The 72,089-nt window shown below is 38.5% G+C and overlaps 1 protein-coding gene across 1 annotated transcript; it reads right to left on the bottom strand.

Moving 5' to 3' along the window:
• Positions 1-12,428: 12,428 nt before the first annotated feature.
• Positions 12,429-50,771, bottom strand: PSMA8 (proteasome 20S subunit alpha 8). Its single transcript, XM_004465144.2, has 7 exons — positions 50,581-50,771; positions 38,584-38,710; positions 32,781-32,905; positions 22,043-22,165; positions 20,894-21,013; positions 20,708-20,770; positions 12,429-13,709 (listed from the first exon to the last, which is right to left on the bottom strand). The coding sequence occupies exons 1-7, from the start codon at positions 50,680-50,682 to the stop codon at positions 13,617-13,619; spliced, it is 753 nt and encodes a 250-aa protein (XP_004465201.1). The 5' UTR covers positions 50,683-50,771; the 3' UTR covers positions 12,429-13,616.
• Between the last annotated feature and the right edge of the window lie 21,318 nt (positions 50,772-72,089).

Below are 72,089 nucleotides of genomic sequence, written 5' to 3'. Positions count from 1 at the left end.
TCAATCAGGTACTGGGCTAACTGTAATACAAGAGCATTTATGGACTTTAGTTACCACTGACTTTACTGCAGTGGTAAAATCATAGCTAGCTGGTTATAATCACATCAGTCAGGAAGATTATCATCAGCAATGAGTGAAGCTTAACCCAATCAGTTGAATCCCTTAAAAGGGGAAGTGATTCCAGCATTGAGAGAGAATTTCCCAGCTCATCTTTGGACAGCCTCCCAGAACTCATCAAAAACCTTCATTGGGCTTTCATTGTAGCCCCTGGTTGCAGCCTGCCTGCAGAACCTGGACTTCTGCATCCCCTCGACTGTGTGAGAGACTGTTATAGAATCATATACTTTTTTTTTTTAGGATTTATTTATTTTTTATATATTTCTCTCCCCATCTCCCCCATGCCAGTTGTCTGCTCTCTGTGTTCATTTGCTGTGTGTTCTTTCATGTCTGCTTATATTCTTGTCAGTGGCACTGGGAATCTGTATCTTTTTGTTGTGTCATCTTATTGCGCCAGCTCTTGGTGTGGGCAGTGCCACTCCTGGGCAGGCTGCATGTTTTTCACATGGGACAGCTCTCCATATGGGGCACACTCCTTGCATGTGGGGCTCTCCTACGCTGGGGACACCCCTACGTGGCACGGCACTCCTTGTGTGCATCAGCACTGCATGTGTGGCAGCTCACCACACAGGTCAAGAGGTCCTGGGTTTGAACCCTGGAACTCCCATGTGGTAGGTAGACGCTCTATCAGTTGAGCCAAATCCACTTCCCTGAATCATGTATTATTGACAGATATCTCTTGTTGATTCTATTTCCCTAGAGAACCCTGACTAATACAGCTTGGTACTGGGAGTGGGGTGACCCAAACTTTCATTCCTGAAGATTCTGGGCCATTGTTAGTCCTGCTTGGATTGGGTTGTTGCAATTTTCCATTGACTTTAATCATAGGATATGGCAGTACTAGGAGACACCCTAGAGGATCTCCTGTATTCCAGGCAAACTCTTCTTTACCCCTATTATGTAGATGCAGTCCTATTTCCCCTTGGTAGTCAGAATTAACCACCCCAGCCAGTACAGTAATTCCCTTCTTTGACTGTTGATTCAGAAGTAACAGGAGCCCAAAGTGGCCAGGTGGCAGTTTTAACTTCCAGTGCAGTGGAATCATTGTTGTGTTCCCTGGTGACAGCACTCCTCCTTTGGGGACTAAAACCTGTAGACCAGCAGAGTCTGAGGTTGCAAGGAAAGGAAGCAAAAATTTTCCTTGTGGGTCACTAGGGGTAATAGTGAGTGGTGCCACTCCCATTTCCACCCCTTGATACCTGGACCCATGGATCCTGGTTATGGGAGAAATAGTACCATAGAGTGGATGCTGATTCAGAGCATACACAGCCTCCTGGGGAACATTGCCCCAGCCCTGACAGGTGTTGCCACCTAGTTGGCACCATAATTGAGTCTTCAAAAGACCATTCCACAGTTTATCAATCCAGCTGCTTCAGGGTGATAGGGAACATGGTAAGACTAGTGAATTCCATGGGTATGAGCCCATTCCTGCACATCATTTGCTGGGAAATGGGTACCTTGATCAGAAGCAATGCTGCGTGGAATACCATGGAGGTAGATAAGACATTCAGTAAGCCCATGGATAGTAGTTTTGGAAGAAGCATTGCATGCAGGAAATGCAAACCCATATCCAGAGTATGTGTCTATTCCAGTTAAAACAAATTGCTGCCCCATCCATGGTGGAAGTAGTCCAATGTAGTCGACCTGCCACCAGGTAGCAGGCTGGTAACCTTAGGACTGGAAGTTGTTTCAGACTTCCTGGGGCAGGCTGGAGACTGGTTGATACAAGGTTGACAAAGTGTGGTCTGGACAGGGCAGGACATGGCAGGCTTATCTGGTAAAGTCCTAGCAGAATTCAGGGTTCCAATGTCTCCATCAATGTCATCATCATCCCATATGTCTCCATCCCAATTCTCTGGATTCCACTCTTTCCTAATCAATGCCTTCACTTTAACTGCAGAAACCCTGCAGGGTTGAGATTTTAGTTTCCTTTGTAACTCCACTACTTGTACAATGAGAGTCTGGGTTTGGTTCTCAGATATTTCGAGCCTGTGGCTACAGGAGACAAGATTTTCTTTCAGAGCACACATAGAAACTTCGCATCATCCATTCGGCATTTAAGTTTCAAATTTGAAGACTCTAACTCATCTCTTTCTTTTGTAACAGTATCCTGAGTATCTAGGAGGAGCCAGCCAACATCATTATACCGTTTGACTCCCCAAAACTCTGTTAAGGTGTTGAAAAGACTCTCACCCAGATCATTGCTGCATATAAGTGTGGAAGTAGGGGAATCCAGTGAAGCGATTTTGCGTATCTTGATTGCCAACTCATGCCATGGGCTGTAAACAACCTCTTTGTTATTGCAAGGAGAGTCGTCAGTACCCTTGAGTCCAATTAGAGTAGAGAGACAATTGCAAAACTCCCAGAACCACCTCAGACACCCCATGTTTTTAAGACTCTGTTCCTCAAGAACCACTCCTCATACCAAGCTGTATTAGTCAGGGTTCTCGAGGGAAACAGAATCAACAAGTGATATCTGTCAGTAGTATGTGATTCTATAAGAGTCTCTCAGGCAGCCATGGGGATACACAAGTTCAGGATACACAGGCAGGCTGCATCCAGGGGCTGCAATGAAAGCCCAATGAAGGCTCTTGATGAGTTCTAGGAGCGTGTCCAAAGACAGGCTGGGAAATTCTCTCTCAATGCTGGAATCAATTCCCTTTTAAGGGATTCAACTGATTGGGTTAAGTGTCACTCTTGCTGATGGCAATCTCCCTGATTGATGTGATTATAACCAGCTATCTATGATTTACCACTGCAGTAAAGTCAATGGTGACTAAAGTCCATAAATGCTCTTGTATTACAGTTAGCCCAGTGCTTGCTTGATCGAACAACTGGGCACAATTACCTGGCTGAGTTGACACAATAGCCTAACCATCACTTACCACTTGATAGAAAGGAGAAGGTTTAAATAGCTAAAGCCCCAGGAAGAGAGACAAGCCCTATGCCAGCCTACGGGCTGAGATTGGAAGAAGCCAGGCCCACAAAGCCTTAAGAGGAAGAAGGAAGGAGAGACCAGGCAGAGATTGCCTGCCATCTTGCTTCAATGCATGACAATGGACAAAGCAAATGGAAAGACATTCCATGTTCATGGATTGGAAGACTAAATATTGTGAAAATGTTAATCCTACCCAAACTGATTTATAAATTCAAAGCAATACCAATCAAAATTCCAAAAGCCTACTTTATGGAAGCAGAAAAGGAAATTACCAAATTCATTTAGAAAGGTAAGTTCACCACAATAGCCAAAAGCATTCTAAAAAAGGAGAGTGACATGGGAGGAATTTCACTGCCTGACCTCGAAACATATTACAAAGCTACAGTGTTCAAAAGAGCATGGTCTTGGCATAAAGATAGACAGCAGAATAGAATTGAGAGTCCAGAAATGAACCTTCACCTCTATGGCCAACTGATTTTCAACATATCTACCAAGTCTATGCTGACGGGACAAAATAGTCTCTTCAACAAAGGGTGCTAGGAGAACTGAATATCCATAACCAAAAGAATGAAAGAGGACCCCTATCTTCCTCTACAAAAATAAACTCAAAATGGATCAAAGACCTATATATAAAAGCAAGGACCAAAAACTACTAGAAGAAAATGTAGGGAAACATCTTAAAGATCTTGTGGTAGATGGTGGTTTCTTAAACCTTATATCAAAAGCACCAGCAATGAAGTTAAAAATAGGTAAATGGGATCTCCTCAAAAAAAAAAAAAAAAACTTTTGCACCTGAACGGGCTTTGTCAAAAGGGTGAAAAGGCCGCCAACTGAATGGGAAGAAATATTTGGAAATCACATTGCTGATAAGGTTTACTATCCCTGATTTATAAAGAGAAGTTTCAATTCAACAATAAAAAGACAAATGACTCAATTAAAAAATGGGCAAATCTTTGAATAGACATTTGTTCATAGAAGACATATGATTGGTGAAGAAACACATGAAAAAGTGTTCAACATCACTAGTGATTAGGGAAATGCAAATCAAAACTACAACGAGATATCATTTCACACCTATTGGAATGGCCACTATTAAAAAGACAGAGAATTACAAGTCCTGGAGAGGATGTGAAGAGATAGGAAGACTTATTCAGTGTTGGTGGGAATGTAGACTGGTACAGCCATGGTGGAGGACTGTTTAGCAGTTCTAGAGAAGTTGAATGTAGATTTGCCACATGACCCTCCAATACTGGGTATATACCTAGAAGAACTGAGAGCAGTGAAACTAACAGACATCTTCCCAATGATGTTCATAGTGACATTAATCATGATTGCCAAATTTTGGAAGCAACACAAGTATTCCATCAACCAATGAATGAGTAAACAAACTGTGGTGTATACATGTGATGGAATATTATACAGCTGTAAGAAGAAATGAAGTCCTGAAGCATATGACAACATGGATGAACCTGGAGGATATTATGTTGAGTGAAGCAAGCCAGACAAAAGGACAAATACAGTATGATCATACTATTATGAACTAAAAATACTGTGTAATCTCATGTAGTTAACTTGAATATAGGTCACAAGAAAATAGGGAGGTTAGAGAATGGAAAACTAAGGGATAACTTCTGCAGAATTGGTAAAAAGGTTGTGTGTTAATCTTTAGAAATGAATAGAAGGAAGTGGACTTGGCCCAATGGATAGGGCGTCTGCCTACCACATGGGAGGTCCGCGGCTCAAACCCTGGGCCTCCTTGACCTGTGTGGAGCTGGCCCATGTGCAGTGCTGATGCACGCAAGGAGTGCCCTGCCACGCAGGGGTGTCCCCCGTGTAGGGGAGCCCCACACACAAGGAGTGTGCCCCATAAAGAGAGCCGCCCAGCATGAAAGAAAGTGCAGCCTAAGAATGGCGCCACACACACACAGAGCTGACACAAGATGACACAACAAAAAGTAACACAGATTCCCGGTGCCACTGATAAGGATAGAAGCGGTCACAGAAGAACACACAATGAATGGACACAGAAAGCAGACAAATGGGTGGGAGACGGGGAGAGAAATAAATGAAAAAACAAATCTTAAAAAAAAAAAGAATAAAAAAGTTGAAAGCACAACATAATGTTTGTAATTATCATTGCTATCATATGGGTATAACAGTGGTTGAGAGGGAAAGTCTAAGGTAATGTGTATTACTAAAAAGAAAGCTCAAAGTGTAGAATGGGACCATATAGCATAGTATAACTTTATGTGAATTATATGGGTAATATTGCATATATAAAACTGTTTTTCTTTGAAACTGATGAAACGTATGTTAATTTTACAAAATGTTAATATCAGACCAAAAAAACATTATGCTAAAATGAAAGAAACCAGACACAAAGAACTACATAATTTATGATTCCATTTATATAAAATGCAAAGATAAAGCAATTTATAAAGATGACATTAGATTAGCGGTTATCTAGGACTGGATAAGGGAGAGGTGACATCTGATAAGTGATGTGGAGTTTTTCATTTTGGAGTAATGAAATTGATAAGCAAATTTTTGTGTGATGAACATACAACATTGTGATTATACAAAAGCCATTGATTATACACTTTGGCTAGATTGTATAGTATTTAAATATATCTCAGTAAAACCGCTTTAAAATAAATAAATAAATATGCAAGATAGCCAGACCATGGGAAACGGATGTGGCTCAACCAGTTGGGCTTCTGTCTACCATATATAAGGTCCAGGGTTTGATGCCCAGGGCCTCCTGGTGAGGGCAAGTTGGCCCACATGGAGTGTGTGCCCATGTGGGAATGCCGCCACACACAGGAGTGCCACCCTGTGTAGGAATGCCGCCCAGCATGGGAAAGCTGCCCTGTGCAAGAGTATCAGCTGACGCAGAGAGCTGGCACAGCAAGATGACACAATAAGAGACACAGAGGAGAGAAACTAAGAAGATGTAGCAGAACAGGGAGTTGAGATGGTGCAAGAAAGTAATCATCTCTCTCCCACGCCAGAAGGTCCCACGATCAGTTCCTGGAGCCACCTAATGAGAATACAAGCAGACACAGAAGAACACACAGCAAATGAACACAGAGAGCAGACAATGGGGGGAACAGGGTTGAGGGAGAAATAAAATAAATATATATATAAAAAAAAGAATAGCCAGACCAAATATATTGTGTAACATATTGTATGATTCAAAAAAAAAAAAAATGCATCCAGTACATCTAATTGAGAAATGTATGTTTTTATTCAACTGTATTTTCTTTTTAGTTTTTAATTATTGTTTATATTTTCAATAATTAAATGTACAAAATAAAGTTAAAAAGAAAATAGAACAGCCAGAAATAGCAGCTATGTACATCAGGGGACGCATAGAGAGATTGAGAAGTGATAAATCTTTCATTTGTTTTTTTCTTTATTATTATTGAAATAATGAAAATAATAATGATTGAAGTGATGAATGCACAACTATGTGATTATACCAAATATGATTCATTGTATACTTTGGATGGATTGTGTACTTTATTAATATGTATTAATAAAATTGATTTGTTTGGAAAAAAAGAAATATGATGTCAAATGCAGTTGAAGCCCATTGTGTCCCCTTTTCCTACCATTCTGATTTTGCTTATCTTTCTATGCTTACTGCATTATATATGCATCCATAGTTATGCATGCTTTTACTTTTTCTCAAATTGTGTTTTTGAGGGCAAGATATATGTCTTTACATTTTTCTTAATATCTTTTTTTAGTGTATTGTATTTAATTCATATATTTTTATTGAGATGATTGATAGACCATGCAATTCACCTTTGTAAATTTTACAATCCAGAGGTTTTTGTATATTTTTAGTCTTGGGAAATAATCATTGCACTCATTTCATTTTCATTACTTCAAAAATATATTTTCTGTGTGAATTTTGGGGTTTATAAGTGTAAAATATGAAATAAATGATTTACAGAAAACTTATATCTACAGTTTAGAGAAAATGAAATGAACACCCACACACTCACCATTTAGCTTTAGAGAAACATTGCCAGTTCTTATGAGTTAATCCCTAATACATTCAGTTCCCTTCCCCCACGGAAGTACTCTCTCTCCTGAGTTTTACATCAATCATTCCCTTGCTCTTTTCCAGTTATACAACTAAGTCTTTAGACACTGTATTTAGTTTTGCATGTCTTTAAGCTTTCTATAAACATCATTACATTGTATATGCTCTATCCCAGTTTGCTTTGTTTTGCTCGATACTGTATTTTGGAGATTTATCCATATGAATACTACTTTATGAATAACAACATATTCTCATTAATATGGTTAAATCATTTATTCAGTTAACCATTTAAATGGTTAGCCATTTAATACGGTTGAATACAGGTAACCATTTAATCTGGTTAAATGACATACTTCTTTGACTTTACTAGATTTCACTAGCTTGCTGCCCAAAGTGGTTCTATTAGTCTAGTCATAAGAGCAGTAGACAGTTTTTTTGCCCACCACTTCCTTTTATCCTTTCAGTTTTCATTTTTGACAATCCAGTGTAGTATCTTGCTGTACTTGTAATGTGCACTTGCCTAATTATTAGTCTGGTAGAACAACTTTTTAATGGACTCCACATGAGAAGAAATCATTCAGCTTTCCTTTTCTGTGAACTGCCTATTCCTGCACTCTGACCATTTTTCTGTTGCATTGTTCTTTTTTATTCCTTTGAACCAACTGCTCTTTATAAATCCCAGGTACCTATATTTTTTGGGTCAGTTACAGGTATTAAAAACGTTTTCTCCCATTTGTGGGCTTGTCTTTTCACTTACTTTATGATGTTATTGATGTACAGAAGTTTATACTAATTGTAAGTTAGTAAAATTATCAGTTTTTTCCTAAATGGTTATTTTTCTCTTGTTTAGGAAATCTCTCATTACCCTCTATATTAGTCAGCCAAAGGGGTGCTGATGCAAGATACCAGAAATCTGTTGGCTTTAATAAAGGGTAATTATTTGGGGTAGAAGATTAAGTTATCAGGCCATAAAGCCTAAGTTACTTCCATCACTAGTCTGTTGCCACGTGTTGGAGCAAGATGGCTGCCAACATCTGCAAGGGTTCAGGCTTCCTCTTCCTCCTAAGTCTCCCTCGTCCCAGCTTCTTCCAATATCAGCTGTAGGTTGGAAAAGTTTTCTCTCTCTCCTGGGGCTCATTTCTCTTTGGGCTCAGCTGCTCTGCTTGCTCTGCAGCGCTAGCTGTAGACTATCAAGCGAATGGCTCCTCTCTCTTCCTAGGGCCTCTGCCTTGTCTAATGGATCCTTCTCTCTTTCCTCATATATTTGCTTCTCTGTGTGTTTACTTCCAGGGGCTCCAACATCAAAACTTCAACAAACTCCTGTGCCTTTTTGTTTTCTCTGTGAGTCCCTGCCCACCAAGGTGGCAGGGACTCAATGTCTACTGACATGGCCCAATCAAAGCCCTAATCATAATTTAATCAAGTAAAAGTGAAACCTCCAACAGACCAGTTTACAAATTCAATATAATCTATAATACAATTTCTATTTTTGGAATTCATAAATAATACCAAACTGCTACACCCTCAAACTCTTATCTTCCTGCATTGTATTCCAAAAGTTTTATACTTTTATCAATATATTATTAGTTCCTTAATCTAAGTGGAATTGATCTTTAATTTTTTAAAAATTATTGGGGTCAGGGAGGGGAAAGCCAGTGCTCAACAACTGAGCTACACTGGCTCCCCTGAGCTGGTTTTTCTGTCTACTTGTCTGTCTTGTTTTTGTTTTTAGGAGATACCAGGGATTGAACCCAGGACCTCATATGTAGGAAGCAGGTGCACAACCACTTGAGCTATATCCGCTCCCCAAATTTTTGGTCAGATTTTTTTTTAGGAGGTACTGGGGACTGAACCATGGACCTCAAACATATGAAGCAGGCATTCAACCACTGAACTACACCCACTCCCTGATTTTTTTAATAGTGTGAAGGAGAGGTCCAAATTTTCTTTCTTTTCAAATGGATAACCAGTTGTCTTAGTACCTTTTATTGAAGAGCTTCTCCTTTTATGAGAAACACCACTGATACGTAATGCTAGTTGTCATAAATCAAGTATCCCTGTAAGCGTGGGTATGTTTCTAGGCTACTATTCCATTCGTCAGTGTGCTTATCTCTATACGAATACAACCTCCTCCAGTGCAGCACCAACATCCCGCACAAAGGCCTTCTCTGGTTTTCATATCCCTCTTTTTTTTTTTTTAATCTCCCTCCTCTCCCAATCCCTGAAATGGCTTCCTCATCTGTTTCTCATTGTTTTTGCTTGTTGTCTACTCATTATTTGTCTTCTTTAGGAGGCACCAGGAACCGAACTTAGGACCTCCCATGTGGGAGGTGGGCACTCAACTGCCTGAGCCACATCCGCTCCCTTTCCTTTTGGTTTTCTGGCCTCTGATCATTTCCCCTTTCCCTCTTGTGAGTTCAGCTCTTCATGTAAAAGGCTTTTTAATAGATTTTATCTAGTACTTCTAGGCTAATAGTGAGAGTTTTCAGACTACCTGGTTAACCATAAACCAATGCTGGAAAGAGAATTCATTTAAGTTATTCTTAAATCCTATTTGTGATTATCACCTGCATGATATCAGAAAAATGTTCACAGATTGGGGAATTTTTCCTCATCAAAGAAGTCAAGGTGACATTTTAAGTAGCATAATGTTGATTATGTTTCAGTTAAAATACACATTAAATAAAAAATAGCTTTGTATATATCAGTGAAACTTGGTCAAAATAAGAGATTTCTGAAAGGAAAATAAAGCAGCTGAGACAATCATCACCAGATGCTGTGACTGGGGCTTAGGCGGAATAAAACCAATGAGGTAGAAGAGCCCTTGTTTCTCATGGAACAACCTTGTGTGGGACAGATTGGTAAGAATCTTTTTTTCAGTTTGATGGACAGTTGTGGTGACAGAACACCAAGTAGTCAGCACCATGGGCATAATTTATATAACCTGTCTCATGAGAGGTGTTATAAGAATGAAATGAGTTGTTTGGTTGTAAAAAAACCAAAACCCAAAAAACTTAAAGCAGCATCTGGCATGTAGTAATTACTATTTGAGTATTTGGCTAAATAAAAATCAAGGGTGGAATTACAAGCATTCTGTTTGGATTTTTTGTCACTATTTGCCTGACTAGGAAATATGGAGATCCACACAGGTGATGTGGTTCAGAAAAGAGCCCTTGGGAAATGGATTTGGCTGAATTGACAGAGCATCTCCCTACCATACGGGAGGTCCAGGGTTCAAACCCAGGGCCTCCTGACCCGTGTGGAGCTGGCCCATGCGCAGTGCTGATGCATGCAAGGAGTGCTGTGCCACGCAGGGGTGTCCCCCGCGTAGGGGAGCCCCATGCACAAGGAGTGCACTCCGCAAGGAGAGCCGCCCTGCGCGAAAAAAGCACAGCCTGTCCAGGAGTGGTGCTGCATACACGGAGAGCTGACCCAGCAAGATGACACAACCAAAAAAGAGACACAGATTCCCGGTACCTCTGACAAGAATGCAAGCAAACAGAGAACACACAGCAAATGGAGAGAGAGAGCAGACACCGGGGGCGGGGCGGGGGGTCGAAATAAAAAATGAATCTTTAAAAAAAAAAAGAGTCCCTAACATTAAATTCATTTATAAGACAAATCCATCCAGAGGGGTGGAATGTCCTGTTGTCAGATCAAAGGTAGATATCGGGAAACAGACAGCTATCACCCCCTTCTTTTGTTTATTAACACCCAATAAATAGGTCTCATTTTCTTTCTAAAAGATTGGGTATTGACCGTTGCACATACCAGAAATATGTAAATAAGTTACTCCACACATAGAGTATAAAAGCACTTCCAATTGTAATTATAATTAGATTTAATGTTTGTCCTCCCATGAATGACACAGTAATGATAAAAGTCTATTTTTTTACTACTATATCCCTAGCCTCTAGCAGTGTCTGCCACATAAAGTACTCAATACTTGTCAAGTAAGTAAATCAAACAATTTCAATATAATATGATAAATGCTAAGAGAGAGGTATATGCAAGATGCTAAGCCATGTGTGGCAGTTTGAGATTATTTTATGAATCCCCAAAAGAAATTGTTTTTAAACTAACCTATATCTCTGAGTGTGATACCTTTGAGTGCATTAAATTCATTTGCAGGGCCTTTGATTAGATTACTTGGTAAGGCAGCTTTAAGACTTTTGACTGGACTATTACAGTGAGGCATGACTCAAATTAAGTCTCCACCGCTTTGCTGGGTCTGATACAAACAGATTCACACAGACAGAGGGGGAAAAAAGAAAAAAAAACCTGTCATATTTGATTCTGCAGTGTGAGAGAAAGGATTGCTTAAGCATTAAGCCCCAAGAGGCTGGACCCACAGAGTAGCTGAATGAACAGCCCTGCTATACCCCTGAGAGCTTCTAGCTGACCTTGGGAAGAAAGCAGAACAGCTGATACAGGAGGCCTGGAAACAGACAAGACCTATGCCAGCTTGCAGCTGAAATCAAGAAAGCAGAGCATCTGAACCTGAGAGAGAAGACTGCAGGGGAAGGCAGAGATCAGGCAGAGATCACTGGCCATCTTGCTTCAACACATGGTAGCTGACTTAGGTGATAAAACACCTCTTATGGTGGCCTGAGTTGGGACTTTCCACAGCCTTGGAAATTTAAGCTTTTACTGCAAATAAATCCCCATTATAAAAGCCTACATATCTCTGGTACTTTGCATCAGCAGCCCTCTGGCAAACAAACACCATGTATCAAGGATTTCAAGGATTCATAATGGGTTTGTGTAGTACTGTAGGATAATGCTAACATCTAGCCCCTTCACTGTGTATATGTATGTGTGTGTATTCCTGTGTGAGTTATCCTCAGTGAGAGCCCAGTAACAGTCTTTTTTTTTTCCCCACAGTGGTAAAACTTTGCTTAGTAAGCCTTCCACCTAGAAAGCAGCTTAGCAGGGGCCAGGAGGTATTCAGGAAAGACGTGACTGATTTTGATTCTGTTTTAAAAAGGAGGGGTGTAGGGATTCACGAAATTCCATGGGTTCCCTCTTTAGTGAATAAAACTAGAAAGGCATTCAGGGTCTAAGTCTAAATTAGCAATACAGATTTTACATTCAGCTCTTGAAAATGCCCTATAATTTTTTTATTAGTTTTTTTTTTAAGAAACTTTAGGTTACACAAATATAAAATATTTATATTATAAAAATATAGGGGATTCCCATATGCTCCACTCCTTCCCCTCCCACACTTTCCCACACCCTATAATTTTTATATCGGAGGAAATGAAAGGAAGCAGCAGGTCATAGGAATTTGGCCCAAGAAAAAAATGAAAACGAGTGAGGTGGTTCTGTAAGGTCTTTATTCCTCTTAAAATTCTGACTCTGTTCTTCCTATGCTCTTGCTTTGGAGTACTATAACCATAAAATGGCTTAGATCTTTACATATGACAGCTGTGTAACCAACTCCTTTTTTTTTCACCATCTCCCAAACTATACATTCCTCTGCTAGAATTTAACCTCTCTCCTCCATGTTTCCAAAAAGTCCATTAAAAAAAAAAAGGCAAAGCCCTTAAATAATAAGGTTTATAGGTTGTTGTTTTTATGCCTATCAACATTCTTTATTTTAAAAAATGTAATCTCCTTATAGGCATTAAGCACATTCTTTTTTTGTGGGTCATTTGGATTAAACCATCTCTGGGCAGGGATCCATTTTTATATTTCATATATAATATACATTTCAAATATTTCATATTTCTTTGGGGCCTCTAAATACATTGTTGCATAGTACAATGGCAAATACATAGTAAGCACCCAGATTTTTGATGGAACATGTAATAAACCTAACATACTGTACACACTTAAAAATCTAAATTAAGAAATCATGTACTCATTCTTCTCCTTATGTTCATACAGCATTCCTGTTCCAATGCCTTTATAAGTTCTCACCAAACTATTTTAATTGCCTATTTGGACTAGGCCTCCAATATTTGTTTCATGAACAAAACAATATACTACAACTTATAAAATGAAAACCACTCTCTGACAAAATTCTGATAATTCACCAATACAAGGATGTTTTTATCATTCATCTAGGAACGCAACTCAATATGATATTCACTTTATCTTGGAATAGCTATCTCTTTAAGGGAAGTCAGTACACAAACCCTGCTAAATTATTAAATTTTTAAAATAAAAATATTTGTCTTAAATAAATTTTCATATATGATGAAAAGTAACACTGGGCAATAAGTGCATAGAGTATAGCCTCAGGCTTGTGTTAAATAATGACTGCTTTCAACAGTTACTGAAAGCTGTTTTCAAAGAAAACCTTCATATAATCTATACTTGTCCATGTAATGGACTGAACGGAGTCAAAAATCTAACAATCTCAAAACATCATATACCTATGTTGTTGCAAAGTAACATTATATATCTAAATGCTGCAAAGTAACTTATTTCCTCTAAAAGTTCAGTAAATTATTCCAAGCAGTACAACAAAACATTGAAAACCCCTAGTGTTCATTCTAAAAATTAGGTACTCTTCTTTGATTTCTTCTTCTCTGCTTCTTCCTTTTCCTTTTCTATTTCAGTTACTTGTAATTCAATTTCTTTGGCACTAAACATCTGAAATGAGAAAAAAATTTAAAAGCAACGTTCAATTACATACACCAAAAATTCTAAGTGTTTACAATATTAAGGAGTCCAACTATATTTTATAAATATATTTTCTATTTATAACTTTATATTTCAAAACTTCAAAAATACAATTAAATGCTTCAAAAGGCCCCAAAGGACAAACCAGAACTCTACAACATTTACATTATCATTGGGCTAAAAAAAGAAAGCAGGACATATCTTATATGTGCACAAAACTCTGAAAACATTTTAATGCAAGGCTTTTTTTTATCCTTATTTTTTTCCAAATAACTCATTACTGAACCCCCCTACTCCCACCCCATTGTGTGATTCCCTGGTAGGGTTTAAATATTTTGTCAGCTTACAGAATTGCCAATAGAAGTAGGGGAAGGATGATCTGCACAGCTCTGTTTACTTCCTCACTTAGGAAGCAAAATGAGGTTTTATTTTATAAAAAATTACAATAGAATGTTGCTTTTTCTGTTCTTCTTTTTCAACTAGATCCAAGATGACATGATTAATGCCATAAGAATATTTCATATAAGTTAAGAAATTTATATATGGAGACCTAAATTTAATGATCTTTTTACTGAAAAGAGATACATAGGAAATTAATAAATGAATAATCAACTTAATGAAAAAGCAAATTTTTAAAGATGTTAGAAATGGAAGAGACTTTAGCAATTAAGTCAACCACCAATTTTTATATATAAGGAAATTGAGACTCATGAAGTGAACTGATTTGGCCGAAGACTAAAGAAGGATTAAGAGTTAGATACTCTTACTCCTAATTCCATTAATTTCGCCAATAAGATGTGTGTCAGAAAACTTGTATTTGTAATCTATGTAAAAAAATAATATCTAAACATTTTATAAAGTAAGTTTACCCACTAAGCAATTACTGGGAGCAATTATGGGCTCTGAAAATAAAGACTAACAATATATTAAGGAACTTATGTTTAAGGAAAAACATAAGCAGACCATTATGCTACAAAAAACAAAAACAAGAACAACAACCCTGGACAAAGTGATATGGAAGCATGAAATAGGAAGTGACACTACTTGGGGAAGAGTCAAAGATGCCTTCTTAAAATTGGGTCCAGTCTAGTGAACATTTCAAAATTAAGGAGTTAAGACAACTATATCAAATTAACTCCTCCATTATGTATGCTACACATACATAATTATACTATTATCAAATGGTACTAAAAAACCATATAATGAAATACAGTGGTCACCTGTTCCTCCCGAGTTAAACTTCCCCTCCAACCTTCAATCCCACTACTGAATGTGGCCACTGCATTCAACATTTCTGTTCCTTCTGATATTTACCTTCATATTTCTAAATAGTATGCTTTTACTGCTATTTCTTTATTTGTTCCATTTTAGACATTACCTATTGACTTCACAGTATGGTAGATAAAGATTCAGCTATTTTGCATCCCCTTTCTTTTTCTCCTTCATTATAGTTTTATATCAAAATGTTCTGCTAAATTGTTTATGATTATACAATCCTTATTTACTGCTGAAATATGCACACTATTACATTTCTTTCTCATGTAAATTTTTTTCTAAAGCTGATAATTACTTTGTTTTATCATTGCCTAGTGTTTTATATACCAAGTGCTAAAATTTCCCAAATAACCCAGCAGATTAATCATGCAACAACTAATAGTATTTCCAAAAGGTCAAATACAAGTCTTCTCCCTATAGGCTTCAGACTTTCTATTCTAATCTGTAGCAATAGTGATGGATGTAGGATGACCAAATAACTGAAAGTAACTTGTTTCTCTCCCTGTTGCTAGGATACAAAGGAAAGAATTATATGTAAATTAGAGGGTAATGAGATGTAACCCTCTCTTGGTGTCAAATTCTGGTTCTTATGGTCGAGAATATCCTGTTGAAGCAATGAAGTATGAAGATCAGCTTCAACTGGTTGGCCAGACCGGCCCAGAAGAAATCCCTTGCTGCCCTCACTTTAACTTACTTAACATAATAAAATTCCCACCCAGAGGTGGAGTTATCTGCCCCTTTTTTGATCATGCAAAGCATGTGCAAGTATGGTTTCCTGAACATACTAATCATACAATTACATAACTATTTATGTATGTTCATCCATATGCATAAAAACTAATGCATAATAATCAAAGCAAATGCTAAGTAGTAACTTAGGTATTTAAGCAAGAGTAAAACCACAACACAGGGAGTTGGATCTGAGTAGCTTTAGACTGACCCTGGTTCCTGTCTGTAGACATAATAAATATAAGTTCTGCCTAACTCTTGCCTGAAAGTTTTTTCTCTGTTTATCCCCAAAGGCCCAGCTTTGGGGCCTAACAATTGCTCTCTAGGACTTTGCTTTGCCACTTTTCCTGTGTTTTAATCACTATTTCCTAGAACCTAGGCCTTTCTCTGTTTTGGTTTACTTCCTTGTTTGCTGAACACATCCTCTAGTAGTTTCCTAAAAAAGGATGTCAGGGGAGGTAAAATTCTTGTGACACTATACTTGATTGACATTCTGTATTCGAAATAGTTAGTAGATAGACAGGTTTGTAAAATGTGAGGGCCCATATCATCATAACCAGCAATGAGCAGCCCCATATCATAGTCTCTGGTGATGGTATCTGGGTCATGATTCCATTTAGAGATACAAGACCAGGTAAAGGAAGAGGTCTCTCAAATACAAATCTGGAATCCAAACACTCCTAGTGCACAATATAACAGGATGGCATCAGCCATAAGCCCCACACTTTGAGACACAAACATGGCTGTCAACATGGAGAAATTTTTTTTGATGGACTGTAAGCTCTGACTGTGCCCTCTTCAATGCAACTAACACTACATGGGTTTTTTTAAATTTCAGACCAACTCTGGCTGAACCTTGCTTAACCCATTCTACTGCATAGTCAATTTGATACATCCTGCCCTTGGGGTGCCAAACAGTGACATCATTATTATCACAAGCAGGCCTGGCTGTGGCCTACTACAAATCTGTGGATAAAGGCACTGGATGGATCTTTTTTTGTTTTTTTGCTTATCAAACATTTATTGAGCTTTAGAAGTGTGTGTGTGCCCAGATCCTGATCACCAGCTCCTTGAAAAGAAAGAAATTCATTCTTCAGTCCTCGGGTTTCCTAGAGGTGGAATGACTCAAGAGAGATTCCACCTGCATCTGCCGCGTCAGAGAGTCAGCGCAGAGCATGACAGACCATGGGAGTGTGCTCAAGCAGTACCTCATCGGCAAAGGATCACCTTACAGATACATTTATTCAGGCCATACAGATGACAGTGCTTACACGAGCACACACAGGCAGCCTGCACTCCACCTAACAAGGCCGGTTACCTTCTGACGTACACTCCATGTGGAGCTGGTTAATGGTGACCGTGAGCACGCACAGGGCTCAAGACTTTCAAAACTGTACTTCTTTTATCAGCACTCCTGATTTTATAAATGATGAGGCTCATCAAGCCCTTTCCTACCCTGGTAGACGGGTATAGTAGGGCTTCATGGGGATCCAAATGTTTTTAACAATGCTCTGAAGCATCCTGATAAAGTAATGGTAGCTCAGGTCAGACCAAGAACCCTGGATGGGTCTTTTTTATTCACCATGCAGGTACTTGGTGAGACCTTCTACTTAAGAGACTTGTATCTTACAGTTCTGGGAAATTTTCCTTTATTGTTTCTTTGATGATGTTTCTTGCCACTTATGGGTGTGTCCTCTTGTCTTCTAATTTATCTTTTCTCTAGTTGTTGATCTCTAGACATTTATTTGTCCTTCATTTCACATTCGCTTTGATCTTTTCATTCTAGCCATCATTGTCTTGACTTCCAAGAGCACTTCTTGGTTCATTCGATGTTTCATTTCTCTGAAGTTACCAATCACAGGATTTTGTTGGTGGTGACTGTTTTAGATTTCTTCTGGCTCCTATAATGTCTCTGTTACCTTTTAGTCTCTTTTCTCTCTATGATAGTCTACTTTTCTTATTGAAGGCTTTCTTCAATATCTAGAAGATCCTTGGCTAAATTTTCATATTTATACTTAAGAGTGAGGGCACTAAAAAATGAGCTGGAAGCTTTATATATACTAGGGGAGAAATCAATCAGTGGGCTTCCTGGATGTTTACCAGGTGTTAAGGTAAACAGGTGAGAGGAGTTGAAGGAAAAAGTAAGAGCACTTGATCCTACTTCTAATAGGCTCTCTTCATGTGTTGGTAGGCTAAGATTATAGGGAAAGGGAAGCAGTCCCAAGTTCAGTTCCCAGTCCCTCCTAAAAAAGACAAACAATGAGCAGACAATGAGCAAAAACAAAAAAGAGACAACGAGCAAAAACAAGAACAGACAATGAGCTTACAAGCAGAAACTAGCAAAAACAATGAGTAAACAGACAAGGGAGCCATGGGAGGGGGGTGATTACAAGGAAAAGGTAATTTTTTGCTTAATTTGCAGAAAGTAACTAGGTTTACATATTATCTTTCTTTTCAAACTTTTCATCAAAGGTAAAAAAACACAGCACTATGAATGGAATTTTTCTTTTTAACTCAGGACCTTGTATGTGGGAAGCTAGCACTCAATCAATGAGCAACACCAGTTTCCATGAGCTGGTTTTTTCATTTGTTTTGCTTGTTTTTCTAGGAGGCACTGGGAACCAAACCTGGGACCACTCACCCGTGTAGGAGGCAGGCACTCAACCACTTGAGCTACATCTGCTCCTACATATGCTTTATTAATATGTATCAATAAAATTGATGTTTTAAAAAAAAAAACATAACAGCATTGGTTTTAGCCAAAAGTAATGACACTAAAACTGACCAAACTTTGTCTATGTATATATACTTATACATATACAGACTTATTCTATCTTTCTTTTGTTTAAAGATAAAATAAAAAACATTATCATTTAATGAGTCAGCTACCAAATATGCCCACTAATATTCTAATATCTCATACTATCTCACTTACTTATCACAACACCATTCCAAGGTAGTTATGGTTAACCTCACCTTATACACAAGGAAAAGTGAAAATCAAAGATGGGATTCTACTGGAACCTAAACTCCTATTTATACAACTCCAAAGTCTGTACTCTTTTTGTTATACAGCCTATCCTAAATATCAAGCTGAATGATAGTGTAACTTTGCTGTCAGTGCAAGTACCATTATTCCATCATAAATAAAAATATATGAATAAACGTGCATACCTATTTGTCCCTGTGTGTATATGTGTATGTGATGGGACTGGAGAGGTGCCCCTGGCCTCAGTAGTTTCTGTGTCCCCACAGTGTTGGTACATCTGACTCATGCCCTTGAGGGCATAAGCAAACCAAGCCCAGCCCCTGTCTCCACATTCTGTGTTCAATAACCTGGTGATTTATGTAGGGCCATGTAGGGCTGGGCCCCATTGCACTGCCCCATTTTTCTTTTTTTTTTTTAATTGTAATGTCTTTATTTCTCCCTTCTTGAAAAAAGAAGTTTTGTTTTTTTTTAATTGCTACAGAAACAACTTTTAGGAATTAAACTTAAGAAATTAACTAAAAATGAATGAATACAATTTTTAGCTACAAGACCATTTGTAGTAAAAATGTTTAAAAATGTGAAAAAATTGAAAACAACCATAGTGCTCAAAATAAATGAGATCTTAAATAAACATCCATACATTTGATAGCCACTTAAAAACATGACATAGAAATATAAACAGGGAATTATGCTCAACAATATAGTTATTAAAACAATTAGATTATAATATATAGTAAAATTCAATTTAAAAATCTGCATATGTATAAATATGCAAAGAAAAAAATGTGAACTACTGTAAAATATTTCTTTTTCCCACTCTAATCCATATTTCATTTCTCTATTCTGTGGGCCCTGGGATAGTGATGTCCACTCCACCTCTATATTGAGAGGGGGGCATTTTTCTTATTAAAATTTTGCTGCTGTCTTATACTGGTGTTCCCATTTATTTGTTGAATAATAAAGGTAGGAAAGTAGTATCAAACAAAACAAAATAAAAAATACTGCTCCATACATCATTGATTTTAACACTATTTCTCCTTGAAATATTTCTTTAAAGTAAAAGAAAAGATGTATGTAAAACAAAGTTTTATAGTATACTTTAAATATAGTTTCCCATGCTTTGAGTGCTTTTGTACACTCTCAGTTAAACAGAGTTACTTGGCAGACTCTATTGCATAGCTCTACCAAAGGAACAACAGTGAACTACATTGCAAATGCCAATGAGTCCTCTATCACAATGTTCACAATTTACTTATCACAGTGTTCTGAGCAATTTATTTTGAAGTTTAGCAGTTTTAACCCATAATGGCTGACAGAAGATATATAAGTAATAAAATTATTAAACAGGCATGCCACAAAGAAATGCAGAAAAGTTATCATGCTAGGTAGTAAAACTCATGACTCTCAGAGGCTCAAGGCACCTTCAAGAAAAAGAGAGAGAAAAGAAATAAAGATTAGAAAATCAAGAATGGGTGGAAGTTTTTTGATACAAAGAAAAATAACATTTTCTCAGAAGCCCAGAGGGTCAACAATTATACACATGACATTTGAATAACACTGGCAAGAAGCATGTCTTGATTTAAGAAGATCTGAAGAGACAGGAAGAGTGACAACTGTATATGAACATATGAAGCCAGGAATGACTCCACAGGGGATATGCTATACTAACCCCAGATCTATACTGACACCATATAGGACTGATTCAACAGGGTTCCTACTTATAGCAACATGTACTAAATGGTACAGGCCTATATACAGATCTCAGGGCCTCAAGAGGGATAAGGAACTGTTGGCAAAAAACACATACAAATTAGTGAACATTAGCCTAGAGAAACAAAACAGAAGTGGATCACAGTGTTAGTGGATGCTAATGGATGTTTTACGCTTATAGCTGAGATCCACAGGTATCAACAATTTACTTTTGTCAAAAGACTTTACACTGTATAATATTTTTTCTCTTTAGTTCATGACTTACCTTCAAAGGTTGGTTTCTTCTTATTATAGCAAGTTCGATGTTTTTTCCACCAGACTGGACAACCTAATGTAGAAAAAGTGCAACATTAGAATAACTTTAGTGAATTTTGTGTTTTAATAAGCAAATGGATTAAAAAACATGCTTCTCCAAATACTTCACTGAATATGTACTTATTAAATCACTTACTTCTAGCAAAGCTTTTATTGCTAATTTGATGGTTTCACTGTCATTTGCTATAGCATCTTCTGTGTAATTCTTCTCTAGAAATTCTCGAACTGTTTTAGCACTTCGGCCTATTGCATTTGCCTTGAAAAATAAAAGAAAATTATTAAAGTCACAGCAGTACAAATGAACTTATGGTTACTGTGTGTAGTTTAGAGGTTTAGAATTTGCTCCAGTATGCCTTAGTATAATTACAAAATAAAATTTGTATGTTTGAAGATTTAGGAAACATTTCCGCATATCATTTGGTTACTATATGAATAGTCTATAATGGCATAACTTTCACTTTCAAATATACTAATGTTTTGTCTAAGCTAAGACCTTCTATTAGTTTAATAGCTCAGAAGTCCTTAATAACCAGAAAAGACTGAGGTTGGAACTCCAAAACTTCTGAAGAGGAAGGGAGATACAAAGGCTTTGCAATGGGGTGCAGAGGAAAAGAAAGAAAAGACATTGGCCTGAAAAAAAAAGTTGTTTACATGAATAGGACTATCATTTCTTAGAACCAACTTATTCTAACATCAGATTCTAATTAGATTTTAGAATTCTAATAAAATTCTTAGATCTTATTCTAGTATCTAATCCTTGGTTCATTATCTTCTTTGACTGTGTAAGTGAAAAGCCTCTTCTATTCCATTCAACATTTTATTTTGTTCTCTAGAAATTATCAGATGAAGGGAAGAGGCAAAGGGATTTCCCTGGCTGCATGGCTACAGGTGGTAGACAACATATTCTTTAAAGGATGCATTAAATATTTCAGTAAGGAATTTAAATGCTCATTTAATTCTTTTTTAAAAGCAGGAAAACTTTCTGCTCAAAGCATCTATACGATATGATAATAATTTGGAAGAATGAGTGAATGAATAGGACCTAGTACTTAGGTTTCTCTCATCTTTACAAAGGTAAGGAAAAGATCTGTGATTAATAAACTAAGGTGTTCTCCATCAAAAAGTATGGTTTCTGACAAGCTAAATGGCTACATTTATAAAGTCTGTGTTACCATCAATATTTTAATGCAACATATGTTTATCAAGTCCTTAAAAACAATAAAGCACTTACAGTGAGCACATTTACTTACCTTCTAATAAAAATATTAACAAATTCATGATTTACCTTCCAAGCATGATAGGTACCAGAGGGATCTGTCTGATATAATCTTGGGATACCATCATCATCAAAACCTACAATTAAGGCAGAAATACCAAAAGGCCTTCGTCCATTGCTCTGAGTATATTTCTGAAAAATAAAATGTTTTCATAAAATGGATCAGGCTGCTAAAAATAATATTACTTAGTAAAGACAAATTCTAATAAAGTATTCCTGCTGAAATGATCTACTTTACCAATTTTATTCTAAACATTTAAAAAATCCTATTCCTGAATCCTTGCTGGACTAACTTCAATTCATGGTAAATGTTTTAAAATTTAATAGGAAATAATATCACAAATAGGTTTATATTGGTCTTTTAATTGGTTTCTTAATGCTTTGTATACAATTTAGTATTATAACTATGGCGACTATAATCTCTTTAACATACATTAGAAATGTGTATTTATGTCACACCATTTTGGTCCACAGTAAAGCCGATTTCAATGAGTTGTGCTTTGGAAGCATGTCCTTGTTTATCTTGAAGGACACTGTGACTGCTACTATTATTAAGTATTCACTATATACTACTTGAAGACCCAAGTAAGACATTTCTTTCTGTCCCTATATAAGGAAACCTTTGTTTTTCTTGAAGCAAAAGCATTCTTTTTCTTCACAGACAATGAGGCACTAGAAACTAATTGTAGTTTGTTTTACTTTAGAGACAGGGCTTCCTGGATTTGTGCTCCAGAGGGTAGAATTCACATAAATTCTATGAGTCTGTTGCTTCCAGTTGTTGTACAGAGACAGTCCTGATAAAAAGCACAAGACTAAATCTGAGGCAACTTTGTGAGCTGTATATAATTCTGTAGCTTGAAATAGTTTTATATTAACTACCTTCCTCATCTTGTCTATGTATCACATCCTTTTTCAATGCTTTTATTTTATATATATATATATATTTTTTTTATGAGAACTTGTGAATTTACAAAACAATCATTCAAATGTGCAGAATTCCCTGTAACACCCCTCCACCAACACATTACATTGTTGTGAAATTTTTGTTACAGATTATGAGATAACATAATCAGACTCTTACTAAGAACTATGTCTATAGTGTACATTCGGTATATTTTTTCTGTATTCCCCTATTACTAACAAAGTACTTCTTTGACACTGATGCAAGATACTACAATTTTGCTATTAACTATAGTCCATAGGTTCCATTAATTGTAGTTTTCCCATGCATCTCCATATTACCTTAAAATAGTGATATACATTTGTTCTGGTTTGTAGTAGAATATTCTTGTGTTTATACGCAATAACATTGTGAACCCAGAGGTAGATAAGAATTGTTGTTAATGCTTTAATTTTTAAAATTTTAGTATTTATATAAACGTCTTTGAAATTTTAATGCAAATAGTTGGGCTATAAGCATGAACGCTTAAAGAAGAGGTTTCTTCCTTAATTCCTCTGTATTTCCTAATACTCTGTTTTGTTTTTTTTTAAAGATTTATTTTTATTTATTTCTACCCGTTCCCCACATTGTCTGCTCTCTGTGTCCACTCTCAGTGTGTTCTTCTGTGTCTGCTTGTATTCTTATTAGGCGGCTATGGGAACCAATCCTGGGAACTTCCAGAGTGGGAGAGAGGCAATTACTCTCTTGCGCTACCTCAACTCCCTGGTTCTGCTGTCGTCTTATTTTTTCTCCTGTGTTTCTTGTTGCATTACCTTGCTGTGCCAGCTCTCCACATCGGCTGGCACTCCTGTGCAGGGTGGCATTCACATGTGGGCCAGCTCACCATGTGGGCCAGCTTATCCTCCCTAGAAAGCCCTGGGCAGCGAACCATGGACCCCCTATAAGGTAGACGGGAGCCCAATTGGTTGAGCCACATCGTTTTCCATCTAATACTCTTAATTCACATCTAGGCCTGAAGTAGGTGCTACCTTAGAGAGGAGAGACACTTTGTTTCTTTGCCTCATCAACCATGTTTCTCATAAATGAAAAACTAATACATGCACAGAGTTAGAGTAACTTAAAAGTATAAAAGGTATACATGAAAGATTTCTCTATAAACTCATGTGACAATTTTAGGGTCTTGGTGAACTTTTAGCTATAATCAGACTAGTTTAGAACTATTTTCTGAATATATAGGAATCGAACATGATGCTATCAAATACTGATGATATAGAATGTTTTGCCAATGTTAAATTTTAAAAAAAGCAAATACACAGGGAAGTGAATTTGGCTCAACAGATAGAACATTAGCCTACCATATAGGAGGTCCGAGGGTTCGATACCCAGGGCCTCCTGGCTCGTGTGGTGAGCTGGCCCACATGCAGTGCTGCTGCGTGCAAGGAGTACTGGCCCACGTAGGGATGACCCCATGTAAGGGTGAACCCCCGTGCAAGGAGTGGCCCCTGCGCAAGGAGAGCCACCCGACGCAAAACTGCAGCCCGCCCAGGAGTGGTGCCACACACACGGAGAGCTGATGCAGCAAGATGACGCAAGAAAAAGAGACACAGATCTCTAGTGCCGCCTGATGAGAATACAAGCGGACAGAAGAACACACAGTGAATGGAGAGAGAGAGCAGACAACGAGGAGGGTGGATAAATAAATCAATCTTAAAAGGAAAAAAAAAGCAAATACACAATGCCAAATGATATTCTGCTTAAAATTCTCCCGTTCCTCAACCGAACAGCCACTGCAATCTTCAAAAGTACAATATTATTTCTTTAAAGAGAAGATATCATAAGCTATAAAATGCACATTAATGAGCCTGAGGAAAGAAAAACTATGAAAGTATAAGGTAGGTGTGGCAGTTTGAGATTATTTTATGAATCCTAAAAAGAGAACAATCATGTTACCTTCTGGGTCTGATATAAACCTAGAGACAGAGAGAGAGACAGGAAGACACAGGAAAAGGAAGCTATGCCACATATTTGACCCATCCACATAAGATAGGACTAGAGAATGGTTTAAGCACAAAGCCCTTAAGAGGCTGGGCCCACAGTGCCGCACAAAAGGAGATGAGCCCTATGATATGCCTGAGAGCTTACAGCTGACCTCGAGAAGTGGAGGCACCAAACTGATAAAGGAGGCTCAAAAGAGGCAAGCCCCAACCCTGACAGCTGACAGTTGAGCTCTGGGAGCTGGGTTCCAAGAGACAGTAGATTCTGGAGGGGAAGGCAGACACCAGCAGCCATCTTCACCCATGGCAGCTGAATCTGGTGAGAAAGCATGTTTGATAATGTCTCAGTTTGGACTTTTCATGCTCCTGGAAATGTAAGCTTTTATCCCAAATAAATCCCCTTTATAAAAGACAACCCATTTCTGGTACTTTGTACCAGCAGTCCTTTGGCAAACTACTCCACAATATGGTACGAGAGAAGAAACCAAATAAATATAAAAGGCTTTAACAGAACTGAGGGACAAAAAAGGAATAAGACTTACAAAGACAAAATACCAAAATGGCAGAAGACCTATATTATCAGTAGCGACTTTATTTATTTATTTTTTAAATTTCTTTGTCTTTATTTTTCAAATGTTACATTAAAAAAATATGAGGTCCCCATATACCCTCCTCACCCCCATCAGTAGCAACTTTAAACATAAATGGATTAAACCCTTCAGTCAAAGACAGAAATTGGCAGAATGGATAAAGCATGACCCAAGTAAGTCTACAAAAGACTCACCTTAAAGTCAAAGATACAAGTAGGTTGATGGTGAAAGCATGGGGAAAAATTTACCATTCAAGTTGTAACCAAAAGAGAGCCAGGGTGGCTACACTAATATCAGACAAAAATTAAAAAAACTTTTTTTAAAGATTTCTTTCTTTCTCTCCCCTCCCCCTGCTGCCGTTGTTGTCTGTTCTCTGTGTTTATTTGCTGTGTGTTCTTTGCCCGCTTCTGTTGTTATCAGCGGCATGGGAAGCTGTGTCTCTTTTTGTTGCGTCTTTTTTTTTTTTTTAAAGATTTATTTATTTACTTTATTTCTCTCCCCTTTCCACCCCCCCACCCCAGTTGTCTAGGTTCTCTGTGTCTATTTGCTGCGTGTTCTTTCTTTATCTGCTTCTGTTGTTGTCAGTGGCATGGGAATTGTGTTCCATGCATGCGGCACCGTCCCTGGGATGCCCTAACCACTGGGCCAAGTCCTTCCCTGCTGCGTCATCTTGTTGCCTTACTTCTCCGTGTGTGCGGCGCCATTCCTGGGCAGGCTGAACTTCCTTTAGCGCTGGACGGCTCTCCTTATGGGGCGCACTCTTTGCACGTGGGGCTCCCCTACGCGGGGGACACCCTGCGTGGCAGGGCACTCCTTTCGCGCATCAGCACTGCGCATAGGCCAGCTCCATACCGGGTCAAGGAGGCCCAGGGTTTGAACCACGGACCTCCCATGTGGCAGAGAGATTCCCTAACCACTGCGCCAAGTCCGCTTCCCAGACAAAATTGACTTTAAGTCAAAACCAGTTACGAGGAACAAAGATGATCATTACAAACTGATAAGAGGGACAATTAAAAATATGTAACAATTATAAAGGTATCTGTACCTAAAAGCAGAGCCCCAAAATATAGGAAGCAAATACTGACAGATTTGAAGGGAGAAATTGACAGTTCTACATTAAAAGTAGGAGACTTTAACATGCCACTCTCAATAATGGATAGAATATCTACTCATAAGATCAATAAGGAAGTACTAGACTTGATTGAGACACTAAACCAGCGTTTCTTAACTTTTTTTGTTCCACAGATCCCTCTGCCAGTCAGGTGAAAACCACAGACCCCTTATTAAGTCCACACTTAGTAAGTTTATTATGTAATAAATATACCTGCACCAACACATCTCCCCAAGAATTTTTTTAAAAATTTCAGTTCAAGCTCACAGACTCCTAGTTAAGAACCCCTGCACTAAACCATCTAGACCTAACTGATATATAGAGCACATTGCACCCAATAAAAACAAAATACACTGGGCTGCACATGATAGGATAGACCTATATTGGGTCACAAGTCTCAAAAAACTAAAAAATCCTGAAATCATATAATGCATATCCTCTGGCTACAACAGAATAAAGTTAGAAATCAGTAACAGAAGGAGAAAGGGGAAATTGACAAATACGTGGAAACTAAACAACATACTCTTAAACAACCAATGGCTTAAAGAAAAAATCAGAAGTGAAATTAGAAAATACCTTGAGGCAAATGAAAATGAAAATACAACATACCAAAACTTATGGGATGCAGCAGTGGCAGTGCTAAGAGGAAAGTTCATAGCTCTAAAATGCTTCCATTAAAAAAGAAGATAGACTTCAAATCAGAGACCTAACCTCAAAACTAGATGACCCGAGAAATGAAAAGCAAACTAAACCCAAAAGAAGCAGAAGGAAAAGAAATAGTAAAGATTAGAGAAGAGATAAATGAAATAGAAAACAAAAAAATCAATAGAATCAAAACCAAAAATTGGTTCTTTGAAAAGATCAACAAACTCAACAAACCCATAGCTAGGATGACAAAGGAAGAAAAGAAAATATAAATAATGAAAATAAGAAAAGGAAAGTGGGGCATTACTATCTGCCCCACAATAAAAACAACTACAGGGAAGCAGATATGGCTCAACCAATTGGACACCTGCCTACCACATGGAAGTCCTGGGTTCACATCCCAGTGCCTCCTAAAGACGACAAGAGGATGCCCACATCCATTGCAACAAGCTAGACACTGCACTCCACTGCAACAAGATAGACCCTGCCACAATGAGCTAGATGCCATACTCTGCCACAACAAGCAAATGCCTAAACAAGCAGATGCCACAGCCAGCAGACACCACAGCCTGTGGGGAGTAGATGTGGCTCAGGCCACTGGGTACTTACCTCCCATGCGGGAGGTCCTGGGTTCAGTTCCTGGTGCCTCCTGGAGAAGGCGAACAAACAATGAGCCAGATAGACAAAAGAACCATCTGGGGAACAGGGGAAATAAACAAATAAAAATAAATAAATAAATCTTAAAAAAAAAAAGATCTTTAAAAAAACAGAACTATAAGTGGAAACTATGAACAACTGTATGCCAATAAATTAGATAACCTAGATGAAATTGACAAATCCTTAGAAACACGAAGTACCTATATTGACTCAAGAAGAAATAGGAATACAACTAGAAAAAGACCTTGAATAAAAGGGGGAAATGATAAAGACAAATGAGTTTATATGGCTAAGACTTCAAAGAGAGTCAGGAGGTCATCAGAGGGGTCGTGCTTATGCACGTCTCAGCAGGATCCCAGAGACAGCCAAAGTAGATAATAACCTCAGGTAATGGTGATCTTGAGGGCTACAGAGACACACAGGTTCTATAGTCATGAGGGATGGCTCTGGAGTTCATTGCCTTACCAGTGGGCCCTACTTTGGAATTTGTGCTCCTGATTATGGAGTTGAATTCAGATGTCACCTCTCTACACATGCCTCTTCTGTCACTTTTACTGAACCTGTGACTGGCACTGAGGCTTGTGTATGCTCAGAAGATTTGAATCTCTGGACTGTCCATGTGCCAGCTGGGCCCTGAGCCTCAGCAGAGTTGCAACACCTACTCTCCAGTTCACTGGATGTGCCCAAGTCAGTTGACAGGAAGGTGAGAATGGTCAACCACCACACCAGAGAACCAAGAGTGTGTACAATGGCAAGCAGGAGAATTCACATCCATCAGCCATGTGGGATCTAAGCCCCCTCTCGATTTAGAGGTGGAGTGGCATTGCCATCCCATGGTCCACAGGATGGAGGGATATAATATGGATTGGAGTGGACTTGCTGGTATTCTACTATAGAACTGTTGTGACTCTAGCAGTGGAAGAAATTGTATCATTGATGGGGAGATGGTGGCCACGGGAATTGCTGAGGGCAGGGAGAGGGAGGAAGAAGTGTGAAATGGGGCATTTTCAGGACTTGGAGTTGTCCTGAACGATATTGCAGGTATAGATGCAGGACATTATATATCCTGCCATAACACACTGGATGGACTGGGGGGGCGGAGAGTATGAACTACAATGTAAACTATGATCCATGTGGTGTGGCAGTGCTCCAGGGTATATTCACCAAATGCAATGAATGTGCCTCACTGATGAAAGGGGATGTTGATGTGGGAGGAGCAGGGGGTGGGGGGGGTGGAGAGTGGGGTATATGGGAATCTCTTATGTTTTGTAATATAATGTTTCATGTGATCTATTTATCTTTTTTTAAAAAAGAGGAAAAAAAGAAGAAGAAATAGGAAATCTCAACAAACTAATTACTAAGTAAGGAGATGAATCAGTAATCAAAAACCTCTCAAAAAGAAAAGCCCAGGACCACATGGTTTCACAGGGGAATTGTACCAAACATTCCAAGAGGACTTAACTCTAATTCTGCTCAAAATCTTCTCAAAAAATTAAAGAGGAGGGAACACTGCCTAACTCATTTTACAAAGCCAACATCCCCTCTTACCAAAGTTGGATAAAGATACCACAAGAAAATGACAGACCTATATCTTTTATGAATATAGGTACAAAAATCCTCAACAAATTACTAGAAAAATTGAGAATTATACACCATGATCAAATGGGATTTATCCCTGGTATGTAAGATTGGTTCAACATTATTCAAAATAATTAATGTAAATATATCACATCAACAGAATGAAAGGGAAAAAAACATATGATCTTCTCAATCAACGCAGAAAAAGCATTTGACAAAATACAGCACCCTTTCTTGATAGAATGCTTAGAAAAAAAGGAATAGAAGGAAACTTTGTCAACATGATGAAAGGCGTATATGAAAAGCCTTTCCTCTAAGATCAGGAACAATACAAGGATGCCCACTCTCACCACTGTTATTCAGCATTGTACTGGAAGTTCTAGCCTAGCAAATTAGGCAAGAAAAAAATAAAAGGCATCCATATTGAAAAGGAAGAAGTAAAATTTTCACTATTTGCAGATAACATGATCCTAGATATAGAACAACAATGTTATGACAGCTAATAAAAGAATCAGCAATATGGCAGGGTACAATATTAATACACAAAAATCAGTAGTGCTTCTATACACTACTAATGAACAATGTGAAAAGAAAATCAAGAAAAAATTTATAATAGTAACTAAAAGAATCAAATATCTAGGAATAAGTTTAACCAAGGATGTAAAGGATTTATGCACAGAAAACTTTAAAACATTTATGAAAATGAAGACAACCTATGCAATGGGAGAAAATATTTGGAAACCACATATCCAATAAGGAATATCCAGTATATATAAATAAATCTTCAACTTAACAAAAAAAAAAAGACAAAAACAAACAACCCAATTTAAAAATGGGCCAAAGACATGAACAGATATTTCTCCAAAAAAGATATACAAATGGCCAGAAAGCACATGAAAAGATGATCATCATCATTAGCCATCAGGGAAATACAAACCAAAACCACTATTAGTTACCATTTCACATCTATTAGAATGGCTGCTATTTAAAAAAAAAACAACAGAAAATAAATGCTGGAGATGTGGAGAAACAGGAACACTCATTTGTTGATGGTGGCAATGTAAAATGGTGCAGCTGCTGTGGAAGACAGCTTGGTGGTTCCTCAGAAAGCAAAGTATTGGAACTACCATATGACCCTGTGATCCCACTACTAGGTAGTGGGATTAAAAGAATTAAAAGAATTAAAAGCAACGGCTCGAACAGATAACTGCATACCAATGTTCACAGCAACATTATTCAAAATTGCCAAAAGATAGAAGCAATGCAAGTCACATCAATCAATAAATGAATAAAATGTAGTGTGTGTATACACACACACACACACACACACACACACACACACAATGGAGTATTCTTCAGCTGTATAAAGGAATGAAGTCCTGATATATGGAACAACATGGATGCATTTTGAAGATATCATATTGAGTGAAATAAGCCAGACACTAAAGGACAAATATTACATGATCTCACTGATTTGAAACAGAATAAGCAAACTCATAGAGTCAGAATGTAGAATATAGGTTACCAGGTGACAGGGTGGGGATAAAGAATGGCAAGTTAAGTGTTTAAAATGTACAGGGCTCCTACTTGGAATGATGGAAATGTTTTGGCAATGGATGATGGTGATAGTAGCACACTACTGTGAATGCAATTAAGAGCACTAAAATATACATCTGAATATGATTAAATGGAAAATGTTAGATATATAAATCATGTAAAAAATTAAAAAAAAATTTTTTTAGACCCCTGGAATTGTACCACACAGTTTACCCTTAGGTAAACAATGGGTTTTAGTAAATAATAGTACAATTATAAAAGTGTGCTAACATCACTTGAAACACATGTCCCATACCAATGCAAGGTAGTGGTGGGGTGGTATATGGGAATCCTGTATTTTATGCACGATTGTTCTGTAAACCCACAACTTCTCTAATAAAGGGAAAAGTAAAAATAATAAAAAAAACAAATAAGTAAAGTAGAATAATCCAGCAGTGTTGGGCTTTTTTGTAATATGAATTAACAAAGAATATCAAAAGAATAGGGCAACTTTAATATCTAGAATACATAAAGAACTTATGAAATTTATAAACAGACAAAAGGTAAAATCCATGCTATAAAGTGTTCTAAGTGCTATAAATGTATTATATCATTTAATTCATAATGCACCTCAATGAGGTAGGCATTACTGTAAAACTCATTCTATAAATGAGAAAACTAAGGCAAAAACAGGATAAATCAATTTCCCAAAGCAACAACTAGAAAGCAGCCAAGTCATAATCCAAATCATAAAATTCTGGCTCCTGGGGGCATACTTTTAACCAATAGAGTACCTATCAAAAGAAAGGATAGCTTACCCAAGAAGAAATGAAAATAGCAAACCAATACGTGGAAAAATTCAACCTCACTACTAATTATTAAATATAAAATAAAACTGCAGTGCTATATTACACTTATTTGCAAAATAACAGAAAAATGAAAAATCTAACACTGATGATTCTTCAGGGATACATTTATCCATTTTTGCTGCACAATGAAAATTGGTTCAATCTTTTTAGAAAGCAGTTTAGCTACATATAACAAGAGTCTTAAAGCCAATTACCATTTCTGATATAATAAGCCCATCCTGAAAATTAATTTAATAAAATAATTTAAAAAATGAGAAAAAGCTATGGTAAAGATGGAGTAACATTATTAAAGTAGCAAAACAACAACAACAACAACAAATGAATGATCAATGAAATTAATAAATGAAAAAACTGGAAACAACCAAATAACTGAAAGCTAATTAAATTACCAGATAGCAACTAGATACAGCATTATATAATTAGTAGTTTATGTTGACATATAGAAAGTACGAATAAAATGATAATAAGTGAAAAAACTTGTATATATCATGATCAAATTTAATGTTTGGTTATGCATCTACAGAAGCAGTCATATATACCTGATTAGTTGCAAGTAGGTCTGAGATAAAAGGATCACAGATACTCCTTTGGAAAACTTTAAAGAACACATCTTATTCTGAACGTCCAGAAGTGTAGCAACCCCTTAAAAGATTAATTGTTCTTTTAAAATTTAATATAGTTCTCAGAATTGATACTGATTTTTCTAGCAATCAAATTAATCTTACTGGAGTAAGTGAACATGAAGTGTGAGAAAGGGTAACAAATTTAGTAGATTTAACAGACTAAATGGTTAAAGTGACTGTAGTATTTCCATACAGCATCCATAACAATGGAAAAGGAAAAAAATTGTTAGCATATTAGTTTACCTGTTTTAAAGTTGCTATGAAGCGGGTTATATACTCTACTGTGACTGGATCCTCCACTGTAAGCTTATGGCTCTGACACTCCACACGGGCTCTATTGATTATTACTCTCGCATCAGCAGTTAGTCCTATAAAAGTATTCAACACATTACAAAAAAAGAATGATTTTTTTCTTTGTCATTTTAGCTGCCATGAAATCTTTCTTACAACATCCTTTATTTTTTTCAATACATACTCATCTTATTAAAAAGGATTTGTAAAATTTTAAAAAGTTTCACATCCTACATTCTGACATATTTCCTTCCAGATTTAACTTGATTCATTCCCATTTACTTTTTAAAGAAAACAGTTTTAAACCATAATGGTTCAGCCTCTAATGTTAAGAAAACTATTTCCAAGAGGTCAAACTGGATTAATTCACAGTAACTAAGCTGATTATTATGTTTCATTAAATATTTTTTAAAAAGCTCTGTAGAGACTATGGCTGAAAAGGATAAAAGTCTAGGGATGTAAATGCCAATGCAAAGAAATCTAGAGAATAATCTAGGGACTGAATAACATAGTAAACCCAGAAGTGGATGAGAATTGTGGTTAATAGCACAAATACAAGAATGTCTTTGTATGAACTAAAACAAATGTACATCACTATTGCAAGGTGGTTTAAGAATGTGGGGAAGCATGGGAAAAATATAATTAAAGTAATCTATGGACTATGGTTAACAGCAGTATTGTAATATTCTTGTATCAATGCCAAAGATGTACTGTGTTAATAATAGGAGTATGGAAAAAATATACCAGATGTACACTATAAACTATAGTTAGTGGTAATGGTGTGATAGATTATCTCATATCAGTAACAAAGGTTCCACAACAATGTAGTGTTTTCATGGAGGAGTGTGTCATATAGGAATTCCACACATGTGCATGATTGTTTTGTAAGTTTACAACCTAATAAAAAATATATATATATTTTTTAAAAGCTCTGTAGTCATATTTTTAAAAACTAATTTTTTAAAGAATGAAATGGCAGACTTGAAAACTTTATGGTCTGTCTTGACTCCAAAAGCCAAAACAAATAAACCTATTTTCTAAACCATGAAATAAGCCAGATTTTGCCTTGCAAAAACAATGAACATTACCTCACTATTAAACAAATATCCACTGAATTCAAAGTACTTTCAATGAAACTGTGATATATCACTTCTCAGCTTTTTAGCTAAGATTAAAGGGCTGAAAATCAGGAATTTTAAAATAGAAAACGCATTCCCTTGTTATTGTAACACCAAAACAACATGTCATTAATTCTCTACATTCCTATAAGGAAACAGAATGTGTTTCTATCAAAAGAGTAATAAAATGACAAACTTTAAATGATTTAATGATTGTAAACATTTCTGTTAATGACTTCTTTGGCATTTGACTGCTTCATAGCTATTTTGTAATTTTAAGTTTTCTTTCCCCCTTTCTCCATACCATACTGCCAAAAAGTTCATTCACAAAAGCTGAAAATTTATTCACACAGCCATTTCTCATATGACCATCAGTCTTTCTGCTGTCACAAACTCTTATTCCCCGTCCACACCACGCCACATTCTGTTTCTACAGACCTGGAAGAATCTTCAGTGCTTGAAGACAGTTATCATTCAACAAAGAAGCAGCTGTTGGAATATGCTACTGTAAGTTACCCTGATGCTGCTGTAGCGGTTTGATATAGTTATGAATTCCAAAAATAGGTACTGGATTATGTTTGTAAACTGGTCTGTACCTGGGCATGATTAAATTATGATTAGGGCTTTGATTGGGCCATATCAGTAGGGCGTTGAGTGGTGGGTGGGAACTCACAGATAAAAGGCATGGGAAAGGACAGAGTTGGAGGTTTTGGTGTTGGAGTTTCGAGCTGAGCCCAGGAAGTGAACACACAGGAGAAGAACACAGAGGAATAGAGATGGCTCCTTAGACACGGCAGAAACCTTGGAAAGAGAGAGAGAGAACCATTTGCCTGAAAGTCTACAACTGGCTTTACGGAGAGGCAAAGCCTAGAGAGCCTCAGTCTACAGCTGACCTTGTGGAGATAATAGAGCAACTGAGCCTGGAAAGAGGCAAGCCCCAGGAAGAGAGGAACCTAGGAAGTCTGAACCCTGGCAGATTTTGGCAGTCATCTTTCTCCAACATGTGGCAAAAGACTTTGGGGAGGAAAGTAATTTATGTTTTATGGCCTGGTAACTGTAAGTTTCTACCCCAAATAAATACCCTTTATAAAAGCCAACTGATTTCTGGTATTTTGCAACAGCTCCCCCTTCGCTGACAGTACCCTACCACTCATAGGTACTGTGCCAATTACAATCAGACACAATTATAGGAAGAAAACCTGATTCTCTTCTTCTCTCTCCAAAATGTTATTTGAAAAAAGAAATGGCAAGAGAAGGTTGACAACCTATGCTATGGATGAAAAGTTTCACTCAATTACAAAACAAGATCAGGTAAGGGATGTCTAAGTATTTCCCTTTTACAATATGAACATGCTCTACAACTGAAGAAACTTAAAGCTCTCATACTTAGGAAAGTAGTAATACAACTTAATGATTCAAGAAATAAATTAGTGATAAATTTGCCAAACTAGAAGAACAACATAGTGTGTGTGTGCGCCTACAAGAGCAATAATACTAACCAGCACTAACTGGCCAGGCAAAAAGAGGACAAATTCTATTTAATTAATGATAGCATTTGAAATTGCAACTTCACCACATGTTTATAAGTCTATAGAAGAAACAAGTCTTCAGCCTAATGCTTTCAAATTTATATCACAACCTTACCTTAAAGATACTATCATAATGTAAAATTTCTATTCTTAAGTGGAATTCTACATGCTATATAATTTTTTTTCCCAAATTCTTCAATTTTTCCTAAGGGTTGTTTTCCAAATATTACAATAACAATATTAACAACAAGAAGTGTAATTTTTCTAAAATGAAAAAATTTTTTGCGGATGTCACTGTAAAATACTCCAACATTACAAAGGATATAAAACCTACCATATAATTCCACAATTTATATAAATGGCATATTCCACATATTCTTCTTACTTTTTCTTAACTGTATATTGGAGCTACTTTTCAATGTCAGAAATAGAGATCCTACCACCTCATTTTCTTTTTTCTTTAAAAATTTATTTTATTTATTTAATTTCCCCCCTCCCCCGGTTGTCTGTTCTCTGTGTCTTTTTGCTGCATCTTGTTTCTTTGTCCGCTTCTGTTGTCGTCAGCGGCAAGGGAAGTGTGGGCGGCACCATTCCTGGGCAGGCTGCACTTTCTTTCGCGCTGGGCGGCTCTCCTTAAGGGGTGCACTCCTTGTGCATGGGGCACCCCTGTATGGCAGGGCACTCCTTGCGTGCATCAGCACTGCGCATGGGCCAGCTCCACACCGGTCAAGGAGGCCCGGAGTTTGAACCGCGGACCTCCCATGTGGTAGACGGACGCCCTAACCACTGGACCAAGTCTGTTTCCCCTACCACCTCATTTTTAATTGCCACTAAATAATAATACAGCATGGTGGTTGTAATGGTTATGCTAATTAATGTGTCAACTTGGCCAAGTAATGGTGTCCAGTTGTCTGGTCAAGCAAGCACTGGGCTATTTGCAAGACAAGGGCTTTTCATGGACTTCAACCATCAGTGAGTTGATTGCATAGATGGCTGGTTACATATATAATCACCTAAGGAAATTGCTGTCGGCAATGAGTAACATGTCATTCATTCAGCTGAAGGCCTTAAAAGGGGAAGTGATTTCAGCAATTGGAGAGAGAATTCCCATCACTACTCAGAGAGTCAACATCCTGCGAACTCCTCAAGGACCTTCATTGGAGCCCCTGGTTTGCAGCCTGCCCAGCAGGATCTGGACTTGTGCATCCCCATTGCCATGTGAGAGAATTTTATAAAATCTCATACTACTTATAGATATCTCTTGCCGGTTCTGTTTCCCTAGAGAACACTAATACAGTAGCAGTAGTAAAAGAAGTGGTAATAATTAATAATATTTGTTAAGTACTTATCATGTGTCAGATACTGTTCCAAATGCTTCACATATATTAACTCACTTTCTTGAAACAAATCATTAAGGTGGGTACTATCATTATCCCCCTGTTACAGATTGAGTAAACTTAGGTAAAGAGCAGTTAAGTTCCTTGCCTGCAGTCACAGATTTAGTAGATAATGGAATCTGACTTAGAATATAGTATAGTTTTAGAGCCTCTGCTTTTATGCTATTGTATGGATATACTATGATTTATCATACCAACTCCCTAACAGTAGACATATAGGTACTTCCAATCACCGAAATCAAGTGAAAGAAAATATTAGTAAATCTTCATTTCACTCTGCTAAAAAGTTCTGTCCATATTCAAATTATCTTTATTTTAAAGACCAAAAGGTATACCAGAAGTTAAAGCATTACTTATATTAAGAGGATTTCTTTTTTTAAGACAGTAGGATAAAGGCTGTTTTTGCTCAGTAAGTTTTTAAACTTCGGGTTAAAATTCTGGTTTTAAAAACAATTATAATCAGAAAATGAGCACATGAAAAGATGTTCAGGAGAACGGATGTAGCTCAGTTGGTTAACTGCTTATTTCCCATGTACGGAGTCCTGGGTTCAATTCCCAGTGCCTCAAAAAAAAAAGTTGTTCAACCATTAGGGAAATGCAAATTAAATGCATAATTAAATATCATTATATATCGAAAAAAGTGTCTTAAAAATTAGTGACAATACCAAATGATGACAAGGATGTTGAGAAACTGAATTGCTCAAACATTTCAAATTGGGGCTGTAAAATAAAATAGTATAGCAACTCTGGAAAACCATTTGGGAGTTTCTTATAAAACTAAGCATGTGATTACCATAGGACCCAGCAATTCCACTCTTGGGGATTTATCCCAGAGAAATGAAAATCTATGTTCACATAAAAACTTTTATATCAATGTTTATAGCAGCTTTATTCATAATAGCCCAAAACTGGAAACAACCCAAGTATCCTTCAAAGGGTAAATTGGTAACAACTGTGGTACATCCATACCATGGACTACTACTCAGCAATAAAAACTGATGCACTTAAATACTTGAATTAATCTTAAGGGAATTATGCTGAGTGAAAAAAACAATCTTAAAAGGTAATATACTGTAATGTTCTATTCAAGTAAATATTCAAATGACAAAAATATAAGATGGAGAATAGGTTAGTGGATGCTGGGGTCAGAGATGGGGAAGAGGATAGATATGGGTACAAAGAAATAGCATAAGGTAGACTTGTGGTGATGGAAGAGTTCTGTACCTTGATTGTGGTGTTTACACAAATCTACGTAATGATAAAGTATAGTACAACTACATGCACACACAAAAATGAGCACATGTAATACTGGTGAAATCAGAATAAACTCTATAGAATGTACCAATATAAATTTCCTGATTTTGAAGATGTAACCATTCAGGGAAATTGAATGAAAGGTACAGGGGAGACCTCCCTGAATTTTTTGTACTATTTCCTGCTAATTTGTAAATATTTCAAAATTAAAAGTTTAAAAAGAAAACAACTGCCTATAGGTATAAGTAAAGTAATATAAAATATATCTTTTAATGTTTATGTTCTATCAAAACTCGTTATCACAAATCCTAGTTTACAGAGTTGGGATTTTACTTAAAAGATAGAGTATACTGCTTGTTTTTAATAGGAAATGGAGCATTAATTCCACATTGAGAGAGCATGTGTATGAGAGCGGGGTCAATTGTGTGGCACTAGTACTCTTAAGGTGCTTAACTACCTGCAAAGGCCATGCAGACGTGATCATCAAGAGCACAAATTTTCCTCACAGTTCTTTCATCTTGAAGCTTGGCAACAGACTTTTTTTCTACGCCAAGTACAACTATATTGGTACCTCGAATTCCAACCTATCATTAAAAAAAAAAAATTAGTTGTCAGCTTTAACATTAAAATCAAGTTATTATAACACATGACTTACGAGAAAAGCTTTTCTCAATAAAAATGAGAACATCAGACTTACAGGAAAATAGCTGTATAGGTATAGACTTACTGAAGTTCATTCCCAAAACTCAAAGCAAAAAAGACAAACAGGTAGAAATTGTAAAAATATATCACCAGGGAAGTTGATGTGGCTTAGCAGTTGAGTGCCAGCTTCCCACTTATGAGTTTCTGGGTTTTTAAAAATTTTTTTAAATCTCTCTCCCCTTCCCTGCCCGCCCCCCCAAGTTGTCTGCTCTCTGTGTCCATCCACTGCGTGTTCTTCTGTGTCTGCCTATATTCTTGTCAGTGGCACCTGGAATCCGTGTCTTATTTTATTGCATCATCTTGCTGTGTCAGCTCTCCATGTTTGCGGCGCCATTCCTGGGCAGGCTGCACTTTTTTTCGTGCTGGGCAGCTTTCCTTACGGGGTGTACTCCTTGCGCGTGGGGCTTCCCTACAGGGGGGACACCCCTGTGTGGCACGGCACTCCTTGTGTGCATCAGCACTGCGCATGGGCCAGCTCATCACACAGGTCAGGAGGCCCTGGGTTTGAATGTTGAACCTCCCATATGGTAGGTGGATGCCCTCTCTGTTGGGCCAAATCCGCTTCCTGAGTTTCTGGGTTTACTCCTCAGTCAAGGTACCTCAAAAATAAAACAAAACAAAACAGAACAAAAAACACCACCCATATTGAAACTATGTGGGTATTCTAATCTCACCAATATATACTGAAGAAGTGCTATTCAGTATAGAATAATGTGGACCAAAATGAAAGAAGATGCAGGGAATCCATGTAGAATCCTTTTAGAGTAGGCAGTACTACTAGCAGAAGTAGTATAGGAAGTTTAAGTAGATAAAAAATCAGTAAAAGCTCTCCCATGGATTCAATAATTTGATGGGATAGGATCTGGTGACCATTAACTACCAAGAGAAAGACCAAATGCTTACCCCTAGATCACTGATAAATAATTCAAACAAGAAGAAAACTTGTAGAATCACTATTGTTTCCCCCCCAACCCCCCTTTTTATTTAAAGATTTATTTTTTATTTATTTCTCTTCCCTTCCTGCCCCACTCAAGTGGTCTGCTTTCTGTGTCCATTCACTGCATGATCTTCCGTGTCTGCTTGTATTCTTGTCAGCGGCACCCAGAATCTGTGTCTTGTTTCGCTGTGCCATCTTGCTGTGTCAGCTCTGTGTGTGTGGCACCATTCCTGGGCAGGCTGCACTTTTTTCGTGCTGGGCGGCTCTCCTTACAGGGTGCACTCCTTGCGCGTGGGGCTCCCCTATGCAGGCGACACCCCGGCGTGGCACAGCACTCCTTGCACACGTCAGCACTGTGCATGGGCCAGCTCACCACATAGGTCAGGAGGCCCTGGGTCTGAACTGCGGACCTCCCATGTGGTAGGCGGATGCCCTATCCATTGGGCCAAATCTGCACTCCCCCAAACCCCTTTTTGGGGGATATAAAAAATATAAGAATATAAAGAATAATCTACAAAGATAGAAATTCTAAAACAGGTACCTCTGGGAAAACAGGACCATATTTTCAGAGGTCCAAGAGTAATCTATGAGAATTTAAATTCTTTATTACAAAAACAAAGGTAATCCACAAAATTTGATATATGCATTTGTGTTTATGATTATCTTGTGGCCAAGTGTGATGATTTAGTACAACACAATTATGCAAACAAGTGTGCTCTAGGTTAGTATTACCAAAGTGAAAACACAGAACAGGTTAAATATAGAACTAGGCCAGAGATTACATTTTTCAATTACATAAAACACTGACAATTTATCAAGGCTCTTGCTCACTGTTTTCTTGCCTATTCAAGTTTGTTACTATATCAGACAGGTGTTATGCAACACCTGCTAGCCTAACAGTCACCATGAAGCAGACAGGGTAAGCATTTAAAAACATCAATAGGGGGAAAAAAAAACCATCAATACGATCAGATTACTCTCTTATTGAATAACTTTAATAGCTTCACACTACTCTTAGAAAAAATGTTAAACTCTGTAACCTTGCCTATGACTCGTGTCTACTTGTCTAAGAGCAGCATGTCATATTCTGCACCAGCCTCACCAGCCTTCTCTAAAATCTTCTCAAGTATTTTTTTCCTTCCTAAGAGCCTTCATGTGTGATACACCTTATCCCTGGAATGGTTTTTCTCATATTTCCGTTCTCAACTTAAATCTTACCTACTCAGAGAGATGATCATTCTCTATTATTCTCTCAACAGTCTTTTCTGTTCTTTCCTGGCAATAAGCACATTTATAATTATTAGTTTGTTCATTATAGTTACCCTTCCAAAAGTAAATTCTATGAAGGAAAAGAAGCAATCATACTAAACCAGAAAGTGGGACCCTCAACAGAACAATTAACCCTGTCAATACAATGAAGGTGGGATAGTGTTCAACTATAAAACAGAGCTAGCTAACAACACAAGGCATGTACGTTATTTAGATTCAGACACAAAGTCAACCACAAAAAGATATTTTATGAGCAAAAGGAAAAGTAGAATATGGATTGGGTATTTGAAAATATTAAGGAGTTATTGTGAATTTCATCAGGTGGGATAGTTAAAAAAAAAAAAAAGGTTTATTAATTTATTTATTTACACGCCCCTGTCCCCCCAACCCCGTTGTCTGCTCTGTCCATTCACTGTGCGTTCTTCTGTGTCTGCTTGTCTTCTCTTTATGCAGTACTGGGAACCAATCCTGTAACCTTCTGGAGTGGGAGAGAAGTACTCAGTCTCTTGAGCCATCTCAGTTCCCTGGTCTGCTGTGTCTCTTATTGTCTCTCCTCTGTGTCTTTTTGTTGTGTCATCTTGCTGCGCCAGCTCTTTGCTCGGCCGGCTTGCCACACAGGGCAGCACTCCTGTGCAGACTAGCAATCCACTTGGGCCAGCTAGCCATGCAGTACTGGGAGGCCCTGGGAATCAAACCCTGAACCTCCCATATGGTAAACAGGAGCCCAATTGCTTGAGCCACATCTGCTTCCCATGATAATGTTTTTTAAAATATCCTTAATTCTTGGGACACGGATGTGGCTCAACCGATTGGGCTCCTGTCTACCATATAGAAGGTCCAGGATTTGATGCCCAGGGCCTCCTGGTGAGGAGGAAGCTGGCCCATGCAGAGTACCGACCCATGCGGGAATGCAGTCATGTGCAAGACCACCCTGTGGGAATGCTGCCCCATACAGGAAAGCCGCTTAGCACAGTAGTGCCGGCCGACATGGAGAGCTGGCGCAGCAAGATGATGCAACAAGAGACACAGAGGAGAGAAAATAAGAAGACAGAGCAGAACGGGGGAGCTGAGATGGCACAAGAGAGTAATCGCCTCTCTCCCACTCCAGAAGTTCCCAGGATTGGTTTCCCAGAGGCGCCTAATGAGAATACAAGGAGACGCAGAAGAACACACAGCAAATGGACACAAAGAGCAGACAATGGGAGGACCAGGGGTGGGGGGTGGGGGAGTGGGGAGAAATAAATTTTTTAAAAAAATCTAAAATACTATATATATCCTTATTCTTTAGAGATGCATAATGAAGTATTTACAGGTAAAATATCATGATACCTGGGATTTGTTTTTAAAAACTCCACTGAATAAGGAATCTCAGTATAAACTTTACACCTTATACAAAATAATTCAAAATGGATCACAGACAAATGTAAAATATAAAACTATAAACTTCTGGGAAAAAGAAGAGAAAAATACACAGCATCTAGGGCTAGGCAAATGGTTCTTAGATTTGAGTCCAAAAGTAGGATCCTATAGCAGTTTAATATTGTTTATGAATTCCAAAAACAGATTGTGGATTATGTTTGTGAACTGGTCTGTTCCTCTGGGCATATTAGATTGGATTGGATTCAGAGGTTTCACTTTTACTTGATTAAATAATGATTAAAGCTTTGATTGGGCCACATCAGTAGAACATTGTGTCCTTGCCCTCTTGGTGGGTGGGGATTCACAGAGAAAAAGACACGGCAGAAGAGAAAGTTAAAGTTTTAATCCTGGAGCCCTGGAAGAAAGCACACAGAGATGCAGATGCATGAGGAATGAGAGAAGGCTCCATTAGACAAGGCAGAGGCCCAGGGAAGAGAGATGAGCCATTTGCCTGACAGTTTATAGCTGGCCTTGTAGAAAGAGCAGAGCAGCTGAACCTGAAGAGAAATGAGCCCTGGGAGAGAGACAAGACTTGTCTCAGCCTGTGGCTGAGATTGGCAGAAGCTGGGACAACAGAACCTTGGGAGGAAGAGGAAAACTGAATCCTCATAGACATCACCTGCCATCTTGCATCAGCACGTGGTAACAGACTCTGGGTGAGAAAGAACCTCTTATGGTACCTTGAGTTGGACTCTTTAGGGCCTTGTACTGTAAGCTTCTACCCCAAATAAACACCCTTTACAAAAACCAAATGATTTCTGGTATTTTGCATCAGTACCTCTTTGGCTGACTAATACAGATCATAAGAGCAAAAACTGGTAAATCAGACCTTATCAAAATTACAAGCATTGCCCTGTGAATTCCATGGGAAAAGGATGAAAAGACAAGATGCAGACTTAGAGAAGATATTTGTAAACCACATATCTTCAAAGGACTAGTATCTAGAATATAAAAAAAAAAAGAACTGTCAAACACCAACAGTAAAAAAAAAATCCAATTAGAAAGAAAATGCACAAATGACATGAAGATACATTTCATGAAAGACAAATAAGCATGTGAAAAGCTGTTCAACATCATTAGCCATTAGGGAAATGCAAATGAAACCCACAATGACACAATGAGATATCACTATATGCCTATAAGAATGCCTAAAGTAAAAGTAGTGACACCACCAAATGCAGGAGAGGATGTGGAGAAACTGGATCTCTCATGCATTGCTGGTGTTAATATAAAGCAGTATGACTACTCTGGAAAACAATTTGGCAGTTTCTTATAAAACTATATAAAACTGGTAAAAAGGATGTTTGTTAATCTTTGGAAATGAATAGAAAAAAGAGGAAGCACAACACAGTGTTTCTAACTAGCAGTGCTATTATATGGATATGACAGTGGCTGAAAAGGAAAGTTTAAGGTCATGTATATTACTAGAAGGAAAACTAAAAATGTAACATGGAACTGTATAGCATAGTAAAACCTCATGTGAACTATGAATATGGGTAATATTGCATATATAAGACTGTTTTTTCTTTGAAACTGAACAAACATCTGTTAATATTACAAGATGTTATTATCAGGCAAAAACAAAACAAAACAAACCACATTATCTAAGTGAAAGAAACCAGACACAAAGTACTATAAATTGTATGGTTCCATTTATATAAAATGTAAATACAAATCAATTTATAAAGATGAAATTAGATTAGTGGTTATGTAGGGCTGGGGAAGGAAAGAGGGATTGAGAGGTTACTGCTAAGAGATGTGGAGTTTTTTCATTTTGGAGTAATGAAATTGCTCTAAAATTTTTTGTGGTGATGAATGCACAACACTGTGAATATAATAAAAGCCATTGAATATACACTCTAGCTAGATCATTTGGTATGTGAATATATCTCAATAAAACTGCTTAATAAAGAACTGTGCAAGAATAGCCAGAAATAGGGAAGCGGCTGTGGCTCAATCAGTTGGGCTCCTGTCCACCATATGGGAGGACCTGGGTTCATGACCCGGGGCCCCCTTGTGAAGGCAGGCTCACTCACATGCCGTGGAGAGCCTCCTGGCCCGCATACGCCGTGGAGTGCTGCCCAGGCTGCAGGCACCACAGAGAGCTGAATCAGCAAGGTGATGCAACAAAAAGGGAGACAAGCAAAAAAACAAAACAAAAACTCAGAAGAGCTTAGTGATGGACACAACAAGCAGACAGTAGGCAAGCTGTAAGGAGGGAAGGGGAAATAAATAAAAATAAATACAGACACATAAGAACGCACAGCAAATGGACACAGAGAGCAGACAGCATGCAAAAAACTGCAGGAGGAGGATAAAAAAAAAAAAAAGAATAGCCAGAAATATGTATAATAGGGGAAACAGAGAGAGATTAAGTGAAGGATTTTTCTGTTTGTCTGTTTTTTGATTATTATTACTGAATAATGAAAATGTTCTAATAATGATTAAAGTAATGAATGCACAACTATGTGATTATACCACTTAACACTGATTATACACTCTGGATGAACTGTATGCTTTATTAATATGTACCAATAAAATTGGTTTGTTTAAAAAAAAAGCCATTGATTGTAAACTTTGGGTAGATTGTATGGTATGTGAATATATCTCAATAAAACTGCTTAAAAAAAAACTTACATTGTTAGGAACCTTTTCTTACTAATCAAACCAAGGTAGCACAGAGCTGAATTTGGGACTAGGGATTATGATATTTATTCTGTGCTTTTCTTTGCACATTGGCCATTTGCTCTACTACTGCAGAGAGGCTTTCTCTGTGTAGAAAGAAGCATGGCCACCAGCAACCTTGGACTCACATTCCAACAAATCTCCCATAGAAGAAAGCTACCACTAGCTCTAGTTAGAAAGTCCTAAGAATGGACTTACATTGGTCAGATACGGTTCACATGCTAATACTAGTGGCTGCAAGAATGGAAATCATGAATGTTTCTTCCTGGGTCATGTGTGTACCTCTGTGGCCAGACAAATACTGCCTGTTACTAGAAAGACAGAGTAGTAGTCTAGATAATGACAATAGCCACACCAAAACCCTTTAAGCCTTTTTATTCCTTTGGAATTAAGTATGTTCTCATTAATATGGTTTAAAGGTATTCCATGATCAGGCCCACTTCTAGCTTTCTTGCTTCCTATTTTCCCATCAGCAATCCTGAATCCAGTTCATAGAGCATAGTTGTGTTTGCTACTTAGTTTTCCTTTGCTTAAAATACTCTTCCCTCTTTCTGCCAAAGGGCTGCCAATGCAAAGTACCAGAAATCTGTTGGCTTTTAAAAGGGGGTTTATTGGGGGTAAAAGTTTATAGTTCCAAGGCCATAAAAAGTCTAGCTCAAGGTACCAAAGTCAGTTGTCACGTGTTGAAGCAAGATGGCTGCGTATCTCTGGCTGGTCTCTGCCTTCTGTGGATTCACCCTTTTCTCTTGAGCTCCATAGTCCAATCCTCTTGAGACTTCATGCTTAAGTGATTCTGCAGTCCTCTCTCTCCTGGCATAGGGCTTGTTTCTTTCTAGGCTTCCTATATCAGCCTCTGCTGCTCTGTTCTCTTCCCAATCTCAATGTAAGCTACCAGGCAAATAAATGGCTGATCTCTCCCTAGGTTCTCAGCTGTTTGAACCTTCTCCTTTCAGTCACATGGCAGGATAAAAAATGACAGAGCTCTCTCTTCCTGTGTATCTTTGTGATTCTCCATCTATATCAGACCCATCAAGGGAGTGGGGATTTAACCTGAGTCATGCCCTAAAAGCAGTCTTAACAGGAATCTAAATCAAAGGCCCCTCGACTGAATACAATCAAAGGGTATCACACCAAAAGGAACAAATTAGTTTACAAATATAAGCTTTCTGGGAAACGGACTGGGCCCAGTGGTTAGGGCGTCCGTCTACCATATGGGAGGTCCGTGGTTCAAGCCCTGGGCCTCCTTGACCTGTGTGGAGCTGGCTCACACGCAGTGCTGATGCGTGCAAGGAGTGCCCTGCCATGCAGGGGTGTCCCCCGCGTAGGGGAGCCCCACACACAAGGAGTGCGCCCCGTAAGGAGAGCTGCCCAGCATGATCTGCCCAGCACGAAAGAAAGTGCAGCTTGCCCAGGAATGTGCCACACTCACGGAGAGCTGACACAAGATGACACAACAAAAAGATACAGATTCCCGTGCCGCTGACAACAACAGAAACAGACAAAGAAACAAGATGCAGCAAATAGACACAGAGAACAGACAACCAGGGTGGGGAGGAGGGGGGAGGGGAGAAAAATAAATAAATAAATCTTTAAAAAAACCAAAACAAATATAAGCTTTCTCTTTTGGGGATTCATAAAATAATCTCTGCCATACCCCTCCAACCCTTTACCCTGCTACACTTTCATCTTTCAAGTGTCTGCTTAAATATTACTTACTCAGGGATACCTCCCCAACTTCTACAGTTCCCAAAAGGTCCTTTCCTCCCCTATCACAATACTCATTTAGGCTTTATTAGGATTATTTACTTAATCATCGAAATTTCCTGCTAGATAGCAACCGAAAAACAGGGATTTTATATCTTGTTTGTTGTGAAACTTACAGGGCGTAGCACCATGTTTGGCATATGTAAGTGTTCAACAAAAATGTCTTGTGATAATAAATGAATGTGGTAAAAGAACCATAGGGAAAATTGAAGGAAAAAAAAGAAAACAAAGAATAGTAAGTAATAATAGCTACTATTTAGTAAGTACTTACTGTAAGCCAAATACTATGCAAGATGTTTGACATGTATCACTGCCTCATACAACTCCTACAACAATCTTAAGAAGCAGGTGCTATTATGATGCCTATTGTACTATTAAAGAAGCTGAAGCTTAGAGAAGTTAATTGCCTTAAATGAGATTCATCTGGGTTTCCTTATAATAATAATAATAGCTAAGTAATAAACAAATATTTCCTGAACAAATGGCACAGCACAATGCAGAGAGCAGAGGCTTTGGAATGAGAAAAGTATAGGTATAAATATGGGCTCCATCACTTTCTAGCTGGGAATCTTCCGGAAGTTATAAACCCTTTTGAATCATAGTTTCCATAACATGAAAAAAGCAATTAAATACTGCCCTGAAAGTTAAATAATATATATAAAGTGCCTGGTAGATATAAATATTAACTAAATGTTAGTTTACTTCCTTCCTAGCCTCTTCACTGTATATAATTTTTAAAAAAATACAAAATGGAATTACACTGTCCATGACCAAAGATCTTACTATCCGACTGCTATGAGAAGACTATTAAATACGCTTGTAATTAAAGTGAAAACAAGGCCAAATAGCAAATACAACACAATACTCTGTGGTACAGATCATAAATTCAGAACAAGTAAAAGATCTGTGATGACTGAGACAGATCAGAGAAAGCTCCGTGGAGGAGGAGAAATGTGAGGACATCCTTTAAGGATAAGCAGTAGAGAGGCAGAAAGGTGCTTTCTCCTCTTCCCTAAAAGAGCAGAAGCATATATTAGCATGGAATGTTCATAAAACCAGGAAGCTCTTCCTTAATTAAACTGGATAGGAGAGTGGGTAAGGATTGTAGGGAAGGCTTAGAAGGCTAGACAGTGGAGTTAAGATTGAATAAAGTAGGAAATATGGAGCCAATAACAATTTGGGGTCAGGGAAAGGACAGGATGAAGGAATGATAATAAATCTTAACTTTTTCATGGGACTATTTTTGAAGGATTCATTTTCTTTCCCCAAGAAAAAAGGTTATCACCTCTCCAGAATGTTATTCAAACATATTTTTCATTTATGGAAAAGGGAAATAGGCAAAAAGCATACAGGCCTTTTGCCTCACCTCATGCTGTCAGATAACCATCAACAAGGAAGTAGAATCCAAGGCCTCTAATATAACTTTTATATGACTAAATAATATTGCATCTGGGAAACGGACTTTGGCCCAGTGGTTAGGGCGTCCGTCTACCATATGGGAGGTCCGCGGTTCAAACCCCGGACCTCCATGACCCGTGTGGAGCTGGCCATGCGCAGTGCTGATGCGTGCAAGGAGTGCCGTGCCACGCAAGGGTGTCCCCCGCGTTGGGGAGCCCCACGCGCAAGGAGTGCGCCCGTGAGGAAAGCCGCCCAGTGTGAAAAGAAAGAGCAGCCTGCCCAGGAATGGCGCCGCCCACACTTCCCATGCCGCTGACGACAACAGAAGCGGACAAAGAAACAAGACGCAGCAAATAGACACCAAGAACAGACAACTAGGGGAGGGGGGGAAATTAAATAAATAAATAAATCTTTAAAAAATAATAATAATAATAATAATATTGCATCTACTTACTGGTCAAAACCGGCCAATCTTGACTTATTTATAATAGTCATTTCAACTGTCATTTATAGATGGAATATTTTAATAAACAAGAACCATTATAAATTTTACACACGGTCATAGCACCCTCAAGGAAACTCCACACAAACATGCAAATTATAATTTCAAAATCCTTATACAAAACTGTCTCATCTTTCCAATGTATCTTTTAAAATGCCCACTATAGGTATTTTTATATTCCTTACCCTTTTACAGCTCATTACAAAGGAACTATCAATCAGTTCTATAGCATTCTTAAAACATTTTAAATGAGCCAATGTAGTTTCTTATTATACCCCTGTCTTTTCCCATTACTCCCTTTATTTTAGGCTCTAAAACTTGAGCATTATTTTCTAACCATATGCTACCCACCATACAAGGGATTATATAACTTTTTGTTTTTATCAAAATGGCACACTTGTGGTTTAAGCTACATCAGGCTTTTCTTAAATTCACAATTCAGAAAAAAATTACTCAAAAAAGAAGCAAAACTAGTGGGTCCAATTAAATAGGAAAATACTTCAGTGTCATTATTTTACCACTTTACATTTGATACATATACAATAAAAGTTGATTTCCTTCCATAACAAATGTGGAAGGTGAGAGAAAATACACAATTGCTAAACTTACAAATGCACTGTATATTATCATAACTAATGTGTCAATTTCCAAAATAAAGAACAAATATGCTCACAATATTTGTCAGAGTAAAAAATCAGATGCTTTTTAATTCATAGGCTGGGATGTGGAAGATTTGAGGAAATAGACCTTTGGTAACTAGGACATTTTTGTCCTTTTAAATTTTTTAAATAAATTACTAAGAATATTAAATGAAGTTAAAATTTGGGAGCAGTATTACATTACTTTAAAATAGGGTATACTCTATCAAGGAATTCCCAATATTATTATTTTAGGAGGTACCGGGTAATGAACCCAGGATCTAGGACACAGCAGCAGGTGCTCAACCACTTGAGCTACATCGCTCCTGCTCAATATTATTTTAAAACAAAAAAAGAGGGGAGCAGGTGTAGCGCAATGGTTAAGTGCCTACTTTGCACATAAGAGGTCCTGGGTTCAATCTCTGGTACCTTAAATAAGTAGATAAATAGTTCTGGCACCTCCGATAAATAAACAAACTAAACAGTTCCGGTACCGCCAATAACTAACTAAATAAAACCCAAAAAAGTGGCAACGGAGTGGAGATTCTTGGAGCCCTCTGCCCCTAAAAGGCTGCAAAATACTTGGATGCAAATTTTAGGGCAATTATTTTTAATGGTTTTAAGAGTCTGACGAGCGGATCAACAGTTTTAACCACTTTCTAGAAAAACAAGGATTTAATCACGCAATGGCTTAGACCACATTTCAGGGGCAGGCATGGCCAATTTTAAAAGTTTTCAACAATTACCATGAAACAACCTAAAGGAATTGGTACTGAGGTGGACTTCGCGGGTCTCTGCCTTTCTGAGAAAATGGGTCACGTGCATTCAGGTCGGCTGTTACAGGGCAGATCTTTTTTTCCTTATTATCGGACACAGCATTAATATCTCATCTGGAGTCGAGGTTACAACACACGTTTTACCGCTAGTCATTGTTAAACAAAAGCAATTACACAACAAATACTAATTAAACCTACCACTTTTCATTCTGCCACTTCCTGCCCAAATCCCAGAAACACCTCCCTCAACAAAACCCGGGAAACAATTTTCACAGGTGGGCGGGACGGGGACTGAGAAGGCGGAGGCAGCGGGACAAGGGGAAGGCCGACGTCAAGGCATGTGGTGAGGAGGTTGTTCGCTCACCGCTGTGGATCCTTTCTTTACTGCTTCCTGAGCATATTCCACTTGGAAAAGGTGTCCGTCTGGAGAGAAGACAGTGATGGCCCGGTCGTACCGAGAAGCCATCAGGCAGAATTTGAAGGAGGCCGCACTGTGTGGGTGCCACTGCAGCTGAGGCCGCTGTGTGGGCCCTCGCCACCGCCGCCACGTGCAGCCGCGGGGCAATCCTCTCAGAGGTAAGGAACTGCAGTCCTGAAATTCAGGAAGTCCTCTCACAGGCGCCCCCAGCTGCCGCCCGGAAGTCCTCGTCCTTCCGGTCCGTGCGCAGTCCGGGGACGGGCTGTGCTTTGGCCACGCCCCTCCCCAGTCCTTAGTTACCGGCTCAGAGGTTCTAGTTTTACCATTGCAGTGTTTCCCTCAACCTGGCGTAAAGTCACTTGGATCGTAAAAATGACATCAAAGGTTAGGGCTTAAAAATGAGGTCTTCAAAAATGAGATATTTTTATTTCATACCAGTAAGAGAAACTGTGGTAATTTACATTTCAAACCGCCTTCTCCTCTTGCAGCCCCCTTGGGGTTTCCAATTCTAAATTTCCTACTCTTTTGCCATGTTAACCCAAAGAAAGAAAGATTTTCCAAAATAGTCTTATATATTCCACTTTCTGTCTTATGAGCAAATTAGACCGGATGAGCAAATAATCCATCAAACTAAAGCTGACACAAACTGATAGTACTTTTAAAAAATAAATTTTGTGGTTGTAATATATAAACAACACAAGTTTTCACATTTTAACCATTTTCACATACACAATTCAATGATACTGATTAGATTCACAATATTGTGTTACTATTACCACCATACATTACCCAGACTACTTCATCACCCCAAACAAAATTCTTTATCCATTAAGCAATGCCATTGCCCAAAATATTTTTAATTGAATTTTTTAAAACCCAAACTATGCTGTTTAAGCCTAAATATACTGTAGTAGGAAGTCTTTTTAACGGGCTACTACTTTACTACCTGTGAAACAATCTGTGTCTCTTTGTCCTCATCAATAAAATGTGGATATTAGAAAATCTACAGCAAAGTGTTGTTATGAAGTTTAAACTGCACTTTGAGAAAGTCAAAGATTTTAAAAAATGAATAACAAAAAGCATCAATCATAAGAAAATGATTCCTAAATGGCATAAAATAAAATTTTAAATTTGATACATTAGAAGTTTCAGAAGGGGGATATTTCAGTTATAAAGGAAATATATTGATTACCAAATGCATTTTCAAGTATTGTGAAGTTTATATGTGTATGGGAGTGTTTGGAAATGAAACTAAGCTAAACCAAATTAAATGAGGCAATTATTAACTCCAGCAAAAAGAAACTCATCATTTGAAGAACTTGATTTGTGTCAGGTCCACAAATTTAGTTTAGGTAACCTGTATTCTAGTTTCTGACTCTATGCGTTTACTTTTTCCATTATTTCATATCAGTGAGATCACACAATATTTGTCCCTTTGTGATCGGCATATTTCATACAACTTTGAGGCAGCTTAGTACAGGGAAACGGGGAGAAGAAGAGCCACAATATGGCAGACAGAAAACATGGCCAGGAGACACGACATCACTGAGACCTTGACCTCAACCTTGAGGTCCCAACTGGGACTCTTCTGGGGCAAAAGGGAGGCCCCATATATTCTAAATAGACCTTACCATTGGTCCCATCATTGGTGTGATAACAAGTAACAGCTAGTGCCCCGCCCCTTGGCATTAGCAAGGGGAGGAATAATTAGTAGCCCACAAGCCAAAGCCCATTCTCTCTGCCTAGAGAGCCTGTACAAAATCTCAGTGCAGTTTTCTCCCATTTCCCAATAAATTTTTTTTACCAGTGTAACTAAACTGATATGTTCTTTTTTTTCCCCGTGTTGGGACTTTATTTATTTATTTATTTATTTATTTATTTCTCTCCCCTTCCCCCCCCACCTCGGTTGTCTGTTCTCTGTGTCTATTTGCTGCTTCTTTTTTGTCTGCTTTTGTTGTTATCAGCGGCACGGAGTCTGTGTCTCTTTTTGTTGCATTATCTTGTTGTGTCAGCTCTCCGTGTGCATGGAGCCATTCCTGGGCAGGCTGCACTTTCTTTTGCGCTGGGCGGCTCTCCTTATGGGGCGCACTCCTTGCGCATGGGGCTTCCCTACGTGGGGGACACCCCTGTGTGGCACGGCACTCCTTGCACACACCAGCACTGTGCATGGGCCAGCGCCACACGGGTCAAGGAGGCCCGGGGTTTGAACCGCGGACCTCCCATGTGGTAGACGGATGCCCTGACCACTGGACCAAGTCTGTTTCCCTAAACTGATATGTTCTTAAATTCTTTTTTGCCACAGCCAAGAACCTAGAGGAATCCAACGCTTACCTGGCTTCTTTTGGCAAGCCATTGACAGGAGACAGATAAGTGAATGTGCTCCCTGACCCCTGTCGGAGACTGATGGGTTTTAATTAAGGCCTCTCTGTGCCATTTTTTGATTCTGCCATTTTAAAGGGATTCCTGGATAGGCACCCGCAGGACATAAACTCAGTCTGCCCAGACTTCTGGTTCCCTCTTTAAAGGTGATAGGGGTCAGCCCTCATGCTGTGTAGATCCAAGGAAGTTTTGGGTGGCAGGTGAAACTGTCCTTGGGACCTGACTGGGCGCATGGCCTAAGTCGAGCAGGAGTCTGCCGGGAGTTTACCAGGCCTGCTCTGTGAGTTCAGAATGGCTATCACCCATTGATTGTTTCCTTGGACCACTAGTTAACTCCTTTGAATTAAAAGTGTCTTTAGAGATGAGAGGACTGAGATAGACTACTGATGTTTAATGTATGTACAAGTTTTAATTAGCTTTACTGTGAAAGTGTAGAAATGTACAAAGGTGATGGTCACACATTATAGTGAGTAACAGCTGGTTTATAAATGGGGATGTGGCTGAAAATGGTAGTCTACGTATGTAAACGCCAACTGAGAGAATACTAGAGAATAATCTAGGGACCGAATAGCGCAGTAAACCTAGAGGTGGATGAGAATCGTGGTTGGTGGTACAGATGCAAGAGTGTCCTTTGTGAGCTAGAGCAACTGTATATCACTATTGCAGGGTGGTGTGATGTATGGAAGCATAGGAAAAATACAACTGAAATAACCTATGGACTGTGGTTAGCAGTAATAATGTAATATTCTTGCATCTATGCCAAAGATGTACTGTTTTGATAATAAGGGAGTGTAGTAGTTTGATATGGTTATGAATTCCAAAAATAGATATTGGATTATGTTTGTAATCAGGTCTGTTACTGGGTGTGATTGAGTTATAATTAAGGCTTTGGACCACGTCATTAGGGCACAGATAAAAGGCATGACAAAGGACAGAGTTGGAGCTTTTTTTTTTTTTTATTTTTTAAAATTACATTAAAAAAATATGAGGTCCCATTCAACCCCACCGCCCCCACCCCCCACTCCCCCCACAGCAACACTCTCTCCCATCATCGTGACACATCCATTGCACCTGGTAAGTACATCTCTGAGCATCACTGCACCCCATAGTCAATGGTCCACATCATAGCCCACACTCTTCCATGTTCCATCCAGTGGGCCCTGGGGGGATCTACAATGTCCTGTAGTTGTGTGTGAAGCACCACCCAGGACAACTCCACGTCCCGAAAACGCCTCCACATCTCATCTCTTCCTCCTATTCCCCAAACCCAGCAGCCACCATGGCTACCCTTCCCACACCCATTCCACATTTTCTCTGTGGACATTGGATTGATTGTGTCCATTGCACATCTATGTCAAGTGGGGGCTTAGATTCCACATGGATACTGGCTGCACTCCTCCTGCTTTCAGTTGTAGTCACTCTAGGCTCCATGGTGTGGTGGTTGACCTTCTTCAACTCCATGTTAGCTGAGTGGGGTAAGTCCAATAAATCAAAGTGTAGGAGCTGAAGTCTGTTGAGGCTCTGGGCCTGGGTGTCATACTATCAGTCCAGAGATTCAAATCCCCTAAATATATCTTAAACCCCAGCACCAACTACAATTCCAATAAAGTAGCATGCAAGTCTTGTGAAAAGAGATCCCCTCTGAGTCCAGCTCCATCACGCAGAAACACCAGCTCCAAAGAAGGGCCATCTGCCATGGCAGTGAACCCCATCTGCCATGACCATAGAACCCATGGGTCTCTTTATCCCTCAAAAGAACCAATACCTGGGGTTGTATCTACTTTATCTGTCTCTTAGACTCTGCTCAGTTGTGCATAAGGTCATTCCTTCTAACAACCTCCAGACTCTTTTTTAGAGACTCATAGCCTTATAATCTCATTTCTCCTTTCCATTTCCCCCTTCCATTAGGTCAAACAGCATTTTGAAGTCATGTTATTATATGTAGACAGGGATATTCTGCTGATCCGTATTGAACCTTTAATTCAAGGTCATTTTCTAGTTGCATCTTCAGCTGGTATGTGGTAGTGATCCCTCGGGTGCCAGGGAGGCTCATCCCTGGGTGTCATGTCCCACGCTGGGGGGAATGCACTGCATCTACATGCTGAGTTTGGCTGTGAGAGTGGCCACATTTGAGTAACATGAAGGCTGTCAGGAGGAAACTCCCAGGCACAGTGCTACTCTAGGCCTTGTTCTTATTGCAGGTGTGTAGGCTCAAAAGCATAGCCATTAGTATCAGGAGCCCACTGTTGGGCCCTCCTTCCTTCCTCGTTCTTGCCGTTGCATCTGGGGGACTGCCGCTGCTCCCCCAGGGTCCACGACAGTGACCCCCAGGCCAGGAGCCCAGTACCCCCCCAGCTGTTGTTTTTAATTGTTTCCACTATGAGTATATCTAGACATTACTATATACAGAGTTGGAGCTTTTGATGCCAAGGTTCTTAATGTTGGAGTTTTTTTGTTTTTGTTTTTGTTTTTATTTAATTTATTTCTCTCCCCTTTTGCCCCATTGCCTGCTCTCTGTGTCCATTCACTCTGTATTCTTCTGCATCTGCTTGCATTATCTGGTGGCACTGGGAAACTGCATCTTCTTTTTGTTGTTGCGCCATCTTGCTGCATCAGCTTTCTGTGTGTGCAGCGCCACTCCTGGGTGGGCTGCGCTTTTTCTTTTTCACGTGGAGTGGCTCTCCTTTTGGGGCGCACTCCTTGCACATGGGGCTCCCCTACACGGGGGCACCCCTGCGTGGCATGGCACTCCTTGCATGTGGCAGCACTGCATGTGGGCCAGCTTACCACACAGGTCAGGAGGCCCTGGGGATTGAACCCTGGACCCTCCATATGGTAGACAGATGCTCTATCAGTTCAGCCACGCCCACTTCCCTTAATGTTGGAGTTTTGATGTTGGAGTTTGATGCTGGAGCCTTAAACTGGAGCCCCCAGAAAAGAGACAGCCATTCTCCTGATAGTCTATAGCTGACCTTGTGGAGAGAGGCAGAGCCTAGAGAGCCTCATAGTCTACAGCTGACCTTGTGGAGAAAACAGAGGAGCTGAGCCCAGAGGAACCCAGGAAGCCTGAACCCTCGGAGATGTTGGCAGCCATCTTGCTCCAATACATGAAAATAGACTTTGGTGAGGGAAGTAACTTATGCTTCATGGCCTGGTATCCGTAAGCTCCTACCCCAAATAAATACCTTTATAAAAAACAACCAATTTCTGGTATTTTGCCTTAGCACCCCTTTGGCTGACTAATACAGGGAGTATGGAAAATGTGTTTCAAATGTACACTATGGACCTGCTAATAATCGAATGATATAATCTCATAATCTGTAACACATGTTCCACCATGGTGTGGTGTGTTGATAGAGGGGTGTTGTTTGGGAATTCTGCACATGTGCATGATTGTTTTGTAACTTTACAACTTCTGTCAGAAAAATATATTTAAAAAAATAATAGTGTTGGTCGGGGGGAAAATGCACCAAATGTAAGATAAGGAGTATAATTAGTAGTAAGATTTTGACAATATTCTGTCATAATTTGTAACAAACGCCTCATGACAATGCAAGTTGTTGGTGGTGGGTTGATATATAGGCCCCTATATGATGTTATGCATGTTTGCTTTGTAAGTTCACAACTTTGACTATACACTTATTGTTTATGTATGTTCATATATAAATGATACAAAATTAATAAAAAGAATGGGGTGTGTTGGGGTAAAATACTTTGGTTGATAGTAATACTTTGAGGATGCTCTTTAATCATTACATAAAAATATTTAACGACAATGTAAGGTGTTGGTGGTAGGGTGAGTTATGAGAGTCCTGTATGATGTTATATATGTACGTTTTGTAAGTTCACAACTATAACTATACACTTTTTTGTTTTTTTTTTGTGTGTGTGTGTGTGGCTCTCCTTTTGGGGTGCACTCTTTGCCAGTGGAGCACTCCTACACAGGGGCACCCCTGTGTGGCATGGCACTCCTTACCCGCGTGGGCCAGCTTACTACACAAGCCAGGAGGCCCTGGGTTCGAATCCTAGACTTCCTATATGGTAGGTGGACACTCTATCATTTGAGCCACATCTGCTTCCCAACTATACACTTACTGTTACTGTTTGTGTATGTTCATGTGTGAGTGATATGGTTCAATAAATCAAAAATTAAATAAATAAATAAATAAATAAAAGTGCCTTTAATCTTCCAAGTACTGCTGTCCTCATTTTGGGTCTGTGAAATGCCTTAGAACCTGAAAATGCTTTGTTAGCGAGGCATGAGCCTCACTGTCAGGGGTGCCCTGAAGCTTTGCACCTTCTCTGCCCTGGGAAGCCCTGAGATTGTCTCAGGGGGCCTCTGAGGCTGTTTGCTGGCAAGTCACAGGACAATTAGTCTCCACTTCTTTAATGGGCTCTTAATGTTGGGCTTAACTGCGGAACTCAGACTCTGGGAGTTGCCATGAGGTGAGCTCTCTCATAGCCATCAGCAAAGTAGGCAAAAGAAAGGTCCCTAGCCAGCCCCTTTCCAAGGGTTAACCCGGCTTGGGTGTTAAGTCTGGGAGCTGGATCCAGACTCCCCCAAGATGTCTAAGGCTCTGGGGATGCCCAGAGACAAAAGGCTCCCAATCCCAGGAACATGGGGACAGCAAGCAGGGCTCCCTGATTTCCAGGACACAGGCTCAGCAAGCAATCCACTCAGTATGGTCTAGTGTTGGGATGCCATCCAGACTGACAAATTAATCAATTATAATATATTCCAGAACACAGCAATCAGTATGCTTTTAAGATTACTCAGTTTTAGAATTTTATTAAAGAAAAGAGGTTTTAAGCCTCTTGTAAAGGAAGGAAAAAAGAACATTCCCTGCATAAACTATAATGGTTTCAATTTTATTTAGCTTGAGTGTAATCTCCCTAGGTTTATAGAGTACCAATTAAATAAATTAATATTATACATATTAAATCTTTAAGATGACAGTTGTAAGTTCATGTTTATTGAAATTAAGGAAATGTCAATCTACCCTCTCTTAAATGGATACAGTAAACTTCATTGGTTGCTGTGGCAGTTTAGTATTGCTTATGAATTCCAAAAATAGATACTGGATTATGTTTGTAAACTGGTCTGTTCCTCCAGGCATATTTTATTGTATTGGAGTCAGAGGTTTCACTCTTACTTGATTAAATTATGATTAAGGCTTTGATTGGGCCACATCGATAGGACGAGAAAATGGCAAGGCAGAGGAGTTAGTTGGAGTTTTTGGATGCTGGAACCCCAGGAAGTAAATACAGAGAGAAGCAGGTATGTGAGAAAAGAGAGGAGGCTCCATTAGATTTGGCAGAGGCTCTGGACAGAGAGACAAGCTGTTTGCCTGATAGTTTATAGCTGGCCTTGTGGAGAGATCAGAGCAACTGAGCCCAGAGAAAAATGAGCCCTGGGAGAGAGATGTGAGTTATCCCAGCCTACAGCTGATACTGGAAGAAGCTGGGACCGTGGCGCTGTAAAGGAAGAGGAAGCCTGAACCCTTGTGGGCATGGCAGTCATCTTGCTCCAACACATGGCAACAGACTTTGGTGAGGGAAGTAAATTAAACTTTATGGCCTGGTGACTGTAAACTTCTACTCCCAAATAAATACCCTTTAAAAGCCAACAGATTTCCAGTATTTTGCATCAGCACCCCTTTGGTTGACTAATAATGTTGCTAATTGTAATTTAATAAGCTTTGTGAAAGCATCTTCTAAACTGAAGTATTTGAATGGCTAATTCAAGAAGTCACTTAATTAGAAATCTAGATGGATATTAATAACAAAAAGTAACTTCATAACGGGGAAACCTGCCAGAGGCCATCTCAATCTGCCTGTTAGAGTGTGGGTAAGGAAAGATAATCTTGAATCCATTGAGAATCATCAGTTTTCATAGATAAAAAGCAAAAAGCAAGGTACTAAAAAGTTAAGTTCATTTAATATGTTACAAACTGCATTGGAAGTGTTTAGAGAGTGTATAAAATCAAGAGAGAGATTTCAGTATTGTCAAACTCTCTTGTGCTTTCAAACCAGGCCAAAATGCCTTGTACACTGCCTCTCCATTTGAGTTATTGATTAGGTTGGTCACTGACCCCTAAAACAATAAAGGTATCTAGTACATGTCTGGTTATGCTCCTGAAGTGGATGGAGAGTACGTTGCAGTTTCAGCAATGCCTCGATATGACCAGATGTACAATGGACATTGTTCCTGACTGGCCCTGTTTCATAGTGTCGAAGGATGCTGTTTTCCAGACCAGTAAAACACTGGAGCCTGCAGTGTGTTGGCTGTGTGAAGGGCACACATATCAAGTGAAGCAACAATTACTAGACTATTTTGAGTAGAACTTAACACAATTGACATCAGTAGAATACCCAGGGAAGTTTACTTCCTATCAGGAAGGGACTACTGCTGTAAGTACGGAAGAATGACCATTGCCCCTCAGCAACCCCTTAAGAATAAGGATATGACGTCTTTGAGGAGGCATTTGAGGCAGATTAATACAGGGAAACAAGGAGAAGATGAGCCACAACATGGCCAACGGAAAACATGGCCGACAGACAACATGATTGTGAGACCCCACCGAGACTTTGACCTTGAGGTCCCAGTTGGGATTCTTCTAGGGCCAAGGGCAGGCCTCAGATATTCCAAATAGGCCCCACCATTGAACCCCGTCATTGGTGTGGTAACCAGTTAAAGCTGGGGCCCCTCCCCTTAGCATTAGCAAGGGGAGGAATGATTAATAGCTCAAAAGATGACCACACAAGCCAAAGCCCGCTATCTCTTCCAACAGGAACCTGCACCAAATCTTGGTGTGGATTTCTGTCCTCTTCCATTTCTCAGCAAGCTCTGTTCTTTTCCCCCATTTCCCAATATCTTCTTTTTTACTGGCCTATCTAAACTGGCATGTTCTTAAATTTTTGTGTGTGACAGCCAAGAAACTAGAGGAATCCAGCACTTCCCTGGCTTCAACATGATGTCTTCAAGGTTCATCCATATTGTTAGCCAAACTTCTTTTCTTTTCTTTAATACTGAATATTCCATTGTATGAATGTCACATTTTGTTTATCCATTCATTAGTTAATGGACATTTGGGTTGCTTCCATCTTTTGGCAATTGTGAATAATGCTTCTGTGAACATTGCTATATAAATATTGTTTGAGTCCTGCTTTCAGTTCTTTTGGGAATGTATCTAGCAGTAAGATTGCTGGGTCCTATGGCAATTTTTTACTTAACTTTCTGAGGAACTACCAAACTGTTTTCTGCAGCAGCTGCACTATTTTAAATACCCACTGATAATCAGCAAGTGTTCCTATTCTCCACATTCTATCAAACACTAGTTATTTTCTGTTTTCTTAATAGTAACCATTCTAGTGGGTGTGAAATGGTATCTCATTGTTTTGATTTGCATTTTCCTAATGGCTATTGCTGTTGAGAATTTTTTCATATGCTTATTGGAGAAATGTTTATTCGACCTTTGCCTCTTTTTAAAATAGGTTTGTTTGTCTTTTTTGTTATTGACTTGTAGTAATTCTTTATATACTCTGCATATTAAACCTTTATTGGATATGTGGTTTTGAAATATTGTCTTCCATTCTGTAGGTTTTTTTAAATTTTCATAATGAAGTCCTTTGATGCACAAAAGTTTTATTTTTCACTAAGTCCCATTTATCTACTTTTTTCTTTTCTTGCTCATGCTTTTGGTATAAATTCTAAAAAACCATTGCCTAACACACATCCTGAAGATACTTAACTGTATTTTCTTCTAGGAGTTTTGTAGTTTGGTTTCTTACATTAAGCTCTTTTATGCATTTTGAATTCATTTTTGTATATGGATGAAGTAGGAGCCTACTTTCATTTTTTGCATATGGATATGCAGTTTGTCCAGCACCATTTGTTGAAGTGAATATTCTGTCCCAATTGAGTGAACTTGGCATGCTTGTCAAAGATCAATTGGCCATAGATGTGAGTGTTTATTTCTAAACTCTCAATTTGAGTCCATTGGTCTATATGTCCTTGTGAAAGTACCATGCTGTTTTGATTACTGTTGTTTTGTGATAAGTTTTAAAATCTGAAAGTGCAAGTACTCCAAATTTTGTCTTCTTTTTCAAGAATGTTTTGGTTAATTAGGGCCTCTTGCACTTCCATGTAAATGATTGCCTTTTCCATTTCTGTAAAAGAGGCTCTTGGAATTTTGATTGGGATTGCATTGAATCTGTAGATTGCTTTTGGTTGACATCTTTTTTTTTTTTAAAGATTTATTTATTTTATTTATTTCTCCCCCACCCCCCTACCCCAGTTGTCTGTTCTCTGTGTCTATTTGCTGCGTCTTCTTTGTCCGCTTCTGTTGTGAGCGGCACAGGAATCTGTGTTTCTTTTTTTGCATCATTTGTTGTGTCAGCTCTCCGTGTGTGCGGCACCATTCCTGGGCAGGCTGCACTTTCTTTCACATTGGGCGGCTCTCCTTACGGGGGGCACTCCTTGCGCGTGGGGCTCCCCTACACGACGGACACCCCTGCATGGCAGGGCACTCCTTGCGCGTATCAGCACTGCGCATGGGTCAGCTGCACACGGGTCAAGGAGGCCCAGGGTTTGAACTGCGGACCTCCCATGTGGTAGATGGACACCCGAACCACTGGGCCAAGTCCGCCGCCCTGAATTGACATCTTAATAATATTTGGTTTTCCAGTGCATGAACATAGAATATCCTTCAAATTATTTAGATCTTCTTGGATTTCTTCTAGCAATGTTTTGTAGTTTTCCATTTAAAGACCTTTATACCCTTGCTTAAATTTATTTCTAGATATTTGATTCTATAGCTGCTGTCCCAAATGGAAATTTTTTCTGCATTTCCTCTTCAGATTGCTCATTACTATTGTACAGAAACACTATTGAGTTTCGGGTGTTAATCTTGTACCCTGCCACTTTGCTGAATTCATTTATTAGCTCTAGCAGCTTTGTAGAATGAGCCATTAGCACAGTTTTATAACTATTGCTTTATATAATTGTCTTTTTTTAAGCAAATCAATTTTATTAATACATATTAATAAAGCATATAATTCATCCAAAGTGTACAATCAGTGGTATTTGGCATAATCACATAGTTATGCATTCATCACATCAGTCGTTAGAGCATTTTCATTATTTCAATAACAACAAAAAACAAACAAGAAAATCCATCACCTCTCAATCTCTCTGTGCTTCCCTTGCCTTACATAGCTGTTATTTCTGACTTTCATGAACTTTTATTTATTTTTTAAGCAGCATTATTGAGATATATTCACATACCATACGATCTATATGAAGTGTATTATCAACGACTTTTATTATAATCACAATGTTGTGCATTCATCACCTAAAATTTTAGAACAATTTTATTACTTCAGAAATATATTGCTGTCTTTTAATTGAAACAAATAAAAGATTTATAAACAAAAATACATTCATAATACCTCTTATATTTACCTTTATCAGTGTTCTTTGTATGGATTCAAGTTATTCTCTAGTGTTTTTATTTCATCCTGAATGACTTCCTTTAAGATTTCTTTTAGGACAAGTGTGCTATGGATGAAGTCCCTCAGTTTTCATCTGAGAATGTCTTAATTTATCCTTACATTTAAAAAAAGATTTGTTTACTTTATTATTATTAATTTATCCACCCTTCCCCCCCAGATGGTTCTCTCAACTGTCTGCTCAATGTTTGCTAGGAGGCACCAGGAACCAAACCAGGGACCTCCCACATGGGAGGTGAGTGCCCAATGGCCTGAACCATATCTGCTCCCTGCGGGCTGTCGTCTGCTGGTTTGTGGCATCTGCTTGTTTAGGCATCTGCTCATTATGGTGGTGTGGCATCTAGCTCATTGCAACAGGTACAGCATCTGCTCATTTTCTTTAGGAGGCACCAGGACCCAAACTCTGGGACCTCCCATGTGGTAGGTAGGCTCCCAACTGGTTAAACCACATCTGCTTCCCTATCCTTACATTTTAAAGGATAGTTTCACTGGATATAGGATTCTTTTTTGACATTCTTTTTCATTTAGTAATTTATATATGTCATCTCACTGCCTGAGTCCTCCATACTTTGTAACAAGAATTTGGGTGTTTGCTTATTAAGGATTCTTTCTTTGTGAAGAGTTATTTTCTTTTGCTATTTTCAAGAATCTTTGTCTTTTGAAATTCTCTTATGATATGGTTAGGTATGGATCTCTTTTAGTTTATCATACTTGGAGTTTATTGAGTTTTGCTTTTTTTTAATGTGTAGATTAAGGTTTCCCATAATTTCTTCAATTCTTTCTTCCCCTTGCTCTCTCTCTTCTCCTTCTGGGATTCCCATGACACACATGTTGGAATGACGATGATGTGCCACAGGTCTCTGAGACTCTATTTATTCATTATTTTTTTCTTTCTGTTCCTTAGACTGGGTAATCTCAATTGACCTATTTTCAAGTTCATTTTTTATTTATTCTGCTAGTCAAATCTGTTTTTGACTCCCTCAAAGAATTTTTCAATTCAGTTACTGTATTTTTCAAGTCTAGAAATTTATTTCCTTTTTAAAAAAATTATAGTTTCTATGTCTTTATTGATATTTTCTTTTTTTAAACAGTGGTTTCTTTTTTTTTTAAGATTTATTTTATTTATTTCTCTCTCCATCCCCCCCCTCCCCCCCGCATTGTCTGTGTCCATTCGCTGTGTGTTCTTCTGCATCTGCTTGCATTATCCGGCAGCACTGGGAAACTGTGTCTCTTTTTGTTGTTGTTGTTGTTGCATCATCTTGCTGCGTCACCTCTCCATGTGTGTGCACTCCCGGGTGGGCTGCTCTTCTTTCATACGGGGCAGCTCTCCTTGCAGGGTGCATTCCTTGCATGTGGGACACCCCTGCATGGCACAGCACTCCTTGCTCACGGCAGCACTGCAGATCGGCCAGCTTACCACATGGGTCAGGAGGCCCTGGGGATTGAACCCTGGACCCTCTGTATGGTAGATGGACACTTTATAAGTTGAGCCACATCCGCTTCATGATATTTTCTTTTAAGTGACATATTTGTTTCGTACTTTTTTTGAATTCTTGAGAACATTTTTTTTTAGCTTTCTGAACATACTTATGAATGATTTAACTGATAAGTTCAATATCTTGTTTTCATGAGGGAAAATTTCTATTGACTGATTTTTTTTCTTCCCTGGACCTTATTTTCCTTTTTCTTTGCATAGCTCACAATTATTTTGTTGACAAATGAAAATTTTAAATAGTACAATGTGGTAGCTCTGAAATTCAGATTCTTCCCTCTGTTTGTTTGCTGGTTTTAAGACTTTCATGGTATAATTCTCTAAAGTCTGTATTTGTATGCATCCACTGAAATCTCTGCTTGATTGTCTTAGTGATTAGCTAATGAATGAACAGAGATTTCTTTAGCGTCTTAAACCAATAAGTCTTTCTTCCTTTGCCAAGGTTGTGTGTGTGTTGGGGCATGATTTCAGTGCTCTGGCAGTTTGCAATTCTGTGTTTGGTTTCACTTGCTGCTTGTCCAGAACTAAAGGTCAGCTAAAGATAAGAGATTAGGACCATTGTAAGTCTATTCTGAACATGTGCACAGTTCTTTAGATGCCTAGCCTTTATGATCTTTAGGAATATGTCAGAGGTTTTTTGTTGCTGTTGTTTTCTTTCATTGTCTTTTTTTATTTTTTCAATATTTTTTTGTCAGAGGTTTTTAAAGCAAGTCCCTTATGGACATCTCAGCCCCAGATTTTCCTTTCACGTTGTTTGTCCCAAGTGGTATCACTGTCTGAGGTGTGATGTTAAACAACTGCTACTGATTATTTCAGCAAGCAAATTTGGGATAGGGCTTTTTCCACTGAGAAAGTCTGAATCAAGTGAAATCAAGACAATCACTGTGAATCAGTTTTTTCCAAGGACCTTCCATATAGGATAAATGAGATCTGGGCATGGGGCTTATTTTGGGACAACTAATTCCGTTCTGCTTGCTCTTGTGCTTGTTATGCTGTTGATTTTCATAGCTACCATGGTTGTAAGATTGATGGTTTTCAATCCTACCATGGAGATGGGGAGAGGCAGTTGGAAACAGAGTAAGTTAAAATGCTACAAAGCTTACTATTAGTGTGATTCAGCCTTTTTTCTGGAATAAATGCTCCTTGTATCGTTGGATGCTCTTGGTTATTTTCCACAGTACTAGAAAAACTGATTTTTTATTATTTTTCCCAATTTTCTTTCTCTTTCATTATTTTTTTAGATTGGCTATTCTGAGGTCCTGATTTCACATTTCTAGGTGTATATTTCCAATTCCAGCCTTTTAATTAGAGTGTTTAGCCAATTTACGCTTCATGTTATTACCAATATGCTCCGTTGAAATGTAACATCTTATTATTTGCAGTCTCTGTGTTTTTATTTTCCTGCCTTCTTTTGACTTATTTTTTAAAAATTTAGTATTCCATTTTATCTCCTGTATTAGTTTATTGGTATATTACCTTTATTTTATCTTATTTTTAATTTAATTTAATTTAATTGATTGTTCCTCTATACAGTGTGTCTGAAGCATTATCTAGGGATCCCTGAATGACTCTCACACCCTTTTAGTTGTTGTTTGTGCGTAAGTGTTATGTCTTCTCTTTGTCACTTTGTTCTTCTTACTCAATTTTCTTGTTGCTGGCTAAGTTCACTTTGAAGGAAAATATTAGGGCCAGGGAAAGCAAAATGAGAAAGAAAAGAAAATGTATAAAGTAGTATTGGTAATAAATGTTAACAGAGCAACAATGTGAGATCTAGGAGAATGGATATTAGACTCATGTAAGCTGTATAGAGTTATAGCAGTAAGTAGAGTACTGATAATGAGATAGTCAACTGAATATGGGGAGGAATATAGTATGAATTAAAAGGCCAGTGTTTTCATGAGAGAGGGAAAGAGAAAAGAAAGACAATAATATCAAGAGTGGATAAGAGACAGAAAACAGAACAAAGGTATTAGAAATAAAAAGTCAGACGGGGGCCAAAGAAAGAGAGGTAGAATATAAGAGAAACAGCAGATGATGGAGGATAGAAAGATGTGGTGGAAAGGGGATAATGCAGGTGGCCAAAATTAATACACACAGAAAGGAGGAAGTGGAGGATGAGGAAACACAGCAAGTGTGAAGTGCTCCCTGCAACACCTATTATATAAAGAAAATAAAGTAAAAAAGAAGAAAAAGAGAGAAAAGAAAAAAAAAGAGAAGAAAAAAAAGGGGACAAAGAAAAAGGAGGGGAAACAAGCAAGAAAAAGAAAAAGAGAAAAAAACTAAATAAATGAAAAAGAACCTTGAGGGATACAATGGGAGAAAGGACCAGGAGCAGGAAAGCTGCCTGACAGGTCCTGTAGGAGATTCAAGTAGGTCCTTGTTGAACCAACTCAACACAGAAGACTACGACTCTTTATTTCCAGCTTGAGAGCACCTACACCTCACCAGAAACCCCAAATATGTTATTGGAAGCTTGGATAGCACCTCCTACAGTCCCTCCCCCTTAGGTGTGCTAGGAGAGGTATAATTGATTTTCTGACTCCATCTTCTCCCAGACCAAGTTTCCTATCCCAGGACTTTTAGGTAAATTGGGCTTTCTCAGCAGATTCGCCTCTCCTTTCTTTCTAGACTCTCCCCAAGACAGCTGGTATACTCCAAGTTCAAGGAGAGAGAGAAAAAAAAAACCCACAAAAAACCATAAATGCCAAGGGCTAGGGTAATCAAGGACCTCAGATGGACCTCAGGATGCGGTGGATTCAGGGATGGGAAGTCTGTGATATTGCAGACTCAAGGTGTGTGAGTCTCTGGAGCGTGGGCCACCAGGGTTTAGGGGACACAGACCTGGGAACCACACATCTGGTTAACAGGGGGCCTGGGAGCACCACAGCACAACACAGCTTTCAGGGATCCCCGCAGCTGGGCGCCAGCCCTAGAAGGAGGGGTCCCGCCCGCAACTTCTGAAACCTCCATGTCAGAAACCCAAAATTTCACCTCTCACAAGAATCTCTTCTGGCACTGTCTCACCAAATCGACATCCAGACACCTCCTGCCTGGCCTCCGAAACAGCCCGCTCAGAGTTTGGGAGTGCCGCAGCAGAACTTAGATTTCAAGGACTGCTGTAGATGGGCCACCAGCCCTAGGGGGATGGGTTCCGCCTACAACTTCTGACCTCCATGTCAGAAACTGAAAGTTCCACCTCTTGCAAGAATCTCTTCTGTCACTGTCTCACCAAATCGACATCCAGACACCTCCTGCCTGCAAGCCCCCGAAACAGCCCACTCAGGGTTTGGGAGCGCCTCAGCACAACTTAGATTTCAGGAACTGCTGCGGATGGGCCACCAGCCCTAGGGGGACGGGTTCCACCTACAACTTCTGACCTCCATGTCAGAAACTGAAAGTTCCACCTCTTGCCAAAATCTCTTCTGTCACTGTCTCACCAAATCGACATCCAGACACTTCCTGCCCTGCAAGCCCCTGAAACAGCCCACTCAGGGTTTGGGAACACCCCACACAACAAAGATCCCAGGGATCGCTGCAGCCTAGCCACCTGCCCTAGGGGGAGGGGCTCCACCCAGAACCTCTGACCTCCGTGTCAGAAACCCAAAATTCCACCTCTCACAAGAATCTCCTCTGTCACTGTCTCACCAAATCGACTTCCAGACACCTCCCACCCTGCAAGCCCCTGAAACAGCCTGCTCAGGGCTTGGGAACTCCCCAGCGCAGCAAAGCCTTCAGGAATCGCCACCGCCAGGCCGCCAGCCCCAGGGGGAAGGGTCCTGCCCACAGCCCGACCTCTGTGAAAGAGACCCAAAATTCTACCTCTTGCAAGAATCTCCTCTGTCACCATCCCACTAAATCGACGTCCAGACACCTCCTGCCCTGCAAGCACCCAAAACAGCTCGGTCCAGCAGGACTCCAACTCTACTCAGCCGCTTCTTTGCAGGAGAGATTATGAGGTGCACTCACTCAAATGCCATCTTGCCCCACTTCTAGTCTCTCATACCCTTTTAGAGGCCCAGAAAATTCAAATTTTTTTTGTAATGATACTAAGACTGTATTTATTCATTTATTTTGCCTTTTAAAACTCACTTTCTCTTGTGAGTATACTGTTGAGTTTACCAGAGATTGCATGATTTGTGAGGATCTTATTGTTCTGACAGCTAACAGAATGTGTTTCTGAGTTTTAAAAGTTTTTTCAGTTTAATTTTAATATGGTAAATATCAATAGATATAACAGAAACAAAAAAATCTTTGAGGTACTCAATAATTTTATGTGTGTGTATAGAAATCAAGTTGGAAGAAATGTACTAAAACTTTCATGATTGTTATTTTTGAGGGTTGAAATTTTGGAGAATGTATATTTTCTGTATAATATATTTCTCTTAATGTTTAATTATTTAACATGTATGATTTTTAAAACTAAAGGAAAAGGCAGTGATTTATACATTCAGATTCTGAAATGGTTTCTAATTCAATGTTAACATTGAAATTATAGTATTTCAGGAGCAGAAAGAGTTGTTACGGATCATCCAACTTGTTTTATTAAAACATACTTATCTTTTAGAAACCCTTTCTGAAATACTTAGGGATTAAATGACATATTGTTTTGTATTTTTTTTTGTTTTTTTTTTCTGAGATACTGTGGGCCAGTGATTGAACCAGGGAATTTGTATGTAGTAAGCTGGCACTCAACCACTGATCCACATCTGCTCCCCTGAGTTGGTTTTTTGGTTTGTTTTGCTTATTGTTTGTTTGTTTGTTTTTAGGAGGCACCAGGAACTGAATCTGGGACCTCCTATTTGGGCAGCATTTGCTCAATTGCTTGAACCACATCTGCTCCCCACATACTGCTTGCTGCAATTTATAGGTAGGTGTGTTGATGAAACAAGATGAGCCATGAGATGCTAAAAGGATGAGTTGGGTAACTGGTACATGGAGATTCATTGTACCATTCTCTTCACTCTGAAATATGATTGAAAATTCAATTTAAAAAGTTAAAAACAAAACAAAAAAACAATGTGCTACCACAACTCTAAAGAAATATTAAAGATGTAATTCTCAAACAACTAGTACACTTTATTTACTTGTTTTTAGGAGGTACCGGGGATTGAAACTGGGACCTCATACATGGGAAGCAGGTGTTCAACCATGGAGCTACAACTGCTTTCAATAATTTTTAAGAGTTGAGAAGTTTCCCGAGATCAGAGAGTTTGAGAACCACCACTCTCAGTTTTACAATATGAATATTTAACATATAATGACATATCAACAAATAATATTCTACCATTTCATGTATAATATAATACTCTTACAACAGTGTACTTTCATTTCCCTCCATTATTTTTTCTGTTTTTGTCATAAATTTTATCTGTACATGTTATAAGCCCTATAACATTAAGCTGTTTTTATAAAAGAATATCTATTATGCAAGTTAATGTTAGGTTAGTTTAATATATAGTAGAACATAACACTTAGTAAAATATTGAATAATTTTGCAATATTTTAATGCACATTGCCTGTGTTGGTTTGAAGCTGTATGTACCCCAGAAAAACATGTTCTTAAATCTAATTCATTCCTGTGGGTATAAACCCATTGTAAGTAGGACCTTTTGATGAAGCTACTTCTAGTTAAAGAGTGACCCACTACATTCAGGAATAGTTTAATGGTGTCTTTTCTAAATGGAATGGAGAGAGAGAGAGAGAGAGAAGGGAGGGAGGAAGGGAGAGAGGGAGGAAGAGAAAGAGAGAGAACTGTGGAAACAAGAGGCTAAAAGCAATAAAACTCAGAAGAGAAGGGAAAGACCAGGAGATGCCATTTGGCAGAGGAGCAAAGAATCACCAGACACTGGTCTTAGCAAAGAAAACATCACCTTGATAAGGCCTTCATTTGGACATTTTCATGGCCTCAACAATGTAAGCTAATAAATTCCCATTGTCTAAGCTAACACATTTTATGGTTTCAACTTTGAGCAGCCTAGGAAACTAACACATTGTCTTACTCAAAATACAAATTTTAATTGGAAAAAACACACACACTGTATTAGCCTTCTATTGGTACTTGAACAAATTACCGCAGCTTAATTACCTAAAATAAGAGAAATTTACTATTTTATAGTTGTGGATTTTAGAGGTCCAAAATAGGTCTTGCTGGGCTAAATTCAAGGTGTTGTTAGGGTTGAATTGAAGGCTCTTGGGTAGAATTTGCTTCTCTTCCTGTTCTGTCTTCTAGAGGTTGCTGATTCCTTGGCTTGTGGCACCTTCCTCCATTTTCAAAGGCAGGAATGTTGTGGTGAGTTCTTCTAATGCTGCCATCTCTTTGGTTCTCTCTGTAATCCTTTCCTCTTCCACTTTTAAGTAACCTTGTGATTACATTGGGGTAACCCAAATAATCTTGAATAATTAGCTAAATAGCTTAAGGTCAGCTAATTAATTACCTTAATTTTATCTGCAATCTTAATTCTCTTTTTACTATGTAATCTAACATATTGACAGGTTCTAGTAATTAGGACATGGTCATCTTTGGGGAGGACATTATTCTTTCTACCATACCCAAGAATAGGGCAATTAGTTGACAATACAATTCTCTCTATAAATTCTGAACATTTATTATATCCTTTTACTGAACCAAGAGTATCTACACATCATGAACAAGGGTAGAGAACATGTGCAATTGGAATAGAGAATATTTAATCTCTAAATTGTGTCCAGAAAATTTTGTAAGAATAGGCTACACTATAAAATACTTTGGACCACTTCTAATACTGAAGTGTTCTTATTTATTAGACTATTAAATACAAATTTTTAAATGTTTATTAATTTACAATATTCTATGTGGTTTTGCATATTTTGCCTGTTAAAATTGAGACTTTTATTAAAGAGTCTAAGTGAGATAACCACTTAGCACAGTAGCTAGTACATAATAAATGCTAAATAAATAAAAACTTCATCATTTTGAATAGCTTTTTTGAGATAGGGCAGCTGTTTTTTAAGGAGGAAAATGAGATAGGTATAGGGATAACCTTTCAAGTATCACACCATAAGTGAAAATGCTAGGAACTCCCAATATATGTATTTTTCAGGGAGTTTAGAGTTTTATGTAGAAATAATTTAATAAAAAACTGATACTTTTCTATATCATTAAACCCTAAAGATAATTGATTTAGCTAGTACTTAGTTTATTCAGTGTTTGATACTTGATAGGCTTTGCTCAAGTATACCTTTAATAAGATCTTCTGGAGTATTGAAAATAAAGTCTTTCATGGGGAATTGGGAAAAGTGATTTGTTACTGTGTGGAATAATGATTATATGCATAGATATATGCTGCTTTCCTTATACTCTCAGAATCTGCGGAAACGACAACACAAATTGGTTCATCAAATGCAATGGAAACAGTGAGCAGAAATATTTTGAAAGATATTACCTGAGAGGTTTTGCTCTGAGCCCAATTAGATGAACCCAAGCTTGGTCTGTGTCTTCCCAATGTATTCTAAGAATTTATGGTAGCACAGGGCCTTAAGATACCAGCAACAGATATTCTATTATTTATAAAACAGTAGGTATTAAAAAAATTACTGTATGAAAGTGGTCACCTCAGTTATCTTCATATGCATGATATAGTTTTTGTGGATTAATTTTAGTGTCATGATTATATACTTTCACAAAAAATCGACCATATTCCTTCAATATTTCATTTTATCAGTTCACTGAAATACAAGCAAATTCATGAATAACAATGAAATTAATAATTGAAATGTATTTGAATATCAGACATGGAGAATTTTCATATTATCTTGTATTTTTGGTTAATCAGTTTAGTTAGTGTGAATAATCAAGATTATACAGTTTATGCAGACTAGTTTACTTTTTCTGAGCTACTATATTTCTCCTTCTTTTAGGATTATTCCAAAAAAACCTTTTACCTATTGGGTATGTGTGACGGTTAGGTTCATGAGTCAACTCAGCCAGGTAATTGTGCCCAGTTGTTGGGTCAAGCAAGCACTGACCTAATTATTACTGTGAGGACATTACATGGACTTAAATCATTAGTTAGCTGGTTGCATCCCTATGGCTGAT

Source organism: Dasypus novemcinctus, chromosome 16 (genome assembly GCF_030445035.2).
Source record: "Dasypus novemcinctus isolate mDasNov1 chromosome 16, mDasNov1.1.hap2, whole genome shotgun sequence".
Lineage (NCBI taxonomy): Eukaryota > Metazoa > Chordata > Mammalia > Cingulata > Dasypodidae > Dasypus > Dasypus novemcinctus.
The sequence above is the reverse complement of the archived record's forward strand: the minus strand, read 5'-3'. Positions and strand labels throughout refer to the sequence as shown.

Coding starts and splice junctions, on each gene's coding strand:
- PSMA8 (XM_004465144.2), bottom strand. CDS start 50,682: ATGGCTTCTCGGTACGACCGGGCCATCACTGTCTTCTCTCCAGACGGA. Junction 38,711..50,580: donor TAAAGAAAGGATCCACAGCG/GTGAGCGAACAA, acceptor TTTTAATGATAG/GTTGGAATTCGAGGTACCAA. Junction 21,014..22,042: donor GTACCTATCATGCTTGGAAG/GTAAATCATGAA, acceptor TTATTTTTCAAG/GCAAATGCAATAGGCCGAAG.